Source organism: Panthera uncia, chromosome F1 (genome assembly GCF_023721935.1).
Source record: "Panthera uncia isolate 11264 chromosome F1, Puncia_PCG_1.0, whole genome shotgun sequence".
NCBI classification, from domain to species: domain Eukaryota; kingdom Metazoa; phylum Chordata; class Mammalia; order Carnivora; family Felidae; genus Panthera; species Panthera uncia.
This window is the reverse complement of record NC_064813.1, coordinates 29,787,834-29,859,922: the sequence shown is the minus strand read 5'-3', so window position 1 is coordinate 29,859,922 and position 72,089 is coordinate 29,787,834. Positions and strand designations below refer to the sequence as shown.

The 72,089-nt window shown below is 37.5% G+C and overlaps 2 protein-coding genes and 1 pseudogene across 3 annotated transcripts; 2 read left to right on the top strand and 1 right to left on the bottom strand.

Moving 5' to 3' along the window:
- Positions 1-12,862: 12,862 nt before the first annotated feature.
- NSL1 (NSL1 component of MIS12 kinetochore complex) lies at positions 12,863-48,197 on the bottom strand. Its single transcript, XM_049634171.1, has 6 exons — positions 47,889-48,197; positions 44,372-44,447; positions 40,537-40,667; positions 38,906-38,960; positions 16,206-16,273; positions 12,863-14,691 (listed from the first exon to the last, which is right to left on the bottom strand). The coding sequence occupies exons 1-6, from the start codon at positions 48,120-48,122 to the stop codon at positions 14,410-14,412; spliced, it is 846 nt and encodes a 281-aa protein (XP_049490128.1). The 5' UTR covers positions 48,123-48,197; the 3' UTR covers positions 12,863-14,409.
- On the top strand, positions 39,441-39,536 carry LOC125926039 (uncharacterized; annotated as a pseudogene).
- Positions 48,198-48,203: 6 nt separating the features above from the next.
- TATDN3 (TatD DNase domain containing 3) lies at positions 48,204-70,880 on the top strand. 2 transcript variants are annotated; one of them, XM_049634172.1, is made up of 10 exons: positions 48,204-48,345; positions 49,864-49,896; positions 50,912-50,985; positions 51,203-51,287; positions 55,425-55,487; positions 56,623-56,732; positions 56,896-56,951; positions 58,265-58,377; positions 66,130-66,210; positions 68,767-70,880. In XM_049634172.1, the coding sequence occupies exons 1-10, from the start codon at positions 48,280-48,282 to the stop codon at positions 68,908-68,910; spliced, it is 825 nt and encodes a 274-aa protein (XP_049490129.1). In that variant the 5' UTR covers positions 48,204-48,279; the 3' UTR covers positions 68,911-70,880. The 2 variants fall into 2 exon arrangements, with proteins under 2 accessions (XP_049490129.1, XP_049490130.1); XM_049634173.1 differs by having other exon boundaries at positions 66,133-66,210; positions 68,767-70,879.
- The last annotated feature ends 1,209 nt before the right edge of the window (positions 70,881-72,089 follow it).

The following is a 72,089-nucleotide window of genomic DNA, read 5'->3' as shown; positions in this document are numbered from 1 at the left end:
CAAGCAGGGAAAACAGTGCCTGCTTCCTGCCATTTCCCAGCCACTTCTTCCCACATTCATTGTGAAATGGGTGGTCACAAAGAATGGTCAGAGGAACCCACATTGCCCCTTGCAGGGTGCTCTCTGGCAGGGGATATGCCCTGTGTATTATGTTCTTCAAGGAGCTCAGGCTTCCTATAGGCAGCTTTACTCAACATGGAATAGAGCTCCAGGCAGTTGGGGCTCATCCAGGTTGCCTCCTCCTAGTATCAGTGTTTCTTTTCAAGGAATCCACTTTTGTTTTTATTTATTTTATTTGAGAAAGCACGTGTGAGCATGCACACAATATGCACGCACACACACAAGCACACATGAGTGAGTGAGCAGGGGAGAGACAGAGAGAGAGAAAGCATCCCAAGCGGGGTCCACGCTCAGCATGCAGCCCAATGCAGGGCTTGATCCCCACGATACTGGGATCACGATCTGAGCCAAAAATCAAGAGTTGGATGCTCAACCGACTGAGCCACCCAGACGCCCCAGGGAAACCACTTTTAAACCTGGCGTGGTTGAGGCTGTGCATTGCTGCTCTCTGGCACCTGCGAACCTGCGATACAGTCATGCTCATCCTGTGCCTCAACGTGAACCCTTCCAGAAGGGAAGGGCTTCCATTCCCTTCTGGAATGGAAGGGAATGGGAGCCCGAGCAGTGGAGTGACAATGCTGAAGTGATCTCCTTCTGGATTCTCAGACTCAATAAATGTTCACCTTTGCAAAAGTGTTTCAGGCACTGGAAAGATTTTGCAGAAAGTGCCTGCACAATCCTGTCAAACACCTTCCCCATATGGCCCTCCATTTTTTGTAGCTCTTCACCAACCCTTTCATCCATCTTCCTCTTGTGTCTTGGATATTCCTTTTTCGGTCATACCACTTGCCCAGAATATCCCCAACCAACCTCTATCTTCTCCCATCATTCAAAGGGTTTCTCAAAGGGTTTCTCTTCCAGGAAGTCTTCCCTGACTCACTAGAACAATGAAACCTCCTGGCCTCCCTCTACACTAACCACTCTCCTCAAAGAACTTCCCCTTTGTTTCCACAGAACATAGATGCTGCAACTTATTTATTAGTTTAATGTGTATTTTGAATAGATTCTCAGGAAGGATGTCTTCCTGAGGCATAATAATAGGTGATGCCTTCCAAGAAGTGGAATGCCTTCCAAGAAGTAGAATGGGGTCTAACTGAGGTGTAAATGACCCCAACACATTAGAGCAGAAAGCGTAGTTTCTCAGACTTTGTCTTCAGAAACTGAACTTCTACGTTTCCAGTGGTGCTGCTTATGTATGCGATATTATTAGCCAGATGGTTCAGTAGTAGCCATCCAACAGATGTTTGCTGGGAATCTACGGTGAGCCTAGCATTGTGTCAGTGACTCAAGATGTAGCGCGTACCGGAAGTTTTTAAGACTATTGCTTATGTATGCAATGTTATTAGCCAGATGGTTCAGTAGTAGCCATTCAACAGATGTTTGCTGGGAATCTACGGTGAGCCTAGCATTGTGTCAGTGACTCAAGATGTAGCGCGTACCGGAAGTTTTTAAGACTATTGTGGCGGCCCGCATTGAACCATGCCTCTCAGCATCCAGGCCTTTGTGTAGCCCCCACACCCACCTCTTCTTGAATCTGAGTGTGTCTATGAACTTAAAGTTCATGTGTGGGAATACGCAGAAGCAGCCAGGAACTTTCTGAAAAAATGATGTATTAGATTTTGCTAAATGGAAAATGTGGCATATGAAACCAGTAGGCACTATTAAAAAGAGGTACTATTAAATAAATGGTGTCAGGACTGGCAGTTACCCGTCTGAAGCGATCAGGTCACCCCTGTAAACTACTACTCTGTTGGATGACAAGAGAAAAAAAATAATAAACACTGGCCTTAGTCCAACTTAGAAAATCCAACTCAATCCAATTATTTAAACACTTTTTAGGCGGTAACTCTGGCTCTTTTGGATGACTCAGTATCTTTTCGATTTCCTTGTTTCTCGCTGCGATTGCATATGGATGTAGGGGGAAGAAGGGTTTCTAGGGCCATCTGTGCAGAGCCTTGTACCTTCTTTGGTGTCTCCAGCTTCCATGGAGATGCTCCTGTCCACCTGTGTCTGGGAACATCTGACACTGTGATTTATGGGATCTAGTCCAGGTTTGTGGCCCTCCCTGGCACGGCTCACCTCAGCTCCCACGGGCACTGCGTTACCTGCAAGGATGGCTGTGATTCCCCTTTAGTGTCCAGACCAATGTAGGATGATTCAGTCACTCTCCCCAGTGTCCCTCTCACAGGCCGCCAGCCACCTCCACTGGCTATTCCCACAACCCTCCACAGCACGTGCGGATCTCCAAATGCCTTCTGTGAAACAACAGAGCTAAGGCAGGTTCAGGGGCTGAATTGTGGAGGACCACACGGCATTGACTTTACCCTCCTGTCTGACTGTGGTTAGATGAGGAGCACAGGGACAATGTGCTTCCAGACTGTGTCCTTTCAAAGTCTGAGACCACTCCCCAGAGAAGGGAGGTGGGGCTCTGAGTCTACCAGCTTCATTTTTTTTCATCTTCTTACAGTTCATTGGGGCCAGAGGCAAAAGGTCTCCTTCCTCTCCTAGACTGCACCTATAGCTAGTCTCCGAGCCCCGGCTCTTGACGTGTTACATGGAGGCTAATGGACTTTAGAAAATCCTTCTCTCTGTAAACAGAATAAGGCTTTCAGGACTTGCCCTGATGTCCACTTGTCCCACAGCCCTTTCTTCCAAGCAGGGCCCTTGTCCCCCTCCTCATTACTGAGGGGCAGTGAGCCTTAGGGCTCTGCCTTAGACATGGAAGGCCAGGAGGGAACAACAGTAAACTGGGGAAACAAAAATAAGTCAGGTCAGTGTTTGCAGAATATCTTCTGGTCACAGAGGTACATAAATTTGGAAGACAATTTCGAGGAGCTATCAACTAAAATCATTTCTTTTATAATTCAGATAAATATCTTATGCCACTGCAGAGATAGGGCAATGAATTCAATGTATGGCACATAATTTTCCAAAAACACTTGATGACTCAGCTGTCTGGAAGTTGCTTTAAAACCTTATTAAGTCACAGTTTGCCAGTTCAGAATTTCCTATAATGTAATTCTGAACAGACACGATGGTTAGCTTCCTACAATGAAGGGGTGGTTGGCTATTTCCCAAGCAATTGGCAGCAAAAGGACATACAGAGCTTCCCCCTTACCCTCAGGAGATATGTTCCAAGGCCCCCAGTGGATGTCTGAAACCATGGATAGTACCAAATCCCATACGCACTATGTGTTTTTTCTATATAGACATGCCTGTGATAAAGTTTAACTTAAAAATTAGGCGCCGTAATATTATTAGTAGTAATAACAAATAACTAATAATAAAATAGAACCATTATAAGAACATACTGTTAGAAAAGTTATGTGAATGTGGTGTCTCTAAATATCTTACTGTACTCTACTCACCTTTCTTCTTGCGATGATACAGAATGATCAAATACCCACGCGATGGCATGAAGTGAGGTGAATAATGCAGGCACTGTGATGTAGGGATAGGCAACTATTGACCTTCTGACAAGATGCCAGAAGGAGGATCATCTGCTTCCAGAACACGGCCGACTGAGAACTGAAATGAAGAAAAGCAAAACCACAGATGAGGGGGCGGTGGGGAGACTACCGTATTGAATCTCCTTAAGATAATCAACTGCTTTAAACCACTGTGGGCAGTTTCTTAGACGCTGCTATTATGTGGGAATATTAGCTGTTCATTAACTCATGGGAGGCTGAGAAATATTTGTTGTTAACCTATGTCGCCATGAGTCATGGAGGAGGAGGAGAAGGAGAAGAGGAAGAAAAGCCAGCAAGGTAGCTGTGGCGTAATGGCAAGGAGGTTTGAGACCCAGGACCTGTGGACTTTGGGGAGAGACATAGGCAGGGCTTGGAGTTCTACAGACTTGCCCTACTATGATAGTCAGCAGACCCTTGGGACAGTGGCTGGGTGTGAACACTCTCTCACCTCTATCTTTGCATCATGAGAATGGAGATGATCGCCTCTATCTCATGGATTGTTTGAGATTTAATGAGATGATGCATGTGGACTTCTTAGCATGTTCCTAACACATAGGAAGCACTCAACACATGGTAACTACTAGTATTTTATTACTATTACATTCAGCAAAAATGTTGATAAAATTACATTTAAATATTTATAGGGAAAGTATTTTTGTACAATTCTGGGCATATAGTGGACTCTTCATATATTTGTTTAAAAAGTACGTTCCCGGGGTGCCCGAGTGGCTCAGTCGGTTAAGCGTCTGACTTCGGTTCGGGTCATGATCTCAGGGTTCGTGGGTTCGAGCCCTGCATCAGCTTGGAGCCTGGAGCCTGCTTTGGGTTCTGTGTCTGCCTCTCTCTCTGCCCCTTCCCTGTTCGCACTCTCTCTCTCTCTCTCCCTCAAAAAGTAAATAAACATTAAAAATAATAAAACAATAAAATAAAAAGTATGTTCCTTTCAACAGTTCTAAAGTTCACACTATATATTAATAGCTTTTCACCCAATTGTGCTGCACTGTTAGAGCTGTGGCTTCATTTAATCTCTTCCTTTGCTTTGGGTAATCTTTATCTTGAACTACCAAGAGTAGAATGTATTGTGACCCCATGTTGCTAGAACAAATCTGACACCATGGGTTTGTTTAAACAATTTTTTTTTTCAAATCAGATTTACGGGGAGATATGAAAGAGAAAAGGAGTTTGTTAGAGGAAAACAAATGGTTTCTGAGAATTCTAAGGCACTGATCTGATGTATTAAATAGTGAAGGGAACCACGGGTTTCTCTGCATATTATATATACCACTTGATGAGATCCCCAGAGAGTGTAATACCTTCATAGACAATATAGGGGATAGATCTGATCATGGTCCCTTTGTTGCCACATCTCAGCTTATCCCTCTTCTGTTTCTTTTCCCTGTGACTCAGATAACAGCTAGTGGAAGGGGGAGAAAGGAGTCTGGGCAGAACTCCCAGCAAATTAAGTCCAGTGTTTCAGGGAGGGCAGCCTGGGGGTGCTAGGTTTGGGAGATAGGGGTCACAGAGTCCATCACCCAGGCAGAAAGAATGAAACATTTATTTCTGTTCTTGAACTTTTCTTCCCTTTGGATGTAGAGGACAAAAGAAATGAGGATTCATCTTAATAAGCAGTATTTCTAGAGAAGCAATCATTTGCCAAATCTGATGATTTCCTTTAAAAGTACAGTCCTGGGGCGCCTGGGGGACTCAGTCAGTTAAGTGTCCGACTTTGGCTCAGGTCATGATCTCACGGTCTGTGAGTTCAGGCCCCACGTTGGGCTCTGTGCTGACAGCTCAGAGCCTGGAGCCTGTTTCGGATTCTGTGTCTCCCTGTCTCTGACCCTCCCCTGTTCATGCTCTGTCTCTCTCTGTCTCAAAAATAAATAAACATTTTTTAAAAATTTTTTAAAAAATAAAAAAAATAAAAGCTCTTGGGTTGGGCTTATAATAACAAAGAGAAATTGCGGTATCAAAATTTGCCAGTAAAGTACAGGAATTCCTTAGTACTCCATCATAGCTTCTGAAGCCAATTTCTTGCAAGCAGCTAATTCCTCAGAAGTCTCAGAAACCTATGGGTTTCGCTCTCATCTTCCTTCTGGGACCCTAGAACCCCAGCAAACAGTAAGATGTGTCCCCCCTCTCCCCCCCCCCCACTCCTGGATCTTTCCATCCACTCCCCCTGTACCACTCTATTGGATTCTCTCATGACCAACGGCAGACTGCTCGTGGGAAGGCTCTATGCCATGTGCATATCCACACATACCTTAGCACACTATTTGGATCCACTGGGCATTTATGGAATAAAAGAATGCATGTATGAAAAATGATTTTAAAATATTGTTTCGCACGTAAGTGGGAAAGACCACAAGGCTCTGAGGGTGGCGTTTTCAGGACCTGGAGCAGAGGCGTCATACAAGTTGTCCAAATGTTATTATTCTGCCCCTGTGATCCCCTAATTTCTATACCCACACAGGATCAGAGGTGGGCAGATGTCAGCAAAAGTTCATACCCACATTTATTTTAACCTTTTGCCCACCATTTTTTTTTTTCCTTTTTAATCAGGGAGAGAAATGAAGCAAGATACACAGATCAATGCATCCTTCTTCTCCTTTTTCTACCTACTATCCCGGGAGATGCTGAGCTGCAAAATGACTCAAAAGAAAAGGAGGTTGAAATGCAGGAACAAAGGGGCAAGGAAGCTCTAACCCAGGAAAAAGTCACCAAACCAATGATGCAGCCAAGGGCAGGGGAGGACAGAGAGGCAGTTGGGTGATGCAGCCAGCAAGGACTCTGAGAGGGAAGGTAACCACTGGCTGCTTCATGGGGAAACCAAACCTCAGAAGAGTTTGAAGGAACAAAAAAAGTGAAATGCTCAAGTTTTGTATACTTACCAACTGGTGAGGAGGGGCACGGAGAGGATTCCCATCAAGGTAGCACCAGGAACAGAAATGGACGGAGAGCTCCAGGGCCATCATGGCAGGAATGGGCCACAGAGCCACACATGTGGGCAGCAAGGGAGGCCTTAAAATCTGCGACTAGGGGGGCGCCTGGGTGGCGCAGTCGGTTAAGCGTCCGACTTCAGCCAGGTCACGATCTCGCGGTCCATGAGTTCGAGCCCCGCGTCGGGCTCTGGGCTGATGGCTCGGAGCCTGGAGCCTGTTTCCGATTCTGTGTCTCCCTCTCTCTCTGCCCCTCCCCCGTTCATGCTCTGTCTCTCTCTGTCCCAAAAATAAATAAAAAACGTTGAAAAAAAAAAAAATCTGCGACTAGGTAGGAACCCAAAGGCATGGGAGCCATTCTCTGAATGAGGCATGAAAATACAGACTGATCCTTCACAGACATGGGGATTAGCCAGACCAGGGGACCCTGAGGGGTCAGGCTGTCTTATCTGGCTATGCCAGGCCACACAGAAGTCAAAGGAATACAACCAAAAGAAAGGAGGGCTGGAGGGAAAATATATCCGCTAGCACCATGGAGTTAATCCGAGGGGTGTGAATGCCACCTTCTGCTCTGACATCCTCAGGGATATGGGGTTTAGACGTCAGCTTCAGTAGCCAGGAGACTCTAGAGCTCTCATTCAGGCAAGTTTGCCAGTCCCTTAGATCCCTTAGACCCCACCCCCTTCCATGTCTCCACTCCCCTCCTCTCGTGGTAGTTAGCCCATCTCCTAACCTCAATTAATAATGAATATGAACATGAATGCCAAGTCATTAACGTGTGAGATTGTGATCTAGGGGGAACTGACAAGTCAGAAATTTGCAGTATGAAATCATTCATTCATTCAACCAATATTAGTGAAAAGCCCACAGGGTACAAGCAATGAATTATGGGAGGACTCTTGAGCTCTGAAGTTTCAAAGGAATAGAACATTAGCTTCCCCAAATCCTTTCATAAAATCTCACCAACGTCTCCAGCGGTTCTCTAGAAAGATACCTTTTCATCATTTTGGTATGTAGAGGCTTGATAATGGAATCTATTTGCAAAACAATAGGTCAGAAAAAAACCCAACCCTCCAAAGAAACCAAAACTAAAACCCTCAGCTAAAAACAAAATCTACAAGTCTTATCTGAAATATACTGAGATAATGGAACTGAAACCCTGTAAAAGCCCCTGGGGTGTAATTTGTCTCTTAATTCTTAATGATAGGAAGAATGGAAGATAGAGCCAAAGATTATTCATATTCACTTGCATACCGTGTGAGTTTTTAAATCACTTAAAAATCAAATTTATTTTTATGCAAGTATTACATGCACATAAAGAATCAAATCTATAAGGCTTATAAGCAAAAAACACCAGTCCCTTGGCCTGCTTCACCCACCTGGGTTCATTCACTTTCCACTCTCTTAGCCGTTTTTTTTTTTTTCTTTTTTCTGGTATTTACTTGAATAATATCCACATTATGCTGTCTTTTGATTCAGCTATTTCAGAGATCATGCACTGACTTTTCATTGTGGTGAAGATTTCACTCCCCAGCATTCCCATTTCATGGCTGATATTCAGGTGACACAGTTACAACCAAATGAGTTGTTTCAATTCTACAAAATGAACTTCTATATTGGCTGGCATTGAAGCTCCCTCTGTGCCCAGTCCCTGTCACCCTAGCTGCTCCAGTGCGTTGACCACTATCTGCCCTGACTGCCCAGTGTCCTTCCTCTACTAATTCCCAATCCTTTCATCCTAATAGAACTCTTCCAATTTTTTATTGAATTCAGATTTGAGGTGTTCATTATTGTCTACATAAACACGGGTCACTGCGAGGCCCATTTGTGACTATGACTACATTTCTTTTCTTGTACAATATTCTGCTTTTACTATAGTGAATAATTGCCTGATTTTTTTCTTTCTCTGAACATCTGAATACCACACAATATCTCCTTTATACAATTTTCCAGGTAAACCATCACTCATTTTGTCAGTTATATTCCCTCTTCCTGAAAATACCTCTTCTCTAGTCCTACATATTCATATTCCAACCTGGTCTGACTGGACTCTTCTCCAGATTTGCTGAAGTGTCCTGTGGACTTGAGCTTGCCACTCTCCATCTTGTAGCCTCTTTGCTAGACCCCATGGTTGCTGCTTTTTTGTTTACCCTATGTAGCAGAGCACATTCACTAGCAGTGTCCCAAACAGCATGTTTTTGGGGTTAAATATATATACATGTGTGTGTCATATATATATATATATATATATATGACACACACATATATATGTATATATGACACACACATATATATATTTATATATGTACACACACACACATATATATGTATATATATATACACATATATATACACACACGTGTATATATATATATATATGTATATATATAAAATATTAGAAAAGGGGGGAGGGGCAGAGACAGAAAGAGAATCTCAAGCAGGCTCCAGTGCAGAGCCCAACTTGGGGCTCAGTCTCATGACCCTGAGATCATGACCTGAGCTGAAATCAAGAGTTGGACACTTAACTGAGCCACCCAGGTGCCCCCAAAAATATATTTTTAAAATATATACTTATTTAGATTTTGCATGTTTGAGAATGGCTTTAGGTTAACCTCTCACTTGATTGATAGTTTGGCTAGGTATAGATTGCTAGGTTGCAAATCATTTATACTGAGAGTTTCCAGGTTATATTGCTCCAGAGACTTCTAGATTAAAAATTAGTGTTTAGTAGTTTGATGCCATGCCAATGTCTCTTTCTTTATGATCTTTTCCCTCTACTGGAAGCTTTTAGGAACTTCTCTTTAACGTTTCTCAGTGATGGGCCTTGGTATGGGTGATTTTGGTTTTTTGTTTCTTGTCTTTTTTCATTCCTTGTGCTGAATACTCAGTGGGGCCTTTTCCTTTCGGAATTTTGGAATCCATCTGGGGCTAGTGTCTTATATTATTTCTATTTCTTTACTCTTGTTAAATTGAGATATATTTCACATACCATATTAATTCACTCATTTAAAGGTACAGTTCAATGGGTTTTAGTATATTCACCAATCAACCACCACCAACATCAATGTTTTTTTTAATGTTTATTTATTTTTGAGAGAGAAACAGAGTGTGAACAGGGGAGGGGCAGAGAGAGAGGGAGACACAGAATCCAAAGTAGGCTCTAGGCTCCAAGCTGTCTGCACAGAGCCCAATGCGGGGCTTGAATCCATGGACCATGAGATCATGACCTGAGTCGAAGTCAGACACTTAACCAACTGAGAGCCACCCAGGTGCCCCTGCTCATGTCAATTTTAGAGCATTTTCATCACTCCCAAGAGAAACCCTATACACTCCCCATTCCTCCTAACCTCTCCCTTCCTCCATCCCTAGGCAACCACTAATCAATTTTCTGTTCCTATAGATTTGCCAATTCTAGAGGTTTCATGTAAATGGAATTGCACAAAAGTCTTTTGTGAGTGACTTCTGTCACTTAGCATGCTTTCAAGTTTCATCCACATTGTTAATATGTACCGTACTTATTGCCAAATAATATCCCATCAATTGGATATACCATATTTTATTAACTTATCAGTTGATAGACATTTGAGTTGCTGCTACAAACATTCATGTACAAATTATTGTGTAGACATGTCTTCAATTCTTTGAGGTTTAGAACTTAGAGTTGAATTGCTGGGTCATATGGTAACTGCATTATGTTTAAGAATTTTGACTCCTGGATTTTTTTCTGCACTTTTTTGAAAAGGGTATCAATTAGATATTGGACCCTCTGAATTTATTCTCTTTACTCTTATTTTTTCTAAATTGTCATCTCTTAATCTGGTTCTACTTTTGGGAAAATTTCATTATTATCTTCCAGCCTTCATACCGAAATTCTTTCAACTTTTACACCTTTAATTTTCAAGAATTTTTTTTTAAATGAATGGAATATCGAGAACTTTTTTTTTTTTTTAATGAATGGAATATCTTGTTATCTCTGGGAGGATAGTAATTATTCTGGAACTTTGTTTTGTATTTATCTCTGGCTTTTCTGAGGTCCTATTTTCTCTTTGTTTTTGTGTTCTTGTTTTCATTCATTCAGTTAATCAATATGCATTGAGAAACTATCATATGCCAGGTACTTTTCCAGGTGCTTAGGATACATCAGAACAAAGATTACTGCCTTTATGGGACTCAGTCTTTGGTCTCTGCATTTAGACTTTCCTCAAATGTCTGGTGAATCTCAATTTGTATATTTATTATTTTTTAAAACTTACATAAAATGCGTAAATAAGTGTATAGCTAAATAGTTACACATATGTATACAGCCATGTGAACAACACTCAGATCAAGATCTGGGACATTTCCTTCACCTAAAAGAATTCCTGGTGGTTATTCCCAATTAATATCTCCCCTCTCCCCATGGATAACCACCATAGATTAGTTTTGCCTATTCTGATTTCATACACCGTATGCACTCTTCTGTGCCTGGCTTCTTTTATGCAACATAATGTCTTTGAGATTCATCCATGTTGTGTGTATATCAGTAATTCATTAAAAAAATTGTGTTGGGTTTCATTATAAGTATATGCTATAATTTATTTTTTCATTCTACTACTGATGGATATTTGGGTTGCTTCCAGTTTTTTATTATGTCCACTTACTTTTGAAAGTGAAATACAAAAATGCTTCTGGAAGTTCTAGGTAAGTGGGACTTAGGCACTAAATGGTGCTACAGTAGGGTGACTAGAGTGGTCAGTTGGACATGTGGTTTGGGATCTCCAAATACCACTATCTGTATAGGTTGTTCAATTTCTCTACAGGATCGTCTAAGATACATGAGCCAAACTGCTAGTATTCTGGAACTTCCAAGTCTTACCATTCCAATGGTAAGAAATTAATATGGTATGTGAAATTGAATTTCTGTTGTTGAAGCCACCCAGTCTGATATTTTGTTACAGCAGTTCAAGTACACTAATATAGTTTGTAATGGCTGAAGTATGGAAAACAGATTTTCCTTCACTTCTTCCAGAAGCCAGCTGCTTTAATATGTTTTCTCTCCTTTGGAACTGGATTTGACCTTCTTGTGTTGTACTTTTGTTTTTGTTTTTTGTTTAAAGGAAATTTTAAGACTCCATGCAACCCAGCCTTCTTTATACCACAAGGAGGCTGATGTTTGATTTTGTTTTCCTTCAATACTGCCTACAACTATAGATTTTCTTCCTTTTCATCATCTTAGCGAATTCATTCTTTATGCAGGAATTCAATCTCTCTTCTTAGAAGAAAATACTTCTAATCTCTCTTAGAAATGTATACTTAACCAATACTTTTACTTGTATCAGCCATGCTTATCCTAGTTAAAAATGGCAACATACTGTCTTGTCCAGTGGTCTTTAATTCGGAACTCTCCTATAACTGTGGAGTGGAACTGTGGGCTCTCTGAGGGATTTCAAGTTTCAGCTGTCTGGGACCTTTAAGGTATAACAAACTTTTTTTTTTTTTTTTTAATTATAAAAATTTCCAAACAGACATAAGAGTAGAGGAATGGGGCGCCTGAGTGGCCCAGTCAGTTAAGCGTCAGCTTAGGTCATGATCTCACGGTTCGTGAGTTCGAGCCTCGCGTCCGGCTCTGGGCTGACAGCTTAGAGCCTGGAGCCTGCTTCAGATTCTGTGTCTCCCCCTGTCTGCCCCTCTGCTGCTTACACTCTGTCTCTCACATTGTCCCAAAAATAAATTAACGTTAAAAAAAATTAAAAAAAAAGAGTAGAGGAATGGATACATATACAGATCCACTATTACTAAGATTTTTGCCACATTTACTTAATCTACTCTTTTTTTCTTTGCTGACATATTTCTGAGAAAATCCAAGACATGAAGTCATTAAATTCTATGTATCTCAATATGTATCTCTTAAAAAAGGAAGACATTTTCTTAGGGGCATGTGGGTGGCTCACTTGGTGAAGCATCCAACTTTGTCTCAGGTCATGATCTTATGGTTTGTGAGTTCAAGCAACACATCAGGCTTTGCACTGACAGCTCAGAGCCTCAAGCCTGCTTCGAATTCTCTGTCTCCCTCTCTCTCTGCCCCTCCCCACTCATGCAGTCTCTCTCTCTCTCAAAAGTAAGTAAATAGACATCTTAAAAAAAAAGGAAGGCATTTTCTTATATAATCATCAATGCAATTATCCAGGAAAATTAACAACTGTTTATAGGCTATTGAAGTCAAACACCTCATACAGAATTTTATGCCATAAAAAACTTAGCACTATATTAGAATAGCAATATTCTGTAGCCTCACAACAATTTAATTTTTTTTTTAATTTTTAATGTTTATTTTTGAGAGAGAGACAGAGACAGGGTGCCAGCAGGAGAAGGACAGGGAGAGAGGGAGACACAGAATCCAAAGCAGGCTCCAGGCTCTGAGCTGTCAGCACAGAGCCCAATATGGGGTTCGAACTCATGAACTGCGAAACCGTGACCTGAGCTGAAGTCGGACACTTAACCTGCTGAACCACCCAGGTGCTCCTGTAGCCTCATAACGACTTTAAAGTGAAATTCAGTATGTTGAGAAATGCAGGATGCTTATTTACCATTCAACTAAAGCTGAGCTCAAGATGCCTGAGATAAATAAAAAATACATAGTTTTAAGATTTCAGTTCTTTGTACATTATTTTAATAAAAAACGCACTGCTGTTACAAATATACAGATATCAAATTGTAACATTAAAATACAGAGTGAAATACAGTGGCTTTATAAATTTTCTTCAATGAGACAGGTTTTCTGTCACATTTAGACATTTATGATTAAGTCATAATAAACAAGGGAAGTACAGATTTTCCAACCTCATGATTAGTAAATTCCTCTGCAATGAATGAAGTCGTACAGTCATCAAAAGGAGAAAAGCTAGATGGCCCTGTCTGCATTGTGTTACTGTGACAAAGAGGTACAGTAAGAGCTATAAGAAACTGTAGTGAAATGTTAGAAGTATAGGCAACATAGCTTTCTCAGACTTCTACCAATAATTATATCCTTGATAAATAAGCATCCTTAAATGTAAAATAGTTCAGTATGACTACATCTGTTTTTGTTCCGCAATGACAATTTGTTAATGTATTAATGCGATATATATTTTTGAACTGCAATCATGTGGAAATAATGAAAAACCCTAAAAAGAAACTACTAGTCCTAAGTCAAATAATATTTAAAAGTTGAAAGGCCTGTGGAGAACAGAAGTGTGAACAAGAAATACTGGCTCCATGCCAATTTTTATTTCTAACAGAAAGTCTTATATAAATAAGTCTTCTTTGTCTTACAAAACAAAACAAAAACACAAAAATCCTAAAAATAACACCACAAATCCAAATTAGCTGAACTTGGAGTAACAAAGTCAAAGCCAGTCTTCTCATCTGCATATCAATGTGATAAGTCAAAACTGCATTGAAAAAAAACAAAAACAAAAACAAAACCCAAATGAATCTGCTCCTGGCTCCTAATCAGAACAGAGGATTACTTTTAGCATTTAAATAAAGATACCTATTACACTGCTCTTTTTTAGAGAAAGATGTACACCAGAAATCTAATAGAATGTTACTCGTGGTATTCCACAAAAGCTGTAAGGTAGCTGAGAGTTGATTACATTTAAGGACAGTAAAAGTTTGCACTCTTAATACCCACTGATCTCTTTGTGCCAATATTCAAAAAATATGCTTTTCATCACTAAAGACAAAATGATAAGGAAACACAATGATTACATTCTATGTCAGCATAGAGCTACTATATTTGTATAAAGGAATCACTAGTTAAAGAGTTATTTGTCTTTTTAAAGGAAGCCCTGTCTAGGCATTAGGCTGTAATCTAAATGTTGATAGTGCCGAATTTCAACTCCCAAGATAAACAAAAAGAGTTGTCAAGAGGTGTCAAGATTAATTCTCTTTGGCCGCAACGGATACCATTTTCTCTGGGGACAGTCTTTAGTTTGCCTTCTTTTCAGTACCACATCAGTGGCTTTCCTGGTAGAAGTCTCTGTTGGTGTGGTTTCTATTTGTGTAATAAAGCTCTCAGGTTTAACATCTGGTTGCTTGTAACAAGCGGAAAAGACTTCTTGGTGGACTCTCTGGAGCTGGATAATAGGCTGCATCTTTAAAACTTGGGAAAATCCATTTCCTTGTTCAATTAATGCAGGCAAGGACTTAAACAAACAACAGTAATACTTAACATTAATCTCAGTTTGAAACACAACCACAGAGAAACAGACACAACACTCGAGATTTTAATTCTTTAGGTCAAGGCTTTTCTAAGACCTAATTATTTGGGTCATGGATATTTGCTTTTACCTTAAAATACCAATTTTAAATGCTGAGAGATTTTAACCAAAAACTAAAACTAAAAAGATATATTCTATTCCTACAATGTCTGGTAATAAAATAAAACAAAACTTTGGCAACAGGAAGTTAACAGAATTTCAGGGCCAAGGATTTGATGTCTAAGATTCCATATTTTAGGATAGTAAGTATTTTGGAAATCCCGATCATCAAGACCAGGCAGGGATCAGTACATTTTTCCTGTAAAGGGCCTCACATCCCTGTCACAATTACTCAACTCTGCCATTGTAATGTAAAGAAGCCACAGACAATAAGTAAATGGATAGGCAGAGCTGTGACATGAAGTTTTATTTACAAAAACAAGTGCAGGCTGGGTTCTTGCCTGGCTCACTAGTTTGCTAACTCCTGATAAAGAACATGCAATGGGAGAAGCATGAGCACCAGAAAATCATGGAATCAATACAAACCACAAAAGAATGTCATAGAAAATTATCAGAACAAGGAAGATTCAGGAGTTTTTTAAAAATAATTTTCATATACTAGAAATCCAAATGTTTTCTTGTTTGCATAAAATAAATGTCGAGAAGATAAACAATTTTATTATAATACTAAGACTCCAAATTGAATACGCAGCATACATAATACAGTGATTAAGAGTATACTGGGGCTCCTGGGTGGCTGAGTTGGTTAAGCGTCTGACTCTTGATTTCAGCGCAGGTCATGATCTCACAGCTCATGAGACTGAGCCCCCACACAGGGCTCTGCACTGACAGGGAGGAGCCTTCTTGGGATTTTCTCTCTTCCTCTCTCTCCACCCCTCCCCAATGTGCACATACATGATCTCTCTCTCTCTCTGTCAAACTAAATAAATAAAACTTTAAAAAAAAAAAAAAAAAGAAGTAAAGGCTCGGGAGCCAAATATCCAGGGTGTAAATCCTGACTCATTTACTTGGGCAATCTAGAGCCTCTCTGAGCCGCAGTTTCTCAACTATAAAACACAGAAATTAGCAGTACCTATCTCATAGTGTTATTTTAAGGATTAAGTAAGATAATATATGTAAAGCAGTTAGATGGTGTCTGACCCATAAATGCTCACTACGTGTTAGGTGGTATTATTATCCAAAACCGTCTGATAGACTGCTAAATCTCAGAATTAAAAAATATAACCAATCTTCAAAGAAGTCAGATATATTGGCATATACTTCCTATTAAATGGTAGTTATTCTGAATGTTATTGTCACTTCATAAATTCATTAAAGATCTACTTAAAAGACTACTGAGAATTCCTGTTACAATAGACTAAAATACACATAGATGTTGAAAACAAACACCTAGCTACACATTTCATTCATTTTATAACTGTTTAGCATGTAGCTTTTACCTTCATGGCTTCACTGATCTCTTTAGCTATTGTTTCTCCTCTGCATTTCAAATTTTCCACACGAGAGGCTGCAAAGAAACCACCAAACAGTATTTTAGGTTCTTTATCTAATACCAAGTCATAAAAGATACACAGATGCTATTTGGACAAAAATCCGTTAAGACTACCCACCTTAGCTCAATCTTTCTTAGCATACTTTGTAATCTATTACAACAAGTGTCCCATTAAATTTATCTAGATAAATAAAAAGACTATGGAAGTGTTAGAACCGTAGAGTAAGACTAATAGGTATGATAGGCAACAAGAGTTCTATTAGGAGTAGTCCTAACACTATGTGCCCCTAATAGCCTAAGATATATGTGATCTACCACTGTATTTAACATCTTCAAGCACTATCATCCCATTTTAAAGTAAATATAGGCTAATATTTGATATTTATTACTCTGAATTTTATACACGTAAAACACATTTGAATTTGGAATAAACAATTACATTGTATTGAGGATACTAGATGGAATTTCTGGAAAAAAATCTGGAATAGATTGTCAATAATATTAATTTAAAATTTTTAATGTTTATTTTTTTAATTTTATTTATTTATTTTTTATTAATATCCAAGTTAGTTAGCATATAGTACAATAATGATTTCAGGAGTAGATTGCAGCGATTCATCCCCTATGAATAACACCAGTGCTTATACCAAAAAGTGTCTTCCTTAATGCTCCTTACTCATTTAGCCCATCCCCCCACCCACAACTCCTCCAGCAACCCTCAGTTTGTTCTCTGTATTTAAGAGACTCTTATGTTTTGTCCCTTTCCTTGTTTTTATATTATTTTTACTTCCCTTCCCTTCCCTTATGTTCATCTGTTCTTTCCTAATTCCTTGGTGCTTTACTGATTCCTAATACATTTTATTTTCTTCCAATCTTTGTTATAAATGTTCACGGCTACTTCATAACAGAACTGCATATGCAATGATATAAAAGGACAAAAATCCTACTAAACTCCAAGCAAAACTGGATAAGAAAAATCCTTCCATTTTGAAATTCTCTACAAATTAGTTTTTAGAAGAGTAGTTCTCACTGGAAATTACTTCAGATCTAAGCAAATATATAACCATGTTAGGAGAGCTACAACCTTACTGGCTTCAAGAAAGTGGCAGATAAGCCAAGCAAGAAAAATTTCTTTCATAGCTGCTATTTTCTTTTCTGACTTTCCTTAGGTGAAAAATGTAGACCACATTTAGGAAAAAGAAAAAAAAAAAGGAAACGAATAGCAAAAGCACCTGGAAGAAAGAGGGTACTCAAAGAAAGGCAAAGGCAAAGGTAACAGGATGGCCTCAGAAAAAGGGTTCTTAACCAGTTTTGCTACCAGAGATTTCTTTGTCACTTGGATGAAGCCTACAGACCCTTTCTAAGAATAGTTTTAAATGTGTTAGTTTTTTTAAGTGAGGTACAATTTACATACAGCAAAATGTAGATCTCAAGTTTAACATTCAGTCACCTTTGACATATGCAAACCATACATGGGGCACTTCCTTCACCCTACAAAGTTCCCTTGTGCCCCTTTCCCAACCAACCTTCTCTACAAGAAGCACCACTCATCTGGTTTCTGTCATTATTCATTGCTTTTGCTTACTCTAGAATTTTAGAGTGTTTTACAATAAAATTTAAAATACAACTATTGAAGCGTTGTGATAGGTAATACATGTGCTTCTTTATTAATGATTTAAATAAGATCAAGTGGCAGGTCTAATAATTACCATCATACGAAAATAATGAGCATCAACAATATTGTGAGGTATCTGCAATAACTAAAATTGAAAATATCTGTGGCTTTTAGTAGCAAAAAGTTACAGGTACTGCTAATTCTACCACCATGATCTACATTCAACACTGAAGGAAATGCTAAATTTCAGTATGAGGTTAGTAAAAATAACAATCTATTTTTTTCTATTCAAATTAATAATCTCCCTGTATTCTAAGGACCCTTGCCTTAGAATAATATGCTAATTTCAAGTCTTTTAAGATTTGGGGATATTTAGGGGATATATCCCCAAAGTACTTAGGCAATTATTAAATTTTCTTCTGAGCATGGCGTATCAGTGATCCATCCCTTGGGACTCTTGTGGCAGTCTGGCTTCTAGCCAGGCTCTCACTTATTCTCTCCCCCTCAAACTTGCATACCTGTATGGGAGTTGCTGAGTCTTCCAACATTTATTATGTATTTTCCATGGACTAGGCCCAGCACTGGGTACTCAGAGTAAGGAAAAAGGGTCTCTGCCCCTCAAGGAACTTACCGGTTAGAAAAGAAAGACACACAGAAACACACAGAAACAAGCCAGTTTTTGAAAAGGTTAAACTTGTCCTGCACAGCCTCACATTTCCATGATCCTGCCACAAATTCCACCCTCTACCTGAATGAGCATTCCCCTGAAACAGACTCCCACAGTCTCCTGAACAGTTCTAGTAGAATAACTGGCAAACTTCATTGCACTGATTTTTTTAGAATAGTTTCTCAACCCTATGAGACCCAACTTCCCCCTTTAGAACATATTTTGTAAAGTCCCCTTTACTATTCTAAAAAAAAAAAAGATAGTATTTCTGTACATATAAATAAAAATATAAAGGAAAAACAGATATAATGAAGTACTCAAATAATTGTACCTGTTATCCTGAGTAAATTTGGATTTAAGAAAATTTATATTAGAAGTCATTCTACATAGAAAACAAAAGATCATAAGCAGAAATAGAAAAATTAGTGTTTTGGGGTGCCTGGGTGGCTCAGTCGGTTGGGCGGCCAACTTCAGCTCAGGTCACGATCTCGCGGTCCGTGAGTTTGAGCCCCGCGTCGGGCTCTGTGCTGACAGCTCAGAGCCTGGAGCCTGCTTCCGATTCTGTGTCTCCCTCTCTCTCTACCCCTCCCCCGTTCATGCTCTGTCTCTCTCTGTCTCAAAAATAAATTAACGTTAAAAAAAAAATTTTTTTTTAAAGAAAAATTAGTGTTTTATAAGAAATAACAGTCTATATTACTTGAATATGATAAAAAAAAAAAAAGAGGAAATAATGGAGTATGGATAACCTACCAAGACAAAGTATAGGCTGTTGAAATGGTGAAAATTAGGAAGTGCAGTATTACTACAAATGAGATGGCCTTATTGAAAGTGTCATGTCAAAATAATTCACCATATTATAACATGGTAAGGTATAAGGGAATTAAATCCTACTTAGAAATTCCACCATAATTCAGACTACATTCAGTATATATATTTACTTAAAAAGACTTCAGTGATCATACTGTCAAAAGGTGATGAGGAACACAGGATAGACTGGGCCAAAACAAGAATATGAGAAACTATAGAGCAGATACGTGGTTGCTCTTTATGGATACATTCTGAGTAAGAATAAACAGGAGCAATCCAAAAATATAATCGGAATTTTAAATAGGTTTTTCATATTAAAATTTTTAATAGTCACATAATTTATCATTATACAAAAATATAGTTTTTAATATTTAGTGTGGCAATAATTGCAAGTATTTAAAAAATAATTTTTAATGTTTATTCTATTTTGAGAGAGAGAAAGACAAAGCGTGAGCGGGAGAGGGGCAGAGACAAAGGGAGACACAGAATCCAAAGCAGCCTTCAGACTCCGAGCTATCAGCAAAGAGCCCAATGTAGGGCTCAAACCCACGAACTATCAGGTCATGACCAGAGCTGAAGTCAGACGCTAAACTGATTGAGCAATCCAGGCGCCCCTATAATAGCAAGTATTTGAAAATCATTTCTATTAAAACAATGAGGGGCACCTGGGTGACTCAGTCAGTTAAGTTTGTGACTTCAGCTCAGGTCATGGTCCCCGGTTCTTGGGTTCGGGCCCCGCATTGGGTTCTGTGCTGAAAGCTCAGAGCCTGGAGCCTGATTCAGATTCTGTGTCTCCCTCTCTCTGCCCCTTCCTCATTGGTGCTCTCTCTCTCTCAAAATAAATAAATATTTTAAAACCTCTAATTAAAAAAAATGAGATTTCTACTTTTGTATGTTTCCATTAATTTAGTAACATTTGGTTCTAGTCCTATTTAAAAGCAGTCTCAAGTCTTCTATTACATATTTTCCATCAGCTTTGTTGCTTTTGTAATAACTACATACGGTACCAGAAACTTTTTCAATTAAAAATTTTGGAAATGCTCCTAAGTAATTGTCTTTGGAAAAAAGGGAGTATGAAAGTTGTTAACTGATAAAACATGGCTTTGGCTGCAAAGATCTGTTTGTTTCTTTTTAGTTCTGTTTTCCTTTACTGCACATGTTAACAAACAGAGAAAGAGTATCTGAAGAAATACGATGATGTAATGATGTAAGTCAGAATAGTGGTTACCTCTCATGGCTAGGGATTACTGACCAGAAAGGAAGATAAGAAAACTTTTTTGGGTACTGGAAGTGTTACATAGTACAGACTTCCCATAAAGTCAGGAAGCAGAATAAGTATGTATTAGTTTCAGATAATATACTATCTTTTTCTTTAAACTCAAATTACCTTTTCAGGTAAAATACTTCTAAATTTAAGACAATGGGTCCAATTGTTAATACGTGAAAACTACAATAAATAGACTATTTTCCTTGTTTTTAGACTTTTTGGCCACTTTCAATTGTGCTTATTGTATACATGAAAACATAATGGACACCTTATTTGAAAATATAAGTAACATACTGTTTAAAAATAAGTTTTTCCTGGGGCACCTGGGTGTTTCAGCTGGTTGAACGTCCCACTTTTGATTTCAGCTCAGGTCACGATCCTAGGGTCATTGGATTGAGCCCCATGTTGGGCTCTGTGCTAAGCATAAAGCCTGCTTAAGATTCTCTCTCTCTCTCTCTCTCTCTCTCTCTCTCTCTCTGTCTCTCTCCCTCTCTTTCTAAAACAAAAAAGTTTGTCCCATGTTTCCTAACTATACAGACACTCAGTATATCTAGATTGAGGAGGCAGCTACATGTATTTATGTGTATGTGTGTATATAGATTCATCAGCTGTGCACTGTATGTTATACCTCAACATACACACACACACACACACACACACACACACACACACACAATAATGAACAGAGTATTTTTTTACATTTACTCTTGAAACTCATCTTACTTTTATTTATAGGATATGGTAATTAATATTATTCTTCATTGTTACTGCATGATTTACAAAATAATCTATTACCCAAGGGATTCCTAATTTTCGTATAAACATGTGCCTCTTTGAAAAAAACTGTCTATAAGCCTACACTGATGGACACAATATCTGTTCTCCATCTGTAGCACAAGCAATGACAATGTAAAAGTCGCCAAGGGTAGTTTAAGTGTAAAATTGAGTTAGGTCAGAGACTTGGATAATTGTAAACAGATTTTCACACATGAATTTCTGGTGGAATAATCTGAAGTTGTGCTGGACATATAAGACATTTAGTATTCCTGGCTCCTGACTATAGAATGCCAGCTGTGCCCTCCCCATTACTGTGGTAACCAAAAACTTCCCCCACTTTTCAAAACTGCCTCTAGGGGGCAGTACCGCCACCAGTGAGAACCAGTGTTCTAACTTAATTTTTAGAACTTCCTTGGGAACATCATTCTCTTAACCTTGGACTCCCTAAGTGTTGAACACAATGCCTGACATGTAGAGCAGGTGCTCAGTACGTATGCTGGAACAAGACTATGATAAGAGTGCGCTGTGGAGGCAAAAGAGGGGTGAGGTCAATCCAACAGGAAAACTGAAAGGAAAGTAGAAGTTTCAGAGGTGCTCTAAGAGTTGCCTTAAAAAAGGACCTGGTGCTGGATGGCTGGGGTAAGTGGGAATAGGAGGTGGATGGTAGAGGATGTGCTACACCAAAACAAGGGAATAAATCAAGAAAGAAGAAAACACAGGAACCAGGAAACAGGATTCAAAACAGAAGTACAGGAAATTCCTAGGATGATGAGAAAGGGACAAATGGGACAAAAGTTTTGCAGCAGGCCTAGAGAGCAACGAGTCCTGCTTAGAATAGGAAGACAAAAGCCTCCCAGAGGAATATCTCCAAGAAAAAGGAAAAGGTTTTAAAATGGATTTGATGGATAACCTAAAGTGTTTACCACATTGAGAGGAATTTTATAGTTCTAGTGAAGTGTTTGGGAAAGAATTAGTGATAGACACAACAGCAAACAAACCAAACAGAAAAATAAAGCCATTATCATTCTGAAGGAGGATGGGAAGCTGTTCAAGAAAGAAATATACTCATAGTAATGATTACCTGACTCATACTGAAGAACACTTATATAGTCATAACAATATAAATACTAAATATTACTGATTTCTTGACAAAAGTGAGAGATTAAAAGTGAAGCTGATGACTGTAGATTATTCTTTGAGAAACTTGGCTATGAAAAGGAAATAGGAGCACAGAGAAGAGAAACCCAATGGCATAGTAACTGTCTACTTAATCCCAACAGCCCATTCCTGTAGCAGTGTGGGGTGGCATCCATTAACAATCAATCTTGTGTATTACCATTAGTAACCCTGTGAGGCAAGCAGGTTTCATCAGCCTCCTTTTATAGATAAGAAAACAGAGCTGTGAGAACTGAGAAATGATCTAGAATAGAATTAGAACCCACATTTCCTAGAATTCAAAGCACATGCTCTTTTATGTCCTATATGTAACTTTCCAAAATAACCATTTTGTCTGGAATTATACTATACTCATAAGAATATAACAAATGGTCAAAAATTAGTTCTAACATATTAAAAATCTCTTGAAATAAAAATAAATTATGTCTGGTAAAAACTAAAAATAGAACAATTCTAGAGTTAACTCTGCTTTAACTACTAACATTATAGTACCTTCTTTTTTTTTTAAGTGAATTAAATTCCTTTCACTGAAAACTAAGGAACATCAATAATTTTAGGAAAAAAACCAAGCACACAAAGATTTTAAAAAGCACTATAAGAGGGGAGAAAACAAACACACCATTAAAAATGATCACTAACATATGTGAATATGTTGCCTATAAACGCATCAAAATAGCATTTTCCAACATTAATATCTGCTTAGAAAATTTCAAAATATATAAAACTTTCACTCCCTCACTCAATATTTTTAAATCAATTTTTCACTTCTCACTAGTAAGAGCATGTATGGACCCCTGTTACACAAACATCTGACTTAAGAATATATCACATGCAGAGAGCTGGCACCTGCTATGTAGGAGACTGGGGATGGGCTTCCTCTAGAAGCATTCCCAATGGCCTTCTCTCCATAGCTTTCATGGGAACATCTTTGTGACACCACTTCCCTCTCACTGCAAAGGTGTTTAGGGATCCAAACCGTTCCCCCCAAATCTATTTAAACATCTGTAGTGGAACTAATGTACATCTGAAATGTGATTTTCCTAATATTTTTCAACATTAATGTGTAGTATTTCAGCTACATTGCAGGAAAAAAATGGTCTTTAAAGGGTAGCCTAGAAACTTACCCATTTATAAAAATACCACTTGCGAATTTTTTCAGGGGGAAAATGTATTTCAAATTCCAAAGCTCAGATTAAATAAGAACTTCTGAAACATAACCATTTGAAAGCGGGTTACTACCTGTAAATATTCTGGCAGTGGCTTAAGCAAGCCAGAATTATTAGGGAAGAAGAGGAACTATCTCTAAGTCTTCTACTTGTAGGGTCAGCAAAAGAACTGCAAGTATCAAGTCTACTATAGAGAAACTTAAAATAGCTCCTTGTCATCACTATATGTTTAGTGAAGGACAGGGGGAAGAAGGCAGTCTTTTCAATTAACATCAAAGAACTTAAAAAAAAAAAAAAAGACGATATAGAAGGAATTATTAGTTTTACTAATAGGATCACAAAAGGTTATAACTGACAAACGAAAACTCATAGGTAGACAACTAATCAGAGGATTGCTGCAAGGATATTAAAAAAAAAAGTTTGCTCTTAAAAATGTGGAAGTTAGGCACCCTTGAGGACATTGCCTTCCCTAGTCACTTGCCTTCTAAAACATAGGGAAATGAAAAAGTGGAAATGAAAGATTGGGTAATCAACCTAGTTTTGCTTTCAGGTCACTGCACTGACTAAACTGGGAAACATGAACATCTAAAAGCCTGCACAAATTCAGACATCCAGCAAAAAAGCATTAACTGAGGTCTTCCTTTCTGTTTTCAATGCATTTTATGTGCACAAATGAGCAAGCATGCATACCAAAGGATATCCCTTTCTAAAGGGATAACCAAAGGCATGAATGAGAACCATGAATTGAAAAGTAGCACCCCTGGTGAAAACGAAACAAAAAACTAGCAGTGATTTATGACGTTCTAGAAGATAACCCTTTGCTACAACTTGAACATAACTGTTGAACACACCTTCTGGGTAGCAGACACATATTCCTCTGTATCCACTCCCACCTGCTCCTCACCAGCAACTTTAGTACTGAAGAGATGTCTCTCTCTTAAGGTACCATATATTTTCACACTCCTAGCCTGTGTTTGCTGGCCTGGGCCAAGTCTCTAACATTCTCCTGTAATGTTCTTCCTCTCTATTCCCCCCACTCTAGCCATAGTGGTCTTTTATTCCATAAATACTCAAGATCAGTCTTGACTTAGGAACCTTGTTCTAGCTCTTCCCTGATTGAAAAGCTCTTCCTCTTGATTGTCATAAGACAAATTCCTTCTTGTTACTTCCTCAGAAAGTTTCTCAATGTAAACACATCACCCTCTCACTGATTACTTGTTTACTTTTATATTTATTTGTACTTTTCTTCTCCCACTTGAACATAAGCTCCATAGAGCAGGGACCTTGCTTGTGTTGCTCACCATTATCTCCTCCACAGTGAAAACAGTTCTGGCATATGGTAGACCTTCAATAAATATATTGAATACATGGATGAATAACAGTTGCTTAGTATTTATTGAGCATGGTGCTATACAATGGCCACGTAGAATGCAAACACAAAGTAAAAAAGCTCATGGAACTTTCACTTTTGTGAGACCATAAACAAGAAAATTCACAAATGTAAACAAGTGCTATTAAAGAAATAAACAAGTATTATGATGGAGTACTGGGAAAAGGCTATTGTCATTAGGGTGGTTAGGAAAGATCTCTCTGAGGAGGTACCATTTAAAAGCGTAAGAAAAGAAAAGAAGATGCCACCTTTAGAAGCACCAAGAAAAAGCATGTGTGAAAGTGAGGCACTTTCAAAGAACTGAAAGGTGGACCATAGGTCTACAGCAAAAAGGAAAGTGGGGGCCAGATCACATAAGGGAATGTTAAGAAGTTTGAAATGTATTTTATATATGTACATATATGTACACATATTTGATTTAAAAATTTTTTTTTTATATTTTATTTTATTTTTGAGAGAGAGACAGAGTGTGAGCAAGGGAGGGCAGAGTGATGGAGACAGAATCTGAAGTAGGCTCCAGGTTCCAAGCTGTCCAGCCTGACGTGAGGCTTGAACCCATATGAACATTAAGATCATGACCTGAGCCAAAGTTGGACGCTTACCCAATTGAACCACCCAGGCACCCCCATATATTTTTTTAATTGGAAGATTTTAGAATTTTCAGCAGAGGAATGAAAGCTCTGTGTTTTTAAGAGTAGACTTCTGGTCAAGTTGTTCTTGGACATTCACAAAACTCCCCAGCTTTGTCCAAAATATCATGGGATAAATACAGAAAATTAAAAAGACATATCCCAAAGCATATACAAAACAAACATTTCTATGAACCAAAAGAAGTAGAAGAGAAAAAGCTGTAAGTCAGGCCAAAGTTTCAGACCCATCAGTAGGCAGACAGTAGGTAGGCAGTAGGTAACTAGGAATTTGCTTCCTGTAACATAAAAGGGGCCCAAAGTGCTCCAGAGAAGCAGGAAATGGGAAGAGTCAACTTTGCAGTATGAAACCACAGGTTGAGATACTGAGTTTTCCTACCCTGAAAAAGACCTGCCATTAACCACAGTCAGGAGCGGAGGCATACATTAGAAGTGATGGGAGGCAGATAATATTTCAAAGCCTGGGCCTGGACCAAGCTGCCTGCTGACTTAGTGACTAGATTCAGTATCTCCTAAAGTACACTGGAACAGGGGCCCCATGCTGCCAATGCAAGATCGGCTCTTGCCTGAGACTGTTCAGGAGCAGATGAAAGGCAACCACACAACTACCAGACAGGAAGGGGGGCGGGGGGGGGGGGGGGGGGAAGCAGTGACAATATGAAAATAAGCACATAAATAATCTTAATGAAAGAGTGTTTGCAAATCAAAATTCCAAAATACATGAAAAAATCACAACCATGAATGACAGCCAATATAACTAATTGGAAGGTGAGAAATTTACTGCAGAGGGCATAAAAATAGAGCAATCTGAAAACAATTTTAAAAGTTTAGGATCCTCTCATAGCTAAAGGAAATCATAATAGACATGACAGCAGAAAAATAAATTATCAAATAAAAATGAGAATAATACAAAAATAGAAGAAATGATAAAGAAGCAAAGTTCAAAGATTAGGTTAAAGATTTTTTAGAAGATAGGAGTCTTCTGATTAAAAATATACTTGGAACTGTGAGTGGAAGATGGGAGGAAAGAGGAAGCAAACAAAACAAAAAATCCCACCCCCCTCAAATATATATATTTAAATAAAATTATGTGTGTGTGTACAAAGAAATTATGAATAAAATAGAGTTGAACTATTTATTACACTGTTGAGTGAAAAAAAAGTCATAGAATGTATTACATAATACTTACATAAAAAAAATAATTCGGGGGGCGCCTGGGTGGCTCAGTCGGTTGGGAGGCCGACTTCGGCTCAGGTCATGATCTCGCGGTCCGTGAGTTCGAGCCCCGCGTCGGGCTCTGTGCTGACAGCTCAGAGCCTGGAGCCTGTTTCAGATTCTGTGTCTCCTTCTCTCTGACCCTCCCCCGTTCATGCTCTGTCTCTCTCTGTCTCAAAAATAAATAAACGTTTAAAAAAAAAAAAATTTTTTTTTTTAAATAAAAAAAAATAAAATAATTCAGGGTACCTGGGTGGCTCAGTCCGTTAAGCGTCCGACTTTGGCTCAGATCATGATCTCACGTTTGTGAGTTCGAGCCCCGTGTCCGGTTCTGTGCTGACAGCTCAGAGCCTGGAGCCTGCTTTGGATTCTGTGTCTCCTTCTCTCTCTGCCCCTCCCCTACTTGTGCTCTGTCTCTGTCTCTCAAAAATAAATAAATGTAAAAAAAAATTAAAAATAAATAAATAATAACTCAAACCTCCCTGTGCCTGTCTGCCCATATACAAATACACTGATAAAGATCTAATGGGGGACCTGGATGGCTCAGTCAGTTAAGCATCTGACTCTTGATTTCAGCTCAGGTCATGGTCTCATGGTTATAAGATCAAGCCCCATGTCCGGCTCTACACTGGGTGTGGAGCCTGCTTAAGATTCTCACTCTCCCTCTCCTTCTGCCCCTGCCCGGCTCACACACTTCACACAGGTATATACTTTCTCTCTCTCAAACCCCCCCCCCCAAAACAAACAAAAAACAAATAAACTGATAAACATCTAAAATCAGACATATCAAATTGTTAAAGTAGTTGTTTATTTGAAGGTGTGTGGGATCAGGCAGACTTGGAAGGACTTTCATTTACTACTATATATACACTATTATTTTAAATTTCATATTAAACTTACTTTCACTAATTATAAAACTAATTAGCACAAAAACTAATTACAAAAATATAATTTAAAATACTAACAAAGATTTATGGCAGTTGAATTGGAAGACTTCCACCATATACTTAAAAGAGTAAATTGCACATAATTTGAATACACGAATCAATTTTCTGTAAAATATATAATGCCCCAAATGTCCAGTGCTTATATACTCCTGTATGATTATATGAGTAGAGAAAAATGGATAAAAGAATTCGCACCAAGTTAACAGTGTATATCTGAGAGGAGGCCAAAAACAAAAAGTAAAAAATAGAATGCTATCCTTATTTTTTTTTAAGTGTATGACATGATATATATACAGGTATACATAATTTTATGTATGTATATACATATATACACACATATATATGTGTATATGTACATACACATATATATACATACATATATACCAAACACATATATGTGTATATATATACATACACATACATAATATTGTATATTTATTTCACAAATACTTCTTGAGCGTAAAATGTCAGATAATGATTGTAGAGAGCTAGCTAGGGATATAGTAGTAGACAAAACAAAGTCTTGGTTCACAGGGGGTTTATAAAACAGTGGGGGGGGAGATGAAGACAATAAAATAAACAGAAATTATAGTTAAGTGGTGAAAAAACAAAAGCAGGTTAAGGGGACAGAGTATGAGCAAGGGGGTCAGAAGGGGATGTGACATAGGTTGTCAGGAAAGACCTCTCTGATGAAGTAACGCCTTGAACGGAGAGCTGACTGAGGTGAGTCAGGTAGGTGGTTTCAGATAGGAACCAGGGAACAGCCAGATAGGAACCAGTGCGAAAGACACAGGGCCAGTGTGTGGCACGTCCTTGGGGAAACAGCAAGAATGCTAGTGTGGCTGCAGCACAATAAGGAAAGGTGGCAGTGAGAAGAGACCAAAGTCAGAGATGAAATCAGAGAATCAGCCATGGCCCAGGTCAGAGAGGATCTTATAGACCACGGAAGCAGGATGGGGAGTCACTACAGAGTGATAAGCAGGGGGTGACATGACCTGATTATGCTTTAAAAAGAATCCTTGGGATGCTGTGTGGAAAACTGGAATAAAAGGAAGGAAACCAGCGAGGAGACTATTGAAGTAATCCTGCTGAGAGAATATGGGTAAGAGAAGTAGTAATGGATTTGGTGGAAAGTGGCTGAATTTGTAATATGTTCTCAAGGTATGGGCAGAAAAATCTGCAGGTGGACTGAAGGTATGGGAGTCAAGCAATAATCATGTATGTTCATATAATGTGTTTCTTTTAACATTTTTAGAATGTGAATGTATTTTTTTTTTTATTTTTTTATTTTATTTTTGGGACAGAGAGAGACAGAGCATGAACGGGGGAGGGGCAGAGAGAGAGGGAGACACAGAATCGGAAACAGGCTCCAGGCTCCGAGCCATCAGCCCAGAGCCCGACGCGGGGCTCGAACTCACGGACCGCGAGATCGTGACCTGGCTGAAGTCGGACGCTTAACCGACTGCGCCACCCAGGCGCCCCTAGAATGTGAATGTATTTTAAAATAATCAAGAAAAAGCAATAAAGTCATTTTCAATGTTAAAAAAATAAGAAAAAATACACACCAAACAATACACTAGATAAATAAAAATAAACATCTAGACACATTGTGGTAAACTTGCAGAGCATTAAGAATACAGAGAAAATCTAAAAAGTCAGGAAAGAAAAAACAGACCATCTTTAAAAGAATGGCATTTAGAGTCTCAGGAGATTTCTCATCAACAATGAATGTCAGGCACTCAAATTGGAAAAGGAGAAATAAAACTATCACTATTTGCAGATGATATAATATTTTACATAGAAAATTCTAAAGAATCCACTAAAAAAATAATAGAATAAATGAGTTCCACAATGTTGCAATATACAAGATCAATAAATAAAAATCAATTCCGCTCTTTTATAAAAGCAATGAACAAAGTGAAAATAAAAATTTTTTAAACTCCAACTACATAAGCATCAAAAGGATAAAATACTTGGGAATAAATGCAACAAAAGAAGTGCTAAAAACTAGAAACTTTGTTGAAAAAAATCAAAGAAGACCTAAATAAATGGAAAGACATTTTTTTGTTCGTGGATTGGAAAACTTAATATTAAGATAGCCTTACACCCAGATTAACCTACAATTTCAACACAATCCCTATGCCAACGCCAGCTGGCTTCTTTGCAGAAATTGACAAACTGACTCTAAAATTCATATGGAAATTGAAGGGACCCAGGAGAGGCAAACAATCTTGAAAAAGAACAAAGGAGAAAAAGAACAAAAGAATCAAAGTACACTCTGATTTCAAAACTTAACTGCAAAACTTTATTAAAACTTTAATAATCAAACAGCCTAAGGATATAGAGATCAAGGAAACAGAATTGTAAATCCAGAAATAAACTTGCACATTACAGTTAACTGACTTCCAACAAAGTTGCCAATACCATTCAATTAGGTGAAAAAATAGCCTTTTCAACAAATGGTGCTGAAAACAGTTATACGTACATATACAAAAGAATGAAGTTGGACTCCCATCTCACACCATATACAAAAATTAACCCAAAATGGATCAAAGACTTAAATGTAAGAGATAAAACTATAAAACTCTTAGAAGAATGCACAAGTATAAATCTTCACGACCATATATTAGGCCATGGTTTCTGAGATATGACATCAAAAGTGTAAGCAACCAAAAGAAAGAAAATAAATTTGACTTACCAAAATTTAAAACTTTTGTACTGCAAATAATACCATCAAAAAAGTGAAAGACAACCCAAAGAATAGGAGAAAGTATTTGCAAATCATGTATCTGATAATGGACTAGTTTCCAGAATATTAAAGAACAATTACAACTCAACAATAAAAAGATAAATAACACAATTTAAAAATGGTCAAAGGATTTAAATAGACATTTCTCCAATGGAGATTAAAAAAAAATGGCCAAAAAGCACATGAAAAGATGCTCATCATTAAAAATCATCAGAGAAATGTGTATCAAAATCATAGTGAGATATCACTTTCTACCTATTAGGAAGGTTATAAACAAAAAGACAAACATAAGAAGATTTGGTGAGGATGCAGAAAAAGTGGAACCCTCATATGCTCCTGGCAGAAATGTGAATGGTACAGCTGCCTTGGAAAATAGCTCAGCAGTTCCTTAAAAAGCTAAACAGTTATCGGCAACCCCATTCTTAGTTATATACACTCAAGACAGTATATATACACACAAAACTTGTACACAGATGTTCGTAGCAGCATTATTCACAATAGCCAAAAACAAACAAACAAACAAAAAAACTAGAGACATGTCTCTATACTGGGGGTGCCTGGCTGGCTCAGTCAGTAGAGCATGCAACCCTTGATGCCATGAGTCAAGCCCCACATTGGGCATGGAGCTTATTAAAAAAAAAAAAGAGTCTTGGGATGCCTGGGTGGCTCAGTCAGTTAAGTGTCTGACTCTTGACCTTGGCTTAGGTCGTGATCTCATGGTTTGTGAGTTCAAGCCCTGCGCCAAGCTTAGTGCAGAACCTGCTTGTGATTCTCTCCCTTTCTCTCTCCCCACCCCACCTCCTCTCTCTCAAAATAAATAAACTTTTTAAAAAATCCCTACACTGATGAATGTATAAATAAAAATTATATACATGAAAGGGAATATTATTTGACAATAAAAAGAAATGAAGTAGTGATACATGCTACAACATGGATGGACTTTGAAAACACTGTATTAATGGAAAGAAGCCATTCTTAAAGGACTACATATTGCATGATTCCATTTATATGAAATGTCCAAAACAGTCACATCTATAGAGACAGGAAGAGATTGGTGACTACCTAGGGCCAGGGGAAAGAGATGAGAGATGGAGAGAATGGCTAGGGATTTCTTTCTGAAGTGATAAAAATGTTTAAAAATTGATTTTGGTGGGAATGCAAGCTGGTGCAGTCACTCTGGAAAACAGTATGGAGGTTCCTCAAAAAACTAAAAATAGAACTACGCTATGACCCAGCAATTGCACTACTAGGCATTTATCCAAGGGATACAGATGTGCTGTTTTGAAGGGATACATGCACCCCAATGTTTACAGCAGCACTATCAAAAATAGGCAAAGTATGAAAAGAGCCCAAATGTCCATCGATGGATGAATGGATAAAGAAGATGTGGTATATATATACAATGGAGTATTACTCAGCAACCAAAGAATGAAATCTTGCCATTTGCAACTAAGTGGATGAAACTGCAGGGTATCATGCTAAGTGAAATTAGAGAAAAACAAAAATCATATGACTTCACTCACATGAGGACTTTCAGAGACAAAACAGATGAACATAAGGGAAGGGAAACAAAAATAATATAAAAACAGGGAGGGGGACAAAACAGAAGAGACTCATAAATATGGAGAACAAACTGAGGGTTACTGGAGGGGTTGTGGGAGGGGGGGTGGGCTAAATGGGTTAAGGGGCTTCAAGGAATCTACTCCTGAAATCATTGTCACACTATATGCTAACTAATTTGGTTGTAAATTTAAAAAAATTTAAAATAAAATTTAAAAAAAATTGATTTTGGTGATGGTTGTATAATTTTTTTTTAATGTTTTTATTTATTTTTGAGACAGAGAGAGACAGAGCATGAGCAGGGGAGGGGCAGAGAGAGAGGGAGACACAGAATCTGAACCAGGCTCCAGGCTCTGAGCTGTCAGCACAGAGCCCGACGCAGGGCTCGAACTCATGGACTGAGATCATGACCTGAGCTGAAGTCGGACACTTCACTGACTGAGCCACCCAGGCACCCCGGTTGTATAACTCTTAAAGCCATCGAGCTGTACACTTTAAATGTAAATTGAGGGGTACCTGGTTGCCTCAGTCCATCAAGCATGAGACTTGATTTTGGGGCTGCTAAGTTTGAGCCCCACACTGGGTGTAGAGCTTACTTAAAAATAAAATAATGGGTGTAAGTGATGAATCACTAAACTCTATACATGAAACTAATAATATACTGTATGTTAACTAACTGGAACTTAAATAAAAACTTGAAGAAAAAAATAAAATCTTTTAAAAATAAATAAATAAATAAATAAATGTGTAAATGTGTAATATATAAATTATATCTCAATAAAGCCATCCAAAACATGAGTGCCAAAGATAAGGATGTAATATATTCCCTATGGTAAATGAAAGTAAGTACAATACAATTCAAGAGCTAGGATGAAGTAAAAACTAAGAGAGTCAGGATGCGTGGGTGGCTCAGTTGGTTAAGGGTCCAACATCGGCTCAGCCCCGCATTGGGTTCACTACTGTCAGCACAGAGCCTGCTTTGGATCCTCTGTTCCCCTCTGCCCCTTCTCTGCATGTGCACGCTCTCCCTCTCTCTGAAAAATAAACATTAAAAAAAACCCACAAAACTAAGAGAATCTACCACCCTCAGACTTTTACTTAAATACCTAAAGAAGCACATCAGCAAGGATAGTGAACCTAGAAGGAAGGTCATGAGATTCAAGAAATAGTAATCACAGAATTTGGAAAATTTTGTTGATAAATTTAATCCTTGAGTGCAGAAAAGTAGTAATGAGTAAACTGTTTTTTAATAAAAGAAAAACTAACATTCTAGACACAAAGAAAAACATTGAGGAAGAGGTGTGCTTATTCAGTGGGTAAAGTGTAATAAGGTCCTTGTCTTGTACAGAAGGGGACTTGAAATAATGAAGAACTCCACACTATGTTAGATAATTTTAGAATTCTAGTGTGCTAAAATTTTATAGGTAACACTAAAAGAAAAGAAACACAGCATATAGCTTCCAAACCAGAAAAAAAAAGAATAAAGAAAATTCTACTAACATGATAGAAGGCAAAAGAGAGAGAGAGAGAGAGAGAGAGAAAGAAAGTAGTCAAAGAAAACACCTATATTTGCAAACTAAAAAGTACTCAGAGCTAGACATGTCAAGACTTGGAAATATGGCTAAAGCAGGACTTAGCAGCCTTCAATGTATTTATTGAAAAATAACTCTCAAACAAAGTGTTCAACTCAAGAAGCTATAAATTACAGAGAAAACTCAAGAAAGCAGGAAGACCATACTAAAGATAAGATCAGAATTCAAGGAACCAGAAAACTTAAAAAAAAAAAAAAAAGACAGACTAAAAGGTGACTTTTGAAAAGACTGTAAAAACAAACAAAACCTAAAGCAAGATATTACGAAAAAAGAGAAAGCATAATCAATGTTAAGAAAGAAAATAATCATACGCAGAGGAGATTTTTCAAATAGAAGCAGCTAGTATATACAATTTCACACCAACAGACTAAGCACATGGATGAAACAAATACTACCAAAATATTTTCCAAACAAGTATTACCGAAATCAATTCAAGAAAAAAAAAACTGAAGAAATAAATAATCATTAAGTATATTAATGGTTAGAATACCTAGCCAATGGCTAAGTCAAATAGCACCCAACCACCCACTAGGCTCACAGTTTTATAGATGAATCTTATCAACTTTTCAAAGAGCAAATAACCTCTATGTTTACAAACTGTTTTATGAGGGCAGTGTAACCTTGATGACAACATTAGAAAAGGATAGCATGTTTTGTTTTTAAGTTAATTTACTTATTTTTGAGAGAGAGAGAGGATGTGAGGGCATGGCTGGGAGAGGGTCAGAGAGATAGAAAGTGAGAGAGAGAGTATCCCAAGCAGACTCCATGCTGCAGAACCCAGAACCCAACTCAGGGCTCGAACTCACCAACCGTGAGATCATAACCTGAATCAAAATCCAGAGCCAGATGCTTAATGGACTGAGCCACCCAGGTGCCCCAGAATAGCATGTTTTAAACAGCACATGTTCATTTTGTGTGTGTGACTACAGATGCAAATATACTAGAGGTAAATATATTAAACAAAGTGTAAGTATAAAGTATATGCAAACTTAATTCCACAGTGTATGAAAGAAAAAATATATTACTAAATGGGGTTTTCCCTATAAATGCAAAGATAACCAACAGAAAAATCTGTCAATGTTTATTTACCATATTAACAGAGTCAGAGACAAAAAGCATACGCTCTAAGGGCACAAGGGAACTTTATGAGTGGCAGAAAATGTTCTAGATCTGAATTGTGGTAATAGTTACATAGTTGTATATATTTGTCAAAACTCAAACTGTATGCATAAAATTGATGTACTTTATTATATGTAAATTATCCTGCAATAAAGTTAGTTAACAAATATATGATCTCAGTTGGGGCAAAAAAGTATTCAATAAAATTATACACGGATTCATAATTTTAAAATATTATGACCACTATCACTGCTACTAGTCACCATTATACTGGAGATTCTAATCAATGTAATAAGACAAAAAAAGATGTGCAGGAAAAAGACAAAACTCATTATTACTTGCAAATGGTACGATTATCTACATTTTAAAAAATCTAATTGGAACTAGATAAACCATTAGAACTAATAAGAGTTCAACAATAAAAATCAATGGTGTTCTTAAACATTAGCAATATTCAATTATAATATGTAATCCCAAAATGTTACCAGTTATCAACTCTTGATTTCAGTTCAGGTCATGATCTCACGGTTCGTGAGTTTGAGCCCCATGTTGGGTTCTGTGAACTGAGCATGGAGTCTGCTTGGCATTCTCTCTCTCTCCCTCTCTCTCTCTCTCTCTCTCTCTGCCCCTCCCCTGCTTGCACACACACTCTCTCTCTAAAAAAAAAAAAAAAAGGTCCAGAAAAGAACCCCAAATATATGGAAACTTAGCATATTAGAGTGTGACATTACAAAGCAGTGGAGAAAAGATGGGGTGGGGGGAACTATTATTCAATAAGTGATGCTGGGACAACTGGCTATCAGAATTAAATTCCTTCCTAAAAAAAAAAAATTCAGATGGATACAAGACCTAAACTTGATAAGCGAAACAATAAATATCAAAGGACCTTTATGTCACTTGGGTAGAGGATTTCTTAAAGACACTCAAAGAACAAATTATAAGGGGAAAAACCTGGTAAATCTGATTACATTAAAATTTACATATAAGGTCATTATAAATAAAGTTGAAAGACAAGCCAAAAATTGAGAGCAAGTATTTACAGTGTTTATAACCAAACAATCCAGAATATGTGTACATGTGTATGGATATGTGTCTGTATGTACGACTCTTAGAAGTGAATAAGAAAAGCTCAAACAACTCAACAGAAAAATGGGCAAAGAATATAAATAGAGGCAACTCACAGAAGAAACTGTAGGAAACATAAGAAAGTATACTCAACCTTTACTATTGAATGCCTATCAAATTGGCAAAAAAAAATTTTAAATGTGTATATGTGTATATATGTATATATCAGATATACAAACATACATATACATATAATATATATACATATACATATATATATACACACATATAGAAGGCTTTACAGTAACAATTATTAGCAAAATATGGGCAAGAATATGTACAATGTCAAGAGGGGAAAAGTTACAGAATATGATCAGTATGATATAATTTATATAAAAATTTAAAAACAAATGCCACATATTATTTATGGTTACACATCCATAAAGTAAAAGCATAAAAATACAGATAGGAAAGAGCCACTCAGCATGAAGATAGTGATTACTTCTAAAGTAAGAGGAAGGCAGGATAGGATGATGAGGGAGTAAAGAGAACATTTCAACTATATCCATAGCTTTTAGTTTCTAAAAAGGTCTGAAACAAATTTGGCAAAAATGTGAACAGCCCTTAAATATGGGTGGTAGCAACAAAGATGTTCGTTATGTTATATTCCATATTTTCTATATGTTCGAAATATTTCAAGAATTTTTAAAAAATCAACTCTTCCCAGGGTATTTGGGTGGCTCAGTCAGTTAAGGGTCCGACTGTCAAATTTGGCTCAGGTCATATCTCTTAGTTTGTGAGTTTGAGCCCTGCATCAGGCTCTGTACTGACAGTACAGAGTCTGCTTGGGATTTTCCCCTTCTCTCCCTTTCTCTGCCCTTCCCCTAGTCACATTCTCTCTCTCAAAATAAATAAACTTTTAAAAAAAAGTCAGCTTTCAAATAAATTTAGTATCATTTAATACTCTAACAAAAAGAAAAAAACTTTCAAGAAGTTCCCATAAAAGTTTTCCCATGAAGCTTATTCAGACTTTTAGGTTCTATACAAATTTATGCTTTCTATTTTCCTGCTAAGCCATTTTAATTAATTTTGCATGATTTTACCAGTTTGATGTATTATAAGCTACACAGTATCATAAGGTATGCCACTATAAATGATGGGATTTATAATAAGGTTATTATTATATCGTATTTCTTTACAAACTTGTACTTATGTATTTTAGTTCTATATTATAGAACTCCTCATCTCTTGTGATTGGTAATACAACCTCAATAAGTAGGCAGAACAATGCTATAATATAGGCAGAACAATGCTATAATATTTAGTGACAGAGCTGGGATTAACACCTAAAGCATCAGGCTCCAAATGCAGAACTCACCATAAAGAAACTGAGGTTAAAGAAATCAAGGGACTTGCCCCAAAATATACAGTTAATAAAACTGTAAGTTAATTCTGCTATGCTTAAAGAACTTATGCTATTCTAAGTTTATAAACATTATGAAAATGTAGAATGACAAAATCTCAAAATTTATCCAAAACACAGATTCTAATTATTCCTCTGCTTAATTCGGAAGTCAGAATCATATGATACAGAGGATATTTTCCACTATTACTACATAACTGGAATGGTAGGAATAAAATCACATAGACCTTCAAAAGATCATTTAAGTAAATTTGTTTTCCCTCTTAAGATAAAAGGTTAGAAATTTCTTTAGAGGAAAATTAACTATATCTAAAAAGTAATACTTGGGGGGCTCAGTCAGTAGAACATGTGACTCCTGATCTTGGGGTCCTAAGTTTGAGCCCCATGTTAAGCACAGAGTTTACATTAAAAAAAAAAAAAAGTAATACTTGGGTAATTATGATACCACGAGTATCAATTATTATTTTTATGTTGTTCAAAACAAGCATATGTCAACCACTGCATTTTGGCAACTTCCCCTTTTTAGTGAGCATGACAATTAAGCATTAGGTCCCAGGTTAATTTTTATTTGTCAAACACAGTGAATGCTGTGATTTTAACAAACTTCAGAGTATCTTTACACTTGTACATCCCCTTCTTGGTTTATCTCATTGGCTTTAGGAGGTTTAGGAGCGGTAGGGGACATGTTAGAAAGTAGTGCACAATTTGACAAAGATTAACTACTCAAAGCCGTAAGTATAAATAGCCCATACAAATAAATCAAGGTCTTAACTGTTTTTCTAATAGTTCAGAAATGGTACTTCTGAGTGCCAAAGGAAAATACCAAAAGGTCTCTTAGGAAAATCTTTTCAAATTTTTAAATGTAAGAATAGAGCATTTAAAAAAATATATAGATCCACATGTTTAGCAATGCAAATTCTATTGCTAAATTTACATAAATTTGTATCAATTTTATTTCTCTGTGTTTTAAAGGATGCATCTAAATGGAAACAGAGTTCAAAGGTATATCAAGTATGCATATCTCTTAAGTTCAACATTAGATTTTTATTGGATTTTATTTTGTAAATGATGAGAAACCAATGATGGTTATCACCGTGGGAAGTGACACTACGAAACTTTAATAGTATAACTTTAGCTGTAATTCAAAGAATGGATAGTACAGTAGCAGCTAGAAATGGGAGGGTATTACAATAGAAGTTAGAGATTGAAAAGGTTTTATAATAGTCTAGGTCAAGGGAGAGCTTTATACAAATTCAGACACAAATTCAGATACTCCTGGAGATCCTGAGTCAGTATGTTTGGAGCAAGTTCTCATAATCTTAGGTGAAGAGCTAAACACAAATGACTGGTAGTGAGAGCATCAAAGGGAAGATACCCTTCACGCTGACACCTTTAAAAGAGTATCAGGGACTCATAAAAATTACAAGCGATGCTTCACTTGTACCACAAATGAACACTGACTCACCTGGATCAGGGTCATATTTTAGGTCCAACGGATGTACAACAGGGTGGTACTGCTTCTAAACACAACATAAATTAAACAGATTTAATCGTTTAATCCTTCATATAAACATTTCCTTCAGCTAATGTAAGCACATATACTATTAGTCAGTAGAATCCTTCTTTTTTTTGGAGGCGGGGAGAGATGCTGAAATGTGCTGGAGAGGCGAAAAGTTCAAAGTGAGTCTGAATTACAAACTAAGTCTTTTACAGTAGTGCCACCTACTGCGTACACTAAGAAATAGCACCATTAAAAACGCTGAAGAAAAGCGAACAAGCAAATTAAAGGCACAGAGACTGGATTTTGAATTTAAAGGACAAGGTAGTCTCCAAATTACGTACAGACTGTTTTTCAAAAGTTCCTTTTAAGGCGTCTGGGACTCAGAGCTCCCATGCCCACAGCAACTCTGTTTCACGCTACCATGTCAGCACACTAAAGCCTACACACCTTTTGATACGCTGGGACTGCTAAGAGCGGAAGTACAGAAACAGGACCCACCTGCTGGCTTCGGCAGCACATATACTAAAACTGGAACAGTACAGAAAACTAGCACGGCCCTTGCACAAGGATGACACGGAACAGGATCCACAATTCAGCAAAAAGAAAAAGGAAAATGTTCCGCCTTACTCCTGTCCAAAGCCAGCAGGAGACAAAAATGTTTTCTAAAAGAGCTGTCTTTAGTATCCTTACCCCATCCATCCATTTTTCATCAGTTTTTAAACTTCCATTTCACCCAGGCCTGCTAACTTTCTCTCTTTTATGCAATACTGATTACTAGGTTTCTTTCCAGGAAAGAAGAGGGTAGTAGTAGGGAGAGAGAAAGTAAATACATTTTGAATGTTTTCCCTAGGAAACACTAAAAAGCAGTGGGGGGGAATGGAGTAGGGTATTTCTTTGAGAACTGTTATGGCAGAAAATAAATGAAAAATTCTGCTTATATTTTTTCTCATGGAATAATGACTAAAAGTTTTAGGTAAAGTAACCATCTTTACTGTCTAAAACAATTCCTGACAAAAAAAGCAACAAGAAGATTTATACGTGAAAGTATGCTAATTTCAAAAATTAATGACAAACAGTATAACATAATCTAAAGCAACACGTATTTCTCACTCCAGAGGCAATGGCATGCCCAGCAAACCTACCCTCGTCCCATCATGACTTTTGGAGCAAAACAAATTACACACAATTCATAAAGCAAATTTCGGTGTTATGAACAGGTACTCAACCTTCATCATCAGTTTAACTAAAGGGTCTTCCAAAATATATAAACATACACAAATAATATGCAAACACAAATGACACACAGAAAGAAAAGGCTTAAAAGATAAATTTATGTTGCCTTCTTGGTCTCAGAATTGTAAAGTCATTGTCAGTCTTTCATCTTCAAATTCTATTTTAAAACCAGCTGTGTTTAAAATCTAGTATGACTTAGAATAGGAAAAAATCTTGCAACAGACAAACAGTAGTAATTGAGGAAGAAAAGGCAAAGAAAACAAAATGTCATTTATGCCACATAGATCTTATACTTTAATTTTTTTATTATAGTAAAATAGACATGACACAAAACTTACTCTCTCAAAGATAAATCATCTTACCAGAATTTCTTGTTTTGCTTTTATGGTTTTGATGACACATTCAAGGATCTTTCTGGGATACTGCTTACGTTTTGTGGCTATATCTACTATGATTTCATCAAACTGATCTTCAAGTACTTTGATATCAGAATCTATTTCAAGAGAAAAAATATTAAAAATTTTCTTAAAATACATTGGTTATATTCTATATAGTAATGTAATACAGATAAGCTAAATTTAGAAAACAAAAAATAATTAAGAAAAACAAATATGGTAAGTTAATGTATGCCCCCACTTTGGTGATTAATTCGTTTACTCATTGAAAAATCAATTACTGAGCACCTATGGGAAGCTAGGCCTAAATCAGAAAAATACAAAGATGACTATAACGTGATCCCTGCTCTCTAAGGGATCACAGTTCACTGGAAGAAACAGGAAACTACAAAACAACTTGATAAATTCAACAGAGGTATGAACAAAATGCTATTCAGACACAGAACAATGGAACACTAACTCTGCTTGGGGAATTTAAGACTTTAAACAGAAAGTAACATTTGAGCTGAGCCTTGAAATCTAAATGTAAATCCATTAGATTAAAAAAAATGTAGGAAAAAATACAGAGAGAAGCATTTTAGTCAGAGGAAACTATATTTGCAAGATCATAAGAGTTTTGGGGAAACTGTTCTAAAAGTTCTAAATGGCTGCAGGATAAAGCATAAGGAAAGAAGGATGATATAATTACAAAAGAACTAGACTGTAAAGGGCATTTAATGTCACAGTTCCTAACATGTTTTGAGTTTATTGTGTGCTGCACCAAAGCTGTGACAGTAGCATAGAGTTGGTAAATCTGAAATAGACACAACTGGATAAATAGTAAGAAAAAGTAAGAGACACAGTGACTTTAGAATTTCTTTGATTTAGCTAAAACTATGTTATCCATTGCTTTCCTGTTTTAAAATAGTGACTCTCAAACTTCAGCAGAATGAAAAATCACATGGGGACCTTGTCAGAAGTACAGAAATTTTGATTCAACAAAGGCCTCTGAAATGGAGCCCCAAAATTAGACACCCCGGATGAAATGAATGCAGATGGTACATCAACCTTATTTTGAAAATCATCTTAAAGAATAAGTAGTTAAAAATACTAAAGAGCTAGGCCATTGGCTTAACTGGCCTCACAGCACATGTGTTCTGCTGTATCAAAGTCTATGCTGGAAATGTATCTATTTTATTGAGTAGAAACTTCCTTAAGAAGTCTGAAATAGTAATATACATATTTTTGGAAACATTTCCAAACATTGTTGATATATATCAGCATATATATACATACTGGGTAAAGATTAATGACCTATATCAGGTATCTCTCATTCATGTAACAAATACTCATTAAGTCCAACTAAATTACTTCTTTTGAGAGTATTATGAGAAAATCAGCCATTGCTTACTTTGAATACTCACTTAAGTGGGCAGCCCTCCCTAAATTTTAATTTATCCACTTAAAAAGTTCAATCATTAGCCTGAAATAATAAAGTACTATTTCACAGTTAAAAAAAAGTCCCCCAGCTAAATCTTGTATGTAGGAGGAAAGTGGTTTCTCAGCGCCACCTAATGATAAAGCTACAAAACTGAAATGTATAAACAATTTGAGGAGGGAGGATTTTGTCACCCAATGTAACAAGTATTTACTAGGTACCTACTATGTGCCAAGCTAAGTGTTGGAAATGTAGTGATAAGAAAAATAAATATAGCCCCTGCTCTCAAGGAACTTACACTTTAATTCTTAAATGTACCTGGTCAAACCTAAAATCAAGTCCTTTCAGGGTAGTTACAGAGGAAACGAGAAGGTTGATTTCACTTGTATATTCATTCATTCTTTCATTTCTCCACTCATTTCTAAAATGATCCCCGCGAACAAAACAGACAAAAAAACCCTCTCCTTTGTGAAATTTACTTACTGCTTCTGTGTATTAGATCAGATACAAATCCTTTTAATTCTATCTGCTGAATATCCCTTGAACCCTTTTCTCTCCTTTCCTACTTAGGGCAAGTCTTCACCATCTTTTACTGTACTACTGTAATAACTTCCCTAAGATCAGCCTGCCTTGAATTTCTCTCTTCTCCAATCCAACCCCTACACAGCGGGCAGGTAGCTTTCTAAAACACAAAGCTTTTCATGTAAATTCTACTTTAAAAATCTCCACTGGTTTTCCATTTCCTACAGGATAAAATGCAAATTTCTCAGCAAACTCTCAGGGCTCTTTCTGATATGGCCCAAATTTATCTATCTGGCCACATCTGCCATTAGTTTCCCCAATTCATTTTTGGTATTTTCCAAACATATCACTCCTTTGTGCCTTTGCGTATGCTGTTTTCTTTGCTTCAAATGTCCTTCCTCCTTTTCATCCAGCATGCTGTCATTTATTAAATGCATTTAATTTAATAACAATCCACTCTGTTAGGTCTTCTCCCCCTTCCCAAACAGTATAGTAATTCTTCGTCCATTTCCTTCCATTAACAATGAATTCCTAAATGGTAAGGACCAGGTATTCTCATCTACGACCTAGAATTTGGTATAATGCCTGGTGTTATCAAGTGCCCATGAAAGAAGGTAAAATTGTAGTATTCTCAACTATTTCCCCTCACAGTTATAAGGAGGAAAAGGAACAAAGAATAATCATACTCCAGTTAGGCTGCCAATTTATTAGAAAATACATATCTTAATCTATAAATTGATGAATCATATTGCTAAAGGCAGCCTGGAGCAAACAATAAAGCAATTCCAAAGTGACTTCACAGAACAAGAGTCAGATAAAGATACAGTAAAGGCTGTGTAGTTTGAAAATTCTCTTAGGTGATTGTGATACACCTCCTCTCCCCTACTAACTGGCAATCACTCTGATATTTGAGAAATCTAATGTTACTGCTTTTACCATTTTAACATATAAACCAGAAAGTGAACATCGGTGACTCTGAAGAGATAACTATAATAATCCCAAGGATTAGACATGAAATTTTCTGGGCAAAGTATTATCTTAACATTGAGAAGAAAAATTATAACCACAGAGGTTACTTGATGGGCTTGCAATCAGCTCAAGAGTATAACTGGATCAAGTGATATCAAGCAGTGATACCAAGTTATGCTGGTCAGCATCTCTAACATCACTATGGGGAAAGACAAGACACTCTGACCCTCTTGTCAGGGTAGTCCTTCTCTCAGACATTGTTGGAAAATTGTGCCTCTCTTCCCACATAGATCATTCCTTTTCTACTAATTTTGTCCTTCCTACACTGAGCACTTTCTATTAAAACTTTGATTTCTTCAGATACGTCAAAATCGTTAGTACAATCAAATCTTCTTTGAAGAAAATAATCTGTCTTTAAGGAGGTTTCTCCATATATTTACCTCATACTTTACATGGTACTCTTGTAATTTAACTTCATACTTCTAAGGGTCCTTCACTATCTACCCTAAGGATCGCCTGTAAAACTACAACTTGATTTATAAGGTCTTAATCACAGAAATTCTCTGGGCCTGTTTTTTTTTTTTTTTTTTTTTGTCTGGAGATAGTCGTACAGTATTTTCCAGTAAACTACTAACAAGGGTACTTTCAAAGATTAATCAGATTCTTGTTGAGAATGCCAGATAGCATATATATAGAATCAAGGTACCTACTGTATTGTTTGCTTCAGATTTATGGCTTCCATAGTCTTTCAGATTCATTTCCTTCCCCCATCCCCCTAGTGAAGGAAATTTTTTAAATGGGACACTGAAAATGGGGATTAAAATTAGCATCTGAAATAAAGTTAGCTACAAAAATAACTCAGAAATGACACAAGGAAGAAGTTAATACACATACCCATAAAACTATCTGAAGCTTCCTGCCATGCTTGCCCATTAATGCTGACATTCTCTTGCACAGCTGATTCAAAGGTCTGAAATAAATTCACAATACTCAAGTCACTAAAAATAACTTTAAATATTGAATTAAAACATTTTTCAAAATAAGAATTTCAGATTTGTAAATAATATCAAGAAAAGTAGATTAGCTTATTAGTATATTCTTTTCAATTAAGTACTATTCCATCAGTCATTGATTCTTTCTACATTTTAACTCTGATTTAGAGTCAGTTGAATCTCAAAGGTATAAGCACTACCTACATACGCTGCTAAATGAGCGTCGGTGTTAACAACAGGGAAGAAATGCTTAAAAGATAGTGAAATTAATTTCTACTTCATAAAGGACTCTATTTTTTAGAGATGTACACTGAGATATACAGAGATGAAATGGCATGAGATCTGGAGTTTGCTTTAAATTAGGAAGTGTAGAGGCACCTGGGTGGCCAGTTGGTTGAGCATCTGACTTTGACTAGGGTCAAGATCTCACAATTGGTGAGTTAGAGCCCCATGTCAGGCTCTCTGCTGTCAGCACACAGCCTGCTTTGGATCCTCTGTCCCCCTCTTTCCCTATCCCTCTCATGCTTGCACACATGCTCTCTCTTTCTCTCAAAATAAATAAACATTTAAAAACAAATATACAAAAATAAAATAAAATAGGAAGTGTAGGGGCACCTGGGTGGCTCAGTCAGTTGACTCTTGATTTCCACTCAGGTCATGATCTTGCAGTTTGTGAGTTTGAGCCCATCGGGCTCCTTGCTGACCGTGCAGAGCCTGCTTGGATTCTCTCTCAGCCCCTGCTGATATTCCCCTCTCAAAATAAATAAATAAACTTAAAAAACAATTTTTTTTAAATAATAAAAAGTAAAATAAAATAGGAAGTGTAATGGGGCACCTGGCTGGCTCATGTGACTATAGAGCATGTGACTCCTGATCTCAGGGTTGTGAGTTCCAGCCCCACTTTGGGTGTGGAAACTACTTAAAAAATAAATAAATAAAATAGGAAGTGGAACAAGATTTTGGTAACTGTTAAATTTGGTGATGGATACAAGGGTGTCCACTGTACTAGTCTGTTTTTTCTAAGGTTAAAAATGTGTACATTAAAAAATAAAGGACTAAAGGAATTTGATAGTACCATTAAAATTTTAAATGCACACTCCCTATTACCTAACAATTTCACTTCTAGCAAAGTATCCTAAAGAACTATTCCCAAAAAACATAAAAAATGCATTAGAAATATTTATTAAAGCACTATTTGAAATTGTGAAACATTGAGGGGAAAATAAAATCTAAATCACAATTTGGAAAATGGTTAAATATACTATATCCATATCATGCAACACTTAAAAAGAATGAAGTATATCTCTAAAAACCATTGCCAAATAATAAAGACATATTTGATAGAAAAAAAAAAAAAGCTAACCTGCTACATTAGCATGACACTATTAACGTAAAAAACAACTAAAACAACAAAGAGAGAGAGAGAGAGATGTAAAACCATAAAAAGGTACAGACGGGGTGCCTGGGTGGCTCAGTCAGTTAAGCGTCTGCCTCCTGATTTGGGGCCAGATCATGATTCCACCATTGTGAGATCCAGACCCCAAAGAGCTCTGTGCCCAAAGTGTGGAGCCTGCTGGGATTCTCTCTCTCCCTCTCTCAAAAGTAAACAAATATTAACAAAAAAAGGGGGGGGGCAGTATAGAAGGATTACACCCTCCAGGCCTTCCATAATAGTAAGTTACTTCCAGGAAGGAAGAGGGATAGGGGAGAGGAATTCAGACTTTTGTTTTATGCTGTTTGTTACTATGAGAATGTATTTTACACATTTTGTATGAGTAAAAATAAGCATAAATCAAATAATGACTGATAATTATGGGTTAAATACACTTTAAAGATTTTATAAATTAAAATCCTTACTTTATACATGGTCATTCAAAGATTATCTCAGAACACAAACTGTGATACATTTCACTGCAAAATCATATCAATCTAATCTTTTTTTAAGTTTATTTGAGAGAGAGAGTGTAAGCGAGGGAGGGACAGAGAGAGGGAGAAAGAGAATCCCAAGCAGGGTCTGCATTGTCAGCACAGGGCCTGGTGCAGTGTTCGAACTTGCAAGCCCTGAAATTGTGACAGGAGCAGAAATCAAGTGTCAGAAGCTTGACTGACAGCTACCTGGTTGCCCCAATCCAATTTTTTTTTCGAATTTCCATTACTACATTATGTGGTTTTAGCTAAAGAGATATGTCAGCATACTTAAGCCTCTGCCTTTTACCTGCTCTTAATATAAAACACAATAAATTCCTTGGTAGTTTAAGTCTTCAAATCTTTATCTTCTAATTCACTTAATCATCCGTTAAATAAGGTATGATAGGTTAAGCCAAGCTCCTTTTTTTCTGTAAAGTAAATGTTCTAAGTACATTAGCACTTCCTAGAAAGGGACAAATTCTAAGATCATTATGCAATGAAAGAGTCTTTCCCCAAAAACTACTAAAAAGGTCCTGAGGTATGTCTCTATTATTGTTCCCTTGCTTGCAAGAAGGTAGTAGCAGAATTACTCTACACAAAACTGGAACACAGAATCACTACCCAGGCACTGTTCCTTCCTTCTTCCATTTAACCTTTTTTTTTTTTTTTTTTTTTATTGTTTGCACTGTGGTCATTCACAGAGTGTGAATGAGTTTTTGAACTTTTTCCCCCCAACAGATAGACTGTGTGCTTCCTGAAGACAGGTGGTATCAATCCTTCTATCTGTTGTGTCCCCCCCCCCCCAAAAAAAAAGCTTCTTCAGGGCTTTGCAAAATATGAGAAAGGAAGGGGAAATGTTTTGAGGGCCACTGAAGTTTATAATCAAGACCCCTTCCTTATCTACTTTAGACTTTACAGAGAAAATGTTTTCGCGGACTTTACATGAAGTTCTGAAACAGGGAAATGGAAAGACCTAGTTTAGTGACTGACTGATTTCCAGGATTACCCTTTCCAGGAGTCTATGTCTGCACTGTCCAATAGGGGAGCCATCTGCCACTTTGTGGTTATTGAGGCCTTAAAATGTGGCTAGTCCGAAAGGAGATGAGCTTTAAATGTAAGACACCAGATTTGGAAAGTTTAGTACTACCAAAAGAATATGAAATTTCTCGTTCATTTTCTATTATGACAAGTTAAAACGGTATCTTGGATACAGACAGAGCGCGCTAAATGAAACATATCATTAAAGTTAATTTCACCTATTTTTCCTTCCTTTAATTTCAAGTTACATACATAGCTCCTCGTATTTTTCTACTGGACAGCGCCGGCCCTAAGCGATTAACGATACCCGGCTGACACTAGCATCTATCTCGTCCCCTTGCGTTTCTCGGGCCGCTTCTACGCGAGCGGGCGGCACCGCTAACTTTGCGAAGCCCGGCGTAGGCCCCTTCTGAGCCCTCAGACGGTGCGGGTTAAGGGAATGATAAGACAAGAGATGGCTACTGGGCCCGTACCCACTGCACATCTCGCAGCGCAGGCTCCCGAATCTCCTCTGGCAGCGCGTCCCCCAGCTTTTCCACGACGCGGCCGCACAGTTCTAGCATTTCCGTCACGGCCCGCTTCGAGGTGCAGCGCACCCGGAAGTCCTCTCGGGAGGTGGCGGCGACCGATGCCCCGTCGTCCGCCCCGGCCACTGTCTCCACGTCCCTCGGAGGAGAAGGGACCACCAACACAGACGCCCGCGCCATTTCTCCTGTTTGAATCGCGGGCGGGAACTCTGGGAGCGGAAGGGCGGGGTCTCACTGGGGAAAGCAGCACGCGTCCGGCCGGAATCTCAACCCGCCGCTGCGGCAGCGTTCCGGCAGGTGCTCGGCGGACCAGTGGAGTGCTGCGCTGGCGGCGGCGATGGGGGCTGTGGGCGAAGGGTTGGTGGACTGTCACTGCCACCTCTCGGCCCCGGACTTTGACAGCGTATGTAAGGGCGAGGCCCTGCCCGTGGGAGCGGGGAGGCTCGCGGCCCTTTACCTTCAGATTGTTTTTGCTCTCCTCCCTTAAGACCAAGCCTCAAATCCTCCCAGGCCCGTTTATGGCCCGGAGTGACTTGCTCCCGGCTCCGTATTTAATCTCAGTCCTAATGATTTTTCTTTCTGATCCTGAATAGCGTTAAGCCCTCTGTCTCCACGTAGCTTTTATTTGCTCTTCCCGTTTGCTGGAGTGCTTTCCCCCTTCCTCCCCTTGGTCCGGCCGTTTATCCCACCCGCCTCGCAACTCCTGGCGGAGCCCCCAGTTTTCCCGGGAAAATTGTGTTTTCGGCACTTTCCCGCGCACCGTGTGTTCCAGTTCTAATGGGGAAGAGAAGCAAACAAAAGGACAGAACACAGAAAATCAGAGTTGCAAAGTTGCACAGTTGCAAACTGCTCCATTGGGGATGAGAGGCTGATGATAGAGAAGGAAGAGCGGGGTGTCTTTTAGGGGGTAAACCTCTCAAGAGGGGGCACTTAAGTTGGAATTGCAAAGACAAAAAGTCGGCCAAGCAAGGAGTTGGGTGTACGGTGGTGTAAAAAGCAAGCAGGTAGCAGGCCCCAGACAGGATAGAACTTGGCACATTCAGCCTACAAAAAGGCTGGTGGAGCCCACTGAGCTAGAAAGAGAGGGGTGGAAACAAGACTGGTGAAGTAGGCCAGTAAGGACAATGTGGATCCAGTAAAGGTTTTTTGTTTTTTGTTTTTTTAAGGGAGAGGGACAAATCTGATTTCCATTTTAAAAACCGTTTTGCTAATGTGTGGCAAATAGCAAGAGTGGAAGCTAGAAAACCCTAGCTTTTGGAGGCGTTTACTGTATGTAGACAGGAGATGATGGTGGTTGCAAGGGGGTTTGAGAGAAGCAGATGTTTGGCACATGTTGAAGCCTAATATCCTTCCAAGTGGAAATGTCATGTAGTCATCTTTAAATGTCAGTCTTGGGTTCAGGAGAAAATAGGCTGGAGATCAAAATTGGGGACTCATTAGCATAATGGTATTAAAACCTGTGGATGAGATCACCCGAGGTATAGAGAGAGAGGAGCATAGGGTCCTGAAATCTGGCAGAGGAGAGAGAGCCAGCTAAGGAGACTGAAGAGTAGCAGCTAGTGGAGAGCGGTGTTTGCAGGAGGGTAGTATAGCAGAAGCCACGAGTGGGAAATATTTCAGGAAAGAAGGAGTGAACAAGTGAGTTCTTAATGCTGCTGAAGGTAAAGTAAGAGGAGGATAGAGAAGTGTCCTTTATATTTCACAATAACAGTTTCTGTTTTAGTAGAGTGGGAACAGAAGCCAGATTTTAGGGAGAGACGAAGTAAACAGAAGGTGCATCACTATTGCTCTTCACATTCTGTCACACTGTTCCTTGCCTTTGTTGTCATTCTTTATGGTGCCTAACTACATTGATATATACAGCCAAAGAGCTGTATTATTTATTATCTAAAATAATTGTGATTACTTACGCTTGTTTTAGGATCTGGATGATGTTTTGGAGAAAGCCAAGAAAGTAAGTCGATATCTATCATTGCCTTTTGTTTTCCTATTGATTTCAAGCTAGAACAGCTTGAACTTTAGAGACAGTATGCTTATGTTGCTTTGTTAATAATAAGTAAATTAATTAACTGTTTACTATATGCCAGGCCCCGAGCTAAGCCCTTTCTTACATTGTCTCATTTAATGTTTCACCACATCCTTAGGAGGAAGCTACTATTTTGTAGCCAACCATTTGGTAGATGAGAAAACTCAGACCTAGAGATTAACCTATCCAAAGACACACTGCTAGTAACGTGATACAGATAAGATAGATAGTCTGGATCCAAAATATGTTCCCGCAACTACAGTGCTTACCAGTTATATGGAACAGATTGGTCCATCTGTCAGTTCTGAAATTAGCTCCGGAGATCATGGAGAAATTACAAAAGTTTCCTGAGACATTTTTAATTTGTTTCAGAAAAAAATGACTAATTTTTGGAAGTATTTATGAAATTGATTATAACGAGCACTTTATAGTCTTCCCTAAAAGTCATAGTCAGGAATGGTTGCCAATACATTTTACATACACAGCAATCATTCACTATGGCAGCTTAATTAGGAGTTTGGAATTACACAGGCCTAGTGATCTTTTTTTTTTTTTTTTTAATTTTTTTTAACGTTTATTTATCTTTGAGACAGAGAGAGACAGAGCATGAATGGGGGAGGGGCAGAAAGAGAGGGAGACACAGAATCGGAAGCAAGGCCTAGTGATCTTTAGCGAGCTATTTGACTCCATCCAAAACTCTCTCCTGATCTAGATAGTGGATTATAGTAGTGCCTACCTCATAGGGTTGTGTAGATTAAATGAGGTAATACTTATATTCACTGAACATAGTGCCTGAAACATAGTGAGTACCCAGTGATAGCCATCCTGATTATATTGATGGTGTGTGAGTAAGAATAACTAAAAGTACAGAAGACTTTAAATTTGTCTTCAGTTATATTAAATGTGTATTGTTTGAGACTCTAACTATTCATTTTTGTTTCAGGCCAATGTTATGGCTCTTGTGGTGGTTGCTGAACATTCAGAAGAATTTGAGAAGATTATGCAGCTTTCAGAAAGGTGCTGCTTCTCTCATTAAGCATTTAAAGAGTTGTTAATAAGGATGCAGTTATGATGTCATATTTATAATATCAGAGATCATCCATTTTGAAAGAGAATAAGAAGAAAAAAAGTCACATCGATGTAGCCCTAAAAAATTCTTTCATACTTGTTCTTTAGAGTAGCATTGTTTACTAGTTTAATATTCCTGTTCTCTTAATTTGTTCTACATTTTTAGGTATAAGGGGTTTGTCCTGCCATGTTTGGGTGTTCACCCTGTGCAAGGAGTTTCACCAGAAGACCAAAGAAGTGTCACATTAAAGGTAACAGTCATATAAAACAAGAACCATAAAAAAAAAGATGCCTTTTTACTTTGTAATCCTCTTCTTTCTGACCTATATTCTAAGGCAATAATCCAGAAGAAGGAAATACTACCTTTCACATAGGTATTTGTTGCAGCATTATTTGTAATAGAGGAAAAAATGGAAACAGCCTAGAGGCTCAGAAATAAAAATTAATTAATTTGTAGAATGTTAAATATACATACATACATATGGGATGCATGCATGGAAAATGAGAATTATAAGGTTTATTTTATATTAGTGATGAAGAAAATATTTAACAGTATAATATAGGGAGAAAAGCAGGATACCAAATGGTTATTTGCTAGGAGTGACATCCAAGGAAAAATATATTCTATAAGGAAAAGACTGGAGAGAAAAACACAGAAATGGTATTAGCTGTGATGATTGGGCAGAATTATAAGTGACTTGCTTTCACATTTTTTATCATGTTGTCCTGTTGCTTTGGCAAAAAAGTGATAAAATATCCAGAAAAAGAAAGTTACAAATTCATAGATGTAGTATTGTAAGGGAGCAAATGAGCAGTGTCTTCTTGACCATTAAGCCATTTCTATAGGAATGCTCTGATCTATTAAGCTGCGTTGCTTTTATACCCTCTGTGAAAAAAATCCTACCTACAAGATCTCACTGACTCACAATAGCCAATGTGTCTTACATTTCAGACTCGTCTCTTGACTCAACATCAGGGTGATGCACAGTTCCTTAAATGCTTTATTACATAATGGAATTGATAGCCCCCCATTTTGAAGAAGTAAAGACTTTTTGTTACCTATGAATAAAGGAGGCTACAAGGTCTTTGACTTTTTATAATAGTGAATTTGTATTCTTACATTAGGATACCCCAGGTAGCTCTATTTATTTTGAAACAAAAGTACTTTTAATTCACTTAAGGTAAAAATAAATACTTGTCCTATAGCTCTCCTGAGTTGTTCTCCTGTTATGATAGAATTAGCTAAATTGCCAAAGAGTTAAAATTCCAAAAATACTGGGGATCATAGCAAGATAGCATTTCTTTCATTGATCTTGAGATTTCTATTAATAGGCATTCATTTAGTTAGTCAACAAGTGTTTACTGAGCACCTACTGCATTTCAAGCACTCCTCCAAGCAGCATGGAGTGAAATCCCTCTCGTGGAGGCTAGATTCTAGATAGGGGCAGACAGACCATCAACAATTAGATACGCAAACAGGAAAACTTTAGGTAACACTTAGTGCTTTAAAGACAATAAAACAAGATTATGTGATAGGGATTGTGGATGCTGGTTTTTAGATTGTAGTCAAGGAAAGCCTCTCTGAGGTGGTGATGTTAGAAATGCAACCTGAGTGCTATGAAGGAATTGGCCCTGCAGAGAGAGGCATCCAAGTGTTGTAGGCAAAGGAAACAACCAAGCACGAATGTCCTAAGGTAGGAACAAGAAATAAAGTGCTGATGTGACAACAGTGGTGATGTCAGAGGGACTGGTAAGGGATCACGTCGTAAGGGCCTTGTCGGATTTCATCAATTCAGTGGGAGATTTAAGACAGGAGCAAAAGAGGAAGACAGAAGGAGCTAGGAGACTATTACAGAGAGAGAGACGGTGGTAGACTGGACCAGAGTGGTAGCAGCAGAGGTGAGAGGAGGTGGGTGGATTTGACATATTCTGGCACAGATGTAGAACTGATAGGACTGTTTAATTTATAAAAGTAGTTAAAATACCAACAATAGATGGGTAATTCTAGATTCTTAAAGCAGATATGAACTTAGGAAATCTCAGGATAGCCCTCTGAAAAACACCACAGATAAGCAGTTATTCCTATTTTACTCCTAGTGTGCTTGTCCATACCCTAGATTCATTTTCCCATATTGATTAAATTAGAAGCCCCTAATATGTGGTACAAAACTACGTATGTAGTAAGCATTTATTAAGTTAATTTGGTTTATAAACTTAAAGTGGCCTAGCATCGCTTCCCGGCCCTTTGGCTAGGATCAAGTGTAAAGTTGCCTAGATCACACAGATCTTCCAGCACATTACTGAATTAATTCAGTCAATATATATTATTACCAGGCAGGGCTGGGACCCTGGAGACGCTTCAGGGAACCAAAATTCACTGTCTGCAATCTAGTGCCCCCTGCAAACAGGGCATGTGCTCTGCAGTTGGCTCTGGTCCCTTCTTGGCCCACTTCGTTCATTTGTGTTACACGCCTGACCTGTTCTAAAGGTTCTGAAGACTAAACATTTTCTTTGATAAAAAATCTTTTGTAATTATTTAAAATCATTCAGAATAAATGTGCTCTCCTTCCCTTTTGCCCTTTGTCCCCTTTTTTCCTCCTCCCTCCTCCTTTTCTCTTTTTTTCTGTCAGCAGCATAGTAGGAACAGCATGGGCTTTGAAGTCAGAAAGGCCTGTCCTACTGGCTTCTGTGATCTGTGGCACTTTGCTAAGTCTTAATTCCCTCTTTTTTTTTTTTTTTTAAAAGAGGCTTCATGCCCAGCGCAGAGCCCAATATGGGGCTTGAACTCACAACCTTGTGATCAAGACCTGCACTGAGATCAAGAGGTGGTCACTTAACCCACTGAGCCGCCCAGATGCCCCACAATTTCCTCATTTGTAAACCATGAATAATTATACAATAGTAGTCCTAGTCATAGTTATAGAGGTTTAGGATTTTTGAAGCCCCATAATAGAACCATTAGCTATTAAGGAACTTGAGACCTTATGGAGGAAGTTGGAACAAAAATGAAGTCAGAAATAGATTTATGAATGTCTTTATAAAACTTTTTACATCTATTGAAATACTAGAGACCACACACACAAATACACACATGTATTAAGTTAGTAGTATGAATTATATTAATTTCTATTTACTATCCCTGACTTGCCAGAACTTCCAGACTATTTCGTGAGAAGTTGGAACAGTCTTATTATAAATTTGTTTTGTTTTTTTCCACAGATAATACATATTCCAAGAAGCACAATTTTTCCTATATCTGCTCTTCATCCAAATGTACACCTTCTTTCTAAGACTTTCCAAATATCAGCCATTTCCTGGGTAATCCCCAACTTTTCCAGTGCCTCTGAGCTTTGAGAGACAGAGTAACTTGTATATTTGATATGGAAGAAACTTTGGATGACACTGTTTAACCTCGGCTGTTGTCAGACGCCTTCTCTGGTGTCTAAGGTTTTATACTCTTAGCTCCTACAACAATGTTAATTCCTCTTCGTTGAGTCTACTAGAATGTATTTCTAAGGCCTTGATCTACTCTCTCCCTCATCCTTTCTGTCTCTAGAGGTAGAATTGTAAAATCTCCTGTTCCTTTACCATCTGTTTCACCTCCCTCTTCTTAATTCTTCTTTGTCCTGATTATCTTCAGTAGAATTCCTTTGCAATTTACATAGCCTGAGACTAAAACTCTCAAAGTAGTTTATAAGATATCTAGAAGCAAATTTTCCATATATGTATTTATTTGTCTTTCCCTTTTCTTACAAGGGAACTCTCACAGGGTGAATTCTCTTTAAGTGGAAATAGTAATATCATGGAAACTAACAGTATACAGTTATTTCAGTAGTTGACAAAGAAGCATATGTGTGATATTTAATGTTTATGCTATTGAATCTTTAGGGAAAAAATAGGCTAGGCATGACTGTAAAGACAGAAGAAATCAGTGAAAACAGTGCAGGAGGATGTATAGGATTATCACTATGAAAAAACTAAAAAAACATCCTCAGAGGTGGACATACCACAGTGCACTCCCAAAAGCTCAATTACAAGGGTGACTACCTGTCGGCTTTCTTCTCTCTTGCTCAGCTATTCCAGGAGGAAATCCAAATCAGTCTTAAATGCCAGGGAATACCTCTTAAATATTAGGAAGTGTTCTGGTGGAACTTTTCATTGAAAGTCTTGTTCTTGTAACCTGACTGGGTGTGGGATGTTTCTACTCAAATTTCCAAATAGTAGTATGTACCATTGTAGGATGACTATTAATACTTCTTCACTGGTTAAAGGTATTGAATGTATATAAAGGATCCAGTATAGTACAGTGCCTGGCATATAAAATGTTTTTTCTAAAGTATCAGTTCCCTTCCTCTTTATTTAAGCAAATTTACTTTTTTTTCTCCCAGGATTTGGATGTAGCTTTGCCCATTATGGAGAATTACAAGGATCGATTATTGGCGATTGGAGAGGTAACACCAAATAGCCGATCAAATGACTTCCAATCCAGACTTAAATATGATATATGAATATAATCTTTAATTCACTGTTGGTGGTTACGACTGACTTAGATAATTATCTTCACCCTATTTAGCTGAATGATAATTTGTCAGTACTTCCTCAAAAAGCAAAATAGCTTGCGGATAAAACAATAGAAAACTTCACCATAGGCTTATGTTAATGAAAGAAAACTACTTTGTTAGCGTTTCTAATTATTTTCTTTTCCTTTTCTTAAATAGGGTCATCTCTGTGGTAGTTAACTTGGTGTATACTGACATTAACTAGGCTAGAGTTTGTAATTAAAAAACACTTTTATTATACAATTTACAGTTGTGAAACATTTTTATCACTTGGTAATAAACTCCACTTCTAATCAAAGATAAAAGATAAGAGTAACACTTAAATTTAGAATATAGCAATGCGTGCCAGAATAGTGTCAAGGGAAACAGGCATTATAATCTTCCCTGTCCAATGTAGTAACCACATACAACTGTTCAGCACTTGAAATGTGACTGGTCCAAACTGAGATGTGCTATAAATGTAAAATACACAGCATTTCAAAGTCTTAGTACCCAAAACAAGAATGTAAAATAACAATGATTTTTTTATATTGATTTTGTATTGAAATAATAATATTACTATATAATAATGATGTTTTTGATATATTGTATTAATAGGATTAAAGTATATTATTAAAATTAATTTCACCTGATTCTTGTTAGTGTTTTTATTTTATTTTTTAAAAAATGTTTATTTATTTTTGAGAGAGAGAGAGGGAGCATAAGCAAGGGAGAGGCAGAGAAAGAGAGGGAAACACAGTCTGACGCAGGCTCTAGTCCCTGAGCTGTCTGCACAGAGCCTGATGCAGGTCTTAAACCCATGAACTGTGACATCATGACCTGAGCCGAAGTCGGACACTAAACCGACTGAGCCAGCCTAGGTGCTCCTTGTTAGTGTTTTTAACAAGGCTACTAGAAACTGTGAAGTTACGCATGTGGCTTGCATGTATGGCTCCCGTCATGTTTCTTGGACAGCATGGCTCCATGGCATGTCTTTTAGGTTCATTAAACCATAAACGTGTAAATCTGTTGTATTTTTCCATTACAGGTGGGACTAGATTTCTCCCCCAGATTTGCTGGCACTGATGAACAGAAGGAAGAGCAGCGACAAGTCCTAATCCGACAGGTCCAATTAGCCAAAAGATTAAATTTGCCTCTGTAGGTTAATTAATCATCTTTCTGTATTAATAGCTATGGAGCAAATTAAATGATGATTCTCCTGAGATGGAGCTTTGCATTTCTTTTTCTCTGAATTGCTTTAATAGAACAAAATAATACTTACAGATTAAGTACCTAAAAAGAATTTTTTGTTGTTAAACAGAAATGTTCACTCACGGTCAGCTGGAAGACCCACCATCAGCCTCTTAAATGAGCAAGGTATTTAGGTTCCTGAGAGAAATGTGCCTAATATTTCAGTTTGACAGTTCCAGTCCATGTTCTCATGGAATAAACCGTGTTTCACTTTGATTTCTTAAAGGGAATGAAATGGGGCAAGGGTGGAGGTGGAAACCAACTAAGGTGATTTTGCAAGTCAGTCTACTTCCAGGTGTGACTATACCATTTAAAAGGCCAGCATAAAGCAAATGAAAACTTGGATCAAGTAATTTATATTCCCTAATTTAAAAATTAGCAGTTCCAATTTTTTAATCAGCTTAACCAGCTGATTAAAGACAGGAAAAAACAGAGCAAAGATGTGTTACTGTTTTGCATGTTTTCTGGCTGCTGCTTCAGAAAACGGTAATTATACAGGCTGAGGCCATGATACATAAAATGCACTGTCAACTTCAGCTGCTTCTAAAGTAAAAGTATATCTTACAGAATTACTTTTCAGACTTTATAAAGTGTTATACACAGTAAGAAATATACTTTATTTTGAGTCGCAATATATACACATGTATACTTTTTTTGTAGTATGACTTTATTTCGAGACTTCGTATATGTGCATAAAGAAACCTGAGAAACGTTTAAGGAGCAGTATATTTATATGGTATATATAAATATGTGTGCATATATATATGCAGACACACACATACATATAAGCACATGCTGGTCAGTTGTGACTCACTAAATTGATTTCATAGTTCACTTAATAGTCGCAATCTACAAATGATCACACCTACTATTTGAAAAAAAACTGTATCAAATAGTAAAGTAAATGTAATTGCCTGCAGCTAGAAAGTATTGTATTTCTCAGTGATGAGAATCACTGGGATTAGTAAAAATTACTGGGATTTTTAGGCAGGCTGAGTGGCCATCCTTTAAGAACTAAAGGTGATCTTGTGAAGCCAGCCCTGACTACAGAATCTCTCAGTCACTGATTCCCTGTCTCTTTCACAAGCATTCTTGCAAAGGATAATTTCACTGCTTAAAGACGTAGTAGGAAGAATAATTGTTCCTACTAGAATAATTTCCAAATGTCTAGAAAAGGTTTGATGATAAAGGATGTTTAGAAATGTGTTTAAAAAATTGTATTTCAATTTTATTCTGAAGATTAACAACGTGCTGTATTTTTTATTGTACTGTTTGAACACTGTACATTTACCCGTTAGAAGTCATAGAACCTCATCCTTATGTCCTTGTGATCAACATTTACTTAAAATTTACAATCTATGTTGCCCAATTTGATTAGTGGAAAAACTTCTCATTAAGGAAATGAAAGGAAACTCTAGCTTCTCATTAACTTTTGACAGGTGCTGACAAAGTGCTTCTGCATGCATTTGATGGCCGGCCATCTGTAGCCATGGAAGGAGTAAGAGCTGGGTACTTCTTCTCAATTCCTCCTTCTATCATAAGAAGTGGACAGGTAAGTTCTTTAATTAAGCCTCAATTTATGCTTTGTGAAATACACTTTAAAATACGAGCTTTTATTACACACTTGTAATAACTTACTCTGGTTACATTACAAAAACTAATCATAGGTCCCTACCACACACTGACATGAAAATTAACTCAAAAATGGATCAAAGACATAAACACAAGAGCTAAATCTATAAAATTATTAGAAGAAAACAGATCAAAATCTTTATAACCTTGGAATTGGCAATGGTTTCTTAGATATGACACCAAAAGCACAAGCAGTCAAAGAAAAAATAGACTTCACCAAAATTTAAAACTTCCACAGTAAAACAATTCTTGTACTTTTTATACTAGAAGAGATACTATGGAGAAAGTGAAAAGATAACCTACAGAATAAGTATTTGCAAATTATATCTAATAAGGGTTTAGTGTCCAGAGTATATAAAACACCATTCCTACTCACCAATTAGAAACAAAATAGGTGTGCCTGGGTGCTCAGTCCGTTGAGCGTCCAACCCTTGATTTCAGCTCAGGTCATGAACCCAGGGTTGTGGGACCAAGCCCTGTGTCAGGCTCTGCACTGGGCACAGAGCCTGCTTGGATTCTCTCTTTCCCTCTTTCTCTGCCCCTTTCCTGTTCATACTCTTGCTCTCACTCTCTCTCAAAAAAAAAAAAAATAATAAATAAATAAATAAATAAATAATAAACAGGCAAATAACCCAGTTTAAAAATGGACGAAGGATTTAAGTAGATTTTCCCCAGAAGACATACAAATGGTCATAAGGACATGAAAAGACATTAGCCAAAAAGAAAGCACAAATCAAGGGTACAATGCAGTACCACTTCACACCCACTCGGTTTGACAGTTTCTCAAAAAATTAAACACAGTTAACATATGACCCAGCAATTCCACTCCTTGGTAGATACCCAAGAGAAATGAAAACATATATCCACACACAAACTTGTACATGAATGTTCACAGCAGCAGGATTCATAATTGCCAAAAACTAGAAACAACCCAAATGTCCATCAGCCGATGAGTGGATAAACAAAATGTGGTGTGCCCGTATAATGGAATATTATTCAATCATAAAAAGAATTGAAGTGCTCATTCCTGCTAAAACATGGATAAACCTTGAAAACATTATGCTAAGAAAAAAGCCAGACACAAAAGAACACATATCATTCCATTTATATGAACTGTCCAGACTAGGCAAATTTCACAGAGGCTGAAAGTAGACTAATGATTGCTACTAATCATTAGTGACTACTAATGGGTAAAGGGTGTCTTTCTGGGGTGATGAAAAGTTCTGGAATTACATACTGCTGATGGTTGTACCACCTTGTGAATATAGTAAAAACCATTGAAATGTATACTTTTATTTTATTAAAAAAAATTTTTTTTTAATGTTTATTTATTTGTGAGAGAGGCAGAGAGTGAGCAGGGGAGGGGCAGAGAGAGGGAGACACAGAATCTGAAGCAGACTCCAGGCTCTGAGCTGTGAGCACAGAGCCTGATGCGGAACTCGAACTCACAGACCACGAGATTGTGATCTGAGCCGAAGTCGGACACTCAACTGACAGAGCTACCCAGGCACCCCTGAAATGTATACTTTTAAAGAATGAATATCATGGTATGTGAATTCTATCAATTAAAAATGCAACAAAAACTAATTTAGGTAATTTACCATATTTTTAGACACTCTTTTTTTTTATATTTTATTGTCTTTGATACTGAGGTGCATGTTACAGTCAATGGCATCTTAAATTCTGTGAAATACAGTAAATTGTCTACCAGTATTCAGAACTAATGTAAGTAAAGAGTACAGAATTGAGGTATGGCCAAGATTTTTTAGAAATGTCTCCAAGGGGCATTTGGATGGCTAATTGGTTAAGCATCCAACTCTTGACTTCAGCTCAGGTCATGATCCCAGTGTTGTGGGATCAAGCCCCACATCGGGCTCCACACTGCCTGCATGGAGCCTGCTTACGATTCTTTCTCTCTCTCCTTCTGCTCCCTCCCTTGCTCCCTCTCTCTCTAAAATAAAATTAAATTAAAAAAAAAATCTCCAGTAACAATTATTTATGTTTTATTATTTTTTGAATTGTAGTTTTTAAAATCAGGTTTATTGAGAAATATACCTATTGTGATTTGCCTTTTTTACATGCACAATTCTAATGGTTTTAACAAAGCTGTACTACCACCACATTCAAGATACAGAGTATTTCCATCATCCCAAAAAGTTGCTTCATGTACCTTTCTAGTAAATTCCTCCTTCCACCCCCAATCCCTGGCAACCACTGATTTCTGTCCCTATGGTTTTACCTATTCTAGAATGTGATCTAAATGAAATAATTCATGTAAGCTTTTGGATCTGGCTTCTTTTACTTAATGCTTTTGGATTCATCCGTGTTGTTGCATATATGAGTAGTCTATTTTGTATACGTAGTTTATTTTGATTGCATGTGGATTTTCCAGATTACCCATTTACCAGTTGATAAATATTTAGATTGTTTCCAGTTTCACACTATTATGGATAGAGCTGATATAGACATTAACATACAGATCTTTGTTTGGACATATATTTTCATTTCTTCTGTGTTAAAACCTAGAGGTGCTATTGCTGAGTCATAAGGTTAAGTGTATGTTTAACTTATTAAGAAACTGTCAAACTGACTTCCAATTGGCTGTCCCATTTTGGATTCTCAACAGCAGTAAGCCAAAGTCTTGGTTCTGCATCCTTACTAGTACTTGGTGTTGTCATTTTTTTAGCTATTCTGATACGTGCATAACCATCTCTCATTGTGGTTTCCATTGCATTTCCTCGGTTAATGATGTTTCAAATTTATGTTCCATGATGACAGTGCAGAGCCTGCTTGGGATTCTCTCTCACTCCCTCTCCCTCAGTCTCCTTCTCTTTGTGTCCCTCCTTCACTCGTGCTCTCTCTCAAATAAAAAGTTTTAAAAAATTTAAAAGCACATCTTTGCAGGGGTGCCTAGGTGGCCCAGTCAGTACAGCATGTGACTCTTCATCTCAGAGTTGTGAGCCCCACGTTGGGTGTAAAGATTACTTAGAAATAAAATGTTTTTAAAAATTTAAAATAAAAGCACATCATTTCATGTGCTTATTTGACATCCATACATCCACGTCTCTTCTTTGGTAAAATTTCATTCACATATTTTGCACCTTTTTATTTGGTTTGTTTTTTATTGTTGAGTTGGTGAAGGTCTTTATATATTCTGGATGCAAGTCCTTTATCTGCTAAGTGTTTTGCAAATGTCTTCTCTCATTTTCTCGCAAATATATTCTTTTATTTTCTCCAGTGTCTTTCAAAGGGAAGTTCGTTATTTTGATGAGCTTCAGTTACTATTTTTCTTCTAGGATTTGTGCTCTTAGCATCATATCTAAGAAATCTATCTAACCCAAGGTCAAAAAGATTTTCTCTTATGTTTTCTTCTAGAAGACTTACAGATTTAGTTTTACATTTAGATTTGTGATCTATTTTGTATATGTTGTGAAGTATGAGGCAAGATTCACTATTTTGCCTATAGATATCTGGTTCTGGTATAATTTGCTGGAAAGATGATCCTTTCTCCCTAAAACTACTTTGGCACTGTAAAAAAATTAGTTGACTGTATATCTGGATCTACTTCTCATTTTTCAATTCTGTCCCATTGATGTATATGTCTGTTCATATGCCAATATCACACAACCGTGATTATGTTAGATTTATAGTAAGTTTTGAAATCAGGTAGTGTGAGTATGCTGCAGTAAAGCAAATATCACAATAAAGCTGCGTCTCAACAGTGGGCTTAGTAATTATTAAATCCCATTGTAAACAGATGTGCCGTCATCCAAGCTTTGTTGTTCCATTTATAGAGCACAAGCAGAATAAATTTAGCATTATTCTTAAGGGCTCTAGGATTTTTAGAATGGTAAGTAAACATTAAAGTCACCAGCTGCATTAGCACCTAACAAGAAAGTCAGCCTGTCCTTTGAATTTTGGGAGCCAGGCATTGACTTTTTGTCTCTAGCTATGAAGGTCCTAGATGGCATCTTCTTCCAGTAGAAGGCTGTTCTGTCTACACTGAAAATCTGTTTTATAGCATAGCCACCTTCCTGAATTCTCTGAGCTGGATCTTCTGGAGAACTTGCTGCAGCTTCCATGTCAGCCCTTGCTGCTCCGCCTTGCACTTTCATGTTTTGGAGACGGTGTCTTTCCTTAAACTTCATGGACCAACCTCTACTGGTTTCAGAATTTACTTCTGCAGCTTCCTCGCCTCTTTCAGCTTTCATAGAATTAAAGGGCTTTGCTCTGGATTGGGCTTTGGCATAAGGGAATGTTGTGGCTGGTTTCGTCTCCTTTCCAGGACACTCAAACTTTCTCCATATCAGCAATAAGGTGTTTCACTTTCTTATCACTTGTGTGTTCACGGGAGCAGCACTTTTCATTTCCTCCAAGAACTTTTTCTTTGCATTCGCAACGGCTAACTGGCACAAGAGACCTCACTTTCTGCCTGTCTCGGCTTTCCTCACCAAGCTTAATCGTATCTAGCTTTTGATTTAAAATGAGAGCTATGTGATTCTTCCTTTCCCTTGAACACTTAAAGACCATTGTAGGGTGATTAATTGGCCTAATTTCAGTATTGTGTGTCTCAGGGAGTAGGGAGGCCTGGGAGAGGGAGAGAGAGACAAGGGAATGGCTGGTGGGTGGACATACACATTTATCAGTTACGTGTACCGTCTTGTATAGGCACAGTTCACGGTGCCACAAAGCAGTTACAATAGTAACATCAGAGGTCTCTGGTCACATATCAGCATAACAGATACAATAACAATGAAGATGTTTGGAATATTGCAAGAATCACCAAAATGTGAGACAGTGACACAAACTGAGTAAATGCTTTTGGAAAAACGGCGCTGATAGACTTGCTAGATACAGGGTTGCTGTAAACCTTCAATTTGTAAAAAGAGAAAAACAAAAACAAAGCCTCGACATCTGTGAAACACAGTAAAGCAAGGTTGCCTATATATTATCCTTTTTACAGTTAAAGTATAGTTTATAGTTCAGTTTCAGATTATCTATTTAAAATCTTCCCTGTTTTCTAATATAAACCTTTAATGCTATAGTTGCACTAGCACTAACCAGTTCTTATAGTTACAATCCACAAATTTTGATGGATGCTGTATTTTCACTTTCTTTCAGCTTGAAATATTTTCTAATTTACCTTGTGACTTCCTCTTTGACCATATTGATTATTTCAAAGTGTGTGAAATTGATTATTTCAAAGTATTAATTTCCAAATACTTAGGAATTTTCCTGATAACTTTGTTATTAGGATCTGATCACTAATTCTATTGTGTTCAGGAAACATACAGTATGTAATTTTAATTCTTCCAAATTAGTTGAGGGGGCGCCTGGGTGCCTCAGTCAGTTAAATGTCTGACTTCAGCTCAGGTCATGATATCACAGTTTGAGAGTTTGAGCCCCACATCAGGCTCTGTGCTGAAGACTTGGAGCCTGGAGGCTGCTTCGGATTCTGTGTCTCCTCTCTCTGCCCCTCCCCCCACCCCCGTCTCTCTCAAAAATCAACAAACATTGAAAAAAAATTTTTTTAATAAAATAAATTAATTGAGGCTTAGTGGCCCAGAATATGGTCAGTCTTGGTAAATAGAACATACATAACTTGAAAAGAATGTGTATTCTGCTACTGGGGGATGGAGTGTTCTAAAATGTCAGGTCAAGTTAATTGATAGTTCAAGATTATTTTTATTTCTCCTATTTTTATCAAGTGTGGAAAAATTTCCTATTTGGTAATAATTTTTAGCTGTATCATTTCTTTTCCAAAACAAAAATACTATTTTTTCTAATTTTAAAGACAGTATATGTACATTATAGAAAATTGAAAGACTTCAGAAAAGAACAAATTTCAAGTCGGCCTAAATCCTACCACTCAAAGATAATCATTGATAACATTGATTTAGATCAATTCTTAGTCTTTTTGTTTTGAGTCAGCTTCATGGATATTAGTGTCTATAAATATTGATCTACTTCATCTTTAAAGTGATTGCATAATATTTCACACTATGGATGTACCATAATTTATTTAATCATTACTGTAAGTAAAGATCAGGTCATTTCTAGTTTTTCACTGTTAATAAACAGTGCTTCAGTACTCGGCTATAAAAAAGAATACATTCTTGCCATTTGCAACAATATGGATGGACCTACAGGGTATTATGCTAAGGGAAATAAATCAGACAGAAAAAGATAAATACCATATGATTTTACTTCTGTGTGGAATCTAAAAAAAGAAAGAAATGAACAAATAAAACCAAACAGACTCATAAGAGAACTAGTGGTTGCCAGAGAGGAAGGGAGTGGGGAAATGGGCAAAGTAGTTGAAGGAGATTAAGAGGTACAGACTTTCAGTTACAAAATAAGTCATGGAGTTGAAAAGTACAGCACAGGGAATATAGTCAATACTATTGTAATAATCTTGTATGGTGACAGTATTAGGGTAACACTTAGTAATGTAAGTATCAAATCACTGTGTTGTACACCTGAAACTAATATAATATTACATGTCAACTATACTTCAATTTAAAGTACTTCAGTGGATGGGGCACCTGAGTGGCTCAGTCGGTTAAGCATCCGACTTCTACTCAGGTCGTGATCTCACAGTCATGAGTTTGAGCCCCGTATCGGGCTCTGTGCTGACAGCTTGGAGCCTAGAGCCTGCTTTGGATTCTGTGTCTCCCTTTCTGTCTCTCTGCCCCTACCCCGCTCATGCTCTGTCTGTCTGTGTCTCTCAAAAGTAATAAATGAACGTTAAAAAACATTTTAAGGTACTTCAGTGGACACCTTTGTACATCCACAAATACACGTGCACATTTGTGCAGTATTTCCTATAAACGGAACCATTGAGGAAAAGGGATACATTTTTAAATTTTTGGTTAGATTGTCACATTTCCTTAAAGGAAGTTTATGACAGTTTAGCGTTTATCTACCAATAGTGCATAATATTTCAATGCTTTTTGAAATTTTAATCTTAAAATACTTTATTTTAACCATGTTTCATTTTGTATCATCTGTCGCCCATCTTTTACTTTTTTTACTTTTTTTCGTTTGGGTATAGTTGACACACAACGTTACATTAGTTTCAGGTGTACAACATAGTGATTCACTTCCCATTTTTACTTTCAAAGTGCAGTGGCAGCAAGAGAATTCTGTTCTTGCTTTAAAACTCATGAAGTTCATTACAATCCTTGTAATCCAGACAGAAAATCATAAACAGGAAAATAAAGCCATCTCCTACCCAATCTGAAACTTTAAATGTGCACACGAATCGAATTGGTAAACGCAAAGCCTTGAGTGACTCACAGCGAATAGTAGGAGCAAACACTGAGCGTGGTGGGTGGTGGTGGTGGAGACACCACAGAAGTCTCTTCCTTGGGTCTCCCTTGGGCGTGTGATACCAGATGTTTGGCTTTCTTGCTGGGTGTGCTTCATCTTTGGCTACTGGTTACTACTGCTCGGGTCCCTGGAGGCTTTGGATAATTTGGGGCAATGAATGTTTCTGTTTAAATCTATCAGTTGGTAGTAGAAGGATGAGAACACAGTGAACAATTATTGATTGAATAGGAAAGCATGAATTTTAGGTTCCTGGAGAGTAGGATGCATTGGTATATGGGTTTAGTGCACATTTTTTATCTTTATGGCTCATGTTTTAAACTGGTTCTCTCTTTTCTCCAAGAAGCAGAAACTTGTGAAACAGTTGCCTTTAACTTCAATTTGCTTAGAAACAGATTCACCTGCACTAGGACCAGAAAAACAGGTAAATGGTTATCTAAAATCTACATTTAGATTGTCTCTTTCTTTTGAACTGTTTTCAGTTTAGCCATGTGTCTCATTACAGTGTAAATACAGTGGAATCCTATTTTAATGCTAGGTTGAGAGATTTTATTAATTATATAGCTCTTGTGCTCCAGCACATATTATTGGATATCAGCCATGTCTTAATTTATGTAATAATGAGAGCCAGACAAGTACAGTAAAAAGTTCAGTATCTAGAGTCAGAAAGACCTGGATTCAAGTCCTGTCTCTGCTACCCACTAGCTGTGTGACTTTGGGCCAGTTGCTTAATCTCTTTGAAAGTGTGTCCTCATTTACAGAATGTGGGCAAAATAGTAATAAAATACTTGAGAATATTACAGTGAGTATTAAATGAAATAATGTATATGAATGTCCAGCAGCGCCTGGTTTATAGTAGATGTTCAAGAAATGTTTCTTTTTCTTCTATCAATTAGCGTGTTACAATGAGGCTCTGTTTCTTTCAGTACAAATGTTGATGTAATCATAGATTTATTGATGTGATCTTTGCTGTACATTTTATTATTGTAGGCCACAAAATGTCATATTTTAAGTATTGCTACCTTTTAAAATTATAACTGAAAGGAAGCCAGAGTATCTGCTCTGTTTGCTTTGGACACCGCCTATTACATTGACCTCCCAGTGTGGCTTACTGAGTGCCCTTGACTGCCCATCAGATCTGTGTCTCCGTGCCTACCAGGTTCAGAGGACCGGCACTCAAGACTCAGAAGTTTGGGAGCAGTAGTGATGTGATTTTTAATAAACTATGATTATTTACGATTGCAATGTGACTTTTGCTAATTAAAGTCCAATTAGTTACATATCTGTGTAAGTTGGCTCTTTAAAGAATATAGAAGACAGAGGAATGAGGAAATAGATGATCACAACTCCAGTTATTTTTTTGTTTGGGTATAGGACAAGATGTTACAGAATTGCTTTCCTGGTTAGTGTATACTAGAAGGAACAGAACGTAGCATTTTCCCCCTAAACAGAAATGAATTTCAAATGCTGTTCTAACTCAGTGTATATTTGCCTCTAGCTGATGTGACAAAAACTCTGGGTTTCCGGCATAGAGCCTTGTGCATAGCAGGTACTCAGAAATATTTGTTGAATAAATGAATTTTGTAGCTGGATATACTTTTTGTTAAGTAAAGTGCATTTGTTTAGAAAATCAGAAAGCACAGAAAATCATAAATAAGAAAATAGAACCATGTACTACTGAAAAGTTATCACTAGAGAGCAGTGGCTACGAGCATAAACCCTGATACCAGATTTCTCAGGTTTAAACCTCAACCAGCCTACAAACCAGCCATTTAGGATTCCTTCTTATCTACAAAAAAAAAAAGTGACGCTAAGAAAGCAGATAATAATAGTACCTATCTCATAGAGTTACTTTGAGGAATAAATGAGAAATCCTATGAAAAGTTTACAACAAAATCTTGCCTACAATAAGCACTAAATAAATGTTAGTTTTTATGTCCTTCCAGCCTTCTTAATATCCATATAGGTACATATATATTTTTCATAAAAATAAGAATAGCCTGAACAAATTTCATAACTTGCTTTATCTGGTAAACATCTCTGTATGTCAATATGCTTTTCCTCATCATGTTTAATAACTGTGTAATCTTCCAGTATGTGAACATACCATAATATCCGTAACTTGATATCGTTATTTACATTGTTTCCAACACAGCATGATAAACAACATGATGAACATCCTTGAGCAAAAATCTTGGTGCATATTTTTCATTGTTTTTTTAGGCTAATTATCAAGGTGGTTTGTTTGTTTTTTAAATTTTAACAGTTATCTTATTCCCCTGAGTATTATCAACTTGAGTAGAAAACATAATAATAATAATAATATAATTTGTAAAATCTGAGTGCTACTGATTATAGATACACCACTGTTTTGTAACAACTAAGAAAGAAAAATCACTGACAATTATGCTATGACATGCCATCGAATGTAAGTAAAACCAGTATCAATTTCAGAGATATTGAACATCTTAGAATCAGTGAAATACCAGTACGTAATCTATTTATTCTTCCAGACACACAATAGCAATTCTTGAATCCAACTGTAGTAAACCTGTGAGGTGAAGAGGCCAGGCAGCAGAGCAGTGACCTTTACAAGCCAGTCACTTATACAACAGACCAAAGCACAGTTAATTCATCAGACAGGCAGGTCACCAAGTGTTCACCACCTGCAGACTGCTTTATGTGCTGGGCCCTGGGCCTCAGTGTTAATGCCCGAGGACTCTTTTCAAGAACGACATCGACTTACAGTCAACATTGTACAGGCCAATGTTGTGGCTATAGCTTTTAAGCTGAGGTTCAGGGCCTTCTCCCCAGCCTTGCCTCCCCTCCCCTGCCATTAAGAAAAGAAAAAAACAAAACAAAACAAAAAAAAACCTCACTGGCTTTTACCAACTCACTTTGTTCTGCTCTATCTATGGTCTCTAAGATTGCTTCCCTTGAGTGTCATGTCTGATTCACTGTCTGCTTTGTTCTGTTTCAGGTACGAAATGAACCCCAAAACATTTCCATTTCAGCAGAATATATTGCCCAGGTGAAGGGGATCTCAGTAGAAGAAGTTATAGAAGTGACAACACAGAATGCATTGAAACTATTCCCCAAGCTTCGGCAGCTGCTCCAGAAGTAGCTTCAAAACCAAATCTGCTGCAGGGAGCAGCATCCGAGAGAAAGAAATGTTCCGATTAAGAGTCTGAACTAGGGGCACCCAGGTGGACATCCAGTCAATTAAGCATCTAACTTCAGCTCAGGTCGTGATCTCACAGTTCGTGGCTTCGAGCCCTGTGTCGGGCTCTGTGATGACATCTCAGAGCCTGGAACCTGCTTCAGATTCTGTGTCTCCTTCTCTCTGTTCCTCTCTACTCATGCTCTGTCTGTCTTTGTCTCTCAAAAATAAATAAACGTTAAAAAAAAAAAAAGAGTCTGAACTGAAGAAGCCATTATATAAAGGTATAGAAGATTATAATTGGAGAAGATATTTCTCCTAAAACTGGGCTTGGATCCTGAAACCCTGGGTTCTGATTCCACTTTGTACTTCTTTTTAATTTTTGGGGACCTAGCAGGAGATTGGGAAACATCACTGCTTCTTACCTTCCCCATTAAGTAGAACCACGAGATGAACCGAAACCATTTCTTCTGGCAAGGGTGGTTCCCACAGGTAAGATGTGAGTGCTACCGTGGTGGCTAAAGTTTGATCCTTCACCACCTGTTATATTTCCCATAGGATTTATCTGGTGAAAGGAGATCTAGTTTTTTATACTGTCAGAAATCTCTTTTTTCTGGGATTGTAAAATTGAATTGTCAGGACTTTGAATTACTTCTTTTTAAGAAAGAAATGTATAGGTTCTTATATTGATCTTAGACTTTGACGTGTGAGGCGAATGGTGTGTCTAATCACCATTAAATACTAAGCCCCAAAGGTTAGGTAGTAACTAAGTTTAAGATCCAATCTGAATTTTGTCACATGTTTAAAATGTACATAGGTTTGTGAAAAATGTATCTATTTTTGCATGTAGTGATATTTTATATTTTTAAGTTTTAAAAATCGTGTCTGCAAAGAGTTTTGTGGATGGATTGGTGGGGATGTATGCAATGTCCCCACCATCATACATAATGAATGTACATAATGTCACTAAACTGTACACTTAGAAGTTATTGAAGTGGTAGATTTTAACCACAGTGTGTATTTTAACCACATTTTTTTTTAAATTTTATATGTAGTTGACTAGGTGTTATGACCATACCAAAACCTCATTATTGAATTTTACTAAATTATACAATCAGCAAATACTGGAAAAAGTACCTATCATAGAAAAAAATTGACTTCCTACAAACTAGGTGATTTTACATAATCTTTAATATTTTGAAATTATTTATGTAGGAATCGAAACTAGTTCTAGGGCAGATGGCCCAAAGTGAACTAGACTAGCTAAGAAACCAAAGAGGGTGCTTCATGAGGAGCTTAACAGCCCATCAGCATCACGAGAGATGAAATTCCTACATGTAGTGGGAGGTTCCACTAAAATCGGACTTCGGAGCTCTCTTTCACCTCTGTATTTCTTCTGCCTATTTCCCACCCCTTCTGCCCACACCCCCTTTGTCCATATCTCACCTTTAAATCCTTTAAGACCCGGCTTACATGACTTTCCCTTGCCTGGTCATCCCAGCCAGACATGACCCCTCCCTCCAAATTGGGTAGCCACTTTCTTCATTTACTCCTCAATTTATTTGTTTCATTGATTACACAAACAGTTCTTGAGCCCCTCCTTGTGTGTTTCCCACTAATCTAGGCCCATAGGCTACAGAGAGGAATGAGACAAGGTCTTTGCCTTCAGTTCAAAATTTATAAAGTGCAAAAGTAATTTCAAAACTATGTTGAGAAGCACTATAATATAAGAGGAATAGAGTTCTATAAAACCAGTCTGATGACAACATGCATTACCTTTTACCTTTTTTTAAAGTTTATTCATTTATTTTTGAGGGAACGCAAGTGCAGGAGGGGCAGGGAGAGAGGAAGACAGAATTGCAAGCAGGCTCCATTCTGTGCAAAGCCCAAAGCGGGGCCGGAATCCGTGACCCATGAGATCATGACCTGAGCCAAGATCAAGATTAAGGACACTTCACCGACTGAGCCACCAAGGTGCTTCAACACACATTCCTTTTTACTAGGCTTACTTTGTGCATGTCTTTCAAATCTAGAGGTTGCGGATCATGTGAGAACTACTTTCTTTTTGCATCTTCTCTGTGGCCTGAAACGAGGTTTGCAATATCATATACTCTCACTTATCTTTTAAATGTGCAAATGGAGGCAGTAAGTCCAACTGACTGCAGCTGACAAGTCAGGTATGTTATCTTTCAATCTACTCTTTGAAATGGAGATCTCTGTTTTTTTTTTTTTTTAATTTTTATTTTTGAGAGAGAGCAGAGTGCAAGCAGGGGAGGGGCAGAGAGAGAGGGAGACACAGAATCCAAATCAGGCTCCAGGCTCTGAGGTGTCAGCACAGAGCCCTACACGGGGCTCGAACTCAACGAGCTGTGAGATCATGACCTGAGTCAAAGTCAGACACCCAACGGACTGAGCCACCCAGGCGTCCCAAAATGGAGATTTAATACTGTGTACCTTTTAGCTGGTTGGGTTTGTTTGTTTGTTGTTTTGTAGATGCATATTTTTCTCCTCCAGCCTGTAAATGTATTTAATACTATTCAAAGATTTTCAAAGGTTAAACATTCTGAAAAATAGGAATAAACCCTTATGGTCTGGAAAAGCAAATCTTTTGTTCCTATAGGAACGCCCGCCCCCAGGTGAAAAGCAAAGAGGACTTTTCTTCTTCCCACACCCCAGCCCAAGCACATGGTGACTTTCCTTACTAAAAGAAACCTTTCTTATTCCAACTTTTGTCTTTTATTATTCTGGTAAGAATCAGATGAATATGTATCATTTTTTAAATTAAAAAAGAAGACTCAATGCCAGCTCTTTTCTTTCATTATTATGCAACTAAATGTTCATTTGATCACTTTGCTGCTTGCTCTCGATCTCCCACCCCCTTTTGGTCATAATCCTCCAGCCTATAGCTGTTGTGTGTTTCCTTTCCCTCTCCCAGATCCCTCTTCCAAACTAAACATAAGGGTCTTGGAGCACCTGAGTGGCTCAGGCAGTTAAGCGTCCCACTTGAGCCCCACATCAGGCTGTGTTGACAGTGGGAAGCCTGCTTGGGATTCTCTCTCCCTCTCTCCCTCTCCACTGTCTCTCTCTCAAAAGTAAATAAATAAACATTAAAAATGAAAAGTAGCATGTAGCTCTATTAAAAA

Bases quoted from the DNA above. Each gene is read 5' to 3' on its own strand.
- NSL1 (XM_049634171.1), bottom strand. From the start codon at position 48,122: ATGGCGCGGGCGTCTGTGTTGGTGGTCCCTTCTCCTCCGAGGGACGTG. The intron at 40,668-44,371 runs GTATGTGTATTA...CTCTTGAAATAG, and splicing joins AGCTTCAGATAGTTTTATGG to ATTCTGATATCAAAGTACTT. The intron at 38,961-40,536 runs GTAAGATGATTT...TGTTGTGTTTAG, and splicing joins AAGCAAAACAAGAAATTCTG to AAGCAGTACCACCCTGTTGT.
- TATDN3 (XM_049634172.1), top strand. From the start codon at position 48,280: ATGGGGGCTGTGGGCGAAGGGTTGGTGGACTGTCACTGCCACCTCTCG. The intron at 55,488-56,622 runs GTAACACCAAAT...TTTCCATTACAG, and splicing joins GATTATTGGCGATTGGAGAG to GTGGGACTAGATTTCTCCCC. The intron at 56,952-58,264 runs GTATTTAGGTTC...AACTTTTGACAG, and splicing joins CAGCCTCTTAAATGAGCAAG to GTGCTGACAAAGTGCTTCTG.